We start from the raw sequence: 72,089 nt of genomic DNA on the forward strand, positions 1-72,089 counted from the left end.
TCCCTCAACAGTATCCAAAACGGTATATCTGTTTTGGAGGGAGGTCACCACAGGGGACCCCTGCACGACTGTCCTTCCCCTGCTCTTCCTGATGGTCACCCATTCCCTATCTGACTGTGTAACCTTTACCTGCGGCATGACCAGCTCACTAAACATGTTAGCCATGACGTCCTCAGCATTGCAGATGTTCCAGAGTGAATCCATACACAGCTCCAGTGCCACAATGCGTTCTGACAGGAGCTGCAGCTGGACACACTTCCCGCACACATAGTAGCCAGGGTCACTGGAAGTGTCTCTGACTTCCCATATAGCACAGGAGGAGCACGACATGGCTTTGGACTCTCCTGCCATGACTTAACCCTTAGATTAACTTAATTTGGCAACAATGCCAAAGGTTTCCTACTGATAAAAAAAAAAGAAAAAATACTCACCAATCAACCAGCCAACCAGTTAGAGGGTAGACTGAACTGGGAGACACATGAAAAACTGGTTTGGAGAAGGAGGGAAGGTTCCAGCTTTAATTTGGGGATTTTCTACCAGGGCGGAGAGTGAGAATGAGGTTATGGTGTTTCGGGGAGGGGGGGAGTAGTTGGGGGTTACAAGCCACTGTGTAACATTAACTCTGTGTTATATTAACATTAAACATCTTTGTGTCACTCAGTCGCAGACTCTGCACTCACTGACCCGTGTGAGCATCACACAGTCCTGAAAGACCCCTGGAGGAGCACGGATTGTAGTGGGACTGAGTGCGGTGGCTAAAATCACTGTCATCAATACCTTGTCCAATGATGGTACAGATTTAGAAGGTAACATGAAGGGAAATTACAGATAAACTAGTCGATAAGTGAGGAGTAAGTGAACAAAAGAGACCAAAGCTTGAGATTAGGAACAGACTCTGCAGGGAGACTGGGATCATCAGTTAGAGCAATGGGGCAGGGAGTGGATACAGGGAAAGGAGGAACAACTGGACCCTATAGGGAGCAACAACTGGACCCTATAGGGAGCAAGAGGGAGAGTAAAGGGAGATACCGGGATAGAGGGGAATATAGAATGGGGACAGAGAATAAAGGGAAATACACGGGATAGAGGGGGATATAAAATGGGGACCGAAAGTAAAGGGAGATACCAGAATAGAGGGGAATATAGAATGGGGACAGAGAATAAAGGGAGGTACCCGGGATAGAGGAGAATATAGAATGGAGACAGAGAGTAAAGGATGGGCCCATTTCCGGTACTCTGCTGGTCCCAGTCTTTCAGTTGATAATTGCCATCATCAGATAGTGGATGCATTGGTTATAATCTACCAAAATTACCTGGATTCTGGGGTGGTCCCAGCGGATTGGAAAATAACAAATGTAATGCCCCTATTTAAAAAAGGAGGCAGACAAAAAGCAGGAAACTATAGACCAGTTAGCCTGACGTCTGTCTTGGGAAAATGTTGGGAGTCTATTATTAAGGAAACAGCAGCAGGACATTTGGAAAAGCATAATTCAATCAAGAAGATTCAGCATGGTTTTATGAAGGGGAAATCATGTTTGACAAATTTACTGGGGTTCTTTGAGGATGTAACAAGCAGGGTGGATAAGGGGGAAGCAGTGGATGTGGTGTATTTGGATTTTTAGAAGGCATTCGATAAGATGCCACATAAAAGGTTACTGCACAAGATAAAAGTTCACGGGATTGGGAAAATATATATTATCGTGGATAGAGGATTGGTTAACTTAGAGAGCCGGGATAAATCGGACATTTTCTGGTTGGCAAACAGTGACTAGTCGGGTACCGCAGGCATCGGTGCTGGGTCCTCAACTGTTTACAATCTATGGGCCCAAGTTTCCACACGATAAAAAACGGGCGCCCCTCCGAGCTGGGCGCCCGTTTTTCGCGCCTAAAACGGCGCCGGAAAAAAACGCGCAATTCTGGAGAGCCCTGCAGCTCCTTGTCTGTTTGGCGCGGCGCCCAGGGGGGCGGAGCCTACACTCACGCCGATTTTGTAAGTGGGAGGGGGCGGGTACCATTTAAATTAGTTTTTTTCCTGCCGGCAACGCTGCGCGTGTGCTTTGGAGCGTTCCCGCACGCGCAGTGTGAAGGAAACATTGGCACTCGGCCATTTTTGTAGTTCTTTGTAGCTGTTTAATTTTTGAACATTTTTAAATAAAAGCACATTGCCATCAGCACTGAGGCTTCTTGCAGCCTTCTCACTGTCTCCTTCCCCCCCGCGGGAACGAACGGCTGTCTCCTCCTCCCCCCCCTCCCGCTCAGCGGGAACTAATGGCTGTCTCCTCCTCCCCCCCCCCCGCTCAGCGGGAACTAATGGCTGTCTCCTCCTCCCCCCCCTCCCCCCCGCGGGAACGAACGCCTGCAGCATTCTCCCTGGCTGAAGCACTTTCACACAGGTAGGAAGATGGTTTATTTAATCTTTTCTTTGCTTATAAATGTTTATTCAGGTTGGATTTATTTGTATAATATTTGTAGAAGTAGAAATAAGGATTTATTGTAGAATTTAATGACTTTCCTTCCTCCCCCCCCATCTCGTTCTGGACGCTTAATTTGTAACCTGCGCCTGATTTTTTTAATGTGTAGAACAGGTTTTTTTAGTTCTACAAAAATCTTCACTTGCTCCATTCTAAGTTAGTTTGGAGTACGTTTTCACTGTGGAAACTTTGAAATCAGGCGTCAGTGGCCGGACATGCCCCCTTTTGAAGAAAAAATTCTGTTCCAAAGTAGAACTGTTCTACCTGACTAGAACTGCAGAAAAAAAAATGTGGAGAATTGCGATTTCTAAGATAGCCCGTTCTCCACCAGTTGCTCCTAAAAATCAGGCGCAAATCATGTGGAAACTTGGGCCCCTATATTAATTACTTGGATGAAGAGACCGACTGTAATGTAGGCAAGTTTGTTGATGATACAAAGATGGGTGGGAAAGCAAATTGTGAGGAGGACACACAGAATCTGCAGAGAGATATAGACAGGCTAAGTGAGTGGGCAGAAATTTGGCAGATGGAATATAATGTGGGAAAATGTGAGGCTATCCACTTTGGCAGAAAAGTAGAAAAGCAAATTATAATTTAAATGGAGAAAAATTACAAAGTGCTGCAGTACAGAGGGACCTGGGGGTCCTTATGCATGAACCACAAAAAGTGAGTATGCAGGTACAGCAAGTAATCAGGAAGGCAAATTGAATGTTGGCTTTTACTGCAAGGGGGATAGAATATAAAAGCAGCAAAGTCCTGCTACAACTGTACAGGGTATTGGTGAGGCCACACCTAGAGTACTGCATACAGTTTTGGTCTCCTTATTTAAGGAAGGATATACTTGCATTGAAGGCTGTTCAGAAAAGTTTCACTAGGTTGATTCCGGAGATGAGGGAGTTGACTTATGAAGATGGGTTGAGTAGGTTGGGCCTATTCACATTGGAGGTCAGAAGAATGAGAGATGATCTTATCGAAACATGTAAGATTATGAGGGGGCTCGGCAAGGTGGATGCAGAGAGGATATTTCCACTTATAGGGGAAACTAAAACTAGAGGACATAGTCTCAGAATAAGGGGCCGCCCATTTAAAACTGAGATGAGGAGTAATTTCTTCTCTCAGAGAGTTGTAAATCTATGGATCTATTGACTGTATTAAGATTTTCTAAATGTCCTGCTACTGCTTCCTTCATCATGGACTCCAGCATTTCCTTAATGAAAGAAGTTGGGCTAACTGGTCTGTAGTTGCCTGCTATCTATCTTTCTCCTTTCTTAAATAGGGGCTGTCCAGTCTGCTGGGATCTCTCCAGAATCCAGGGAATATTGATAGATTAAAACCAATGCATCCACTATCTCTGCAGCCATTTCTTTTAACACCCTAGGATGCCGGCCGTGAGATCCAGGGGACTTGTCCTCCTTTAGTCCTACTAATTTACTGAGTACTTTTTCATTGGTGATAGTGATTGTTTTAATCTCAGGATTGCTACCAGTGCCATGTGCTAGTCAGAGTAGGAATCGCAGGATAGCTCAGATGAATACGTGGCTTGAGAGTGGTGCAGCAGGGAGGGATTCAAATTCCTGGGGCATTGGAACCGGTTCTGGGGGAGGTGGGACCAGTACAAACCAGATGGTCTGCACCTGGGCAGGACTGGAGCCAATGTCCCAGGGGGAGTGTTTGCTAGTGCTGTTGGGGAGGAGTTAAACTAATATGGCAGGGGGATGGGAACCAATGCAGGGAGAAAGAGGGAAACAAAAAGGAGACAAAAGTAAAAGACAGAAAGGAGATGAGTAAAAGTGGAGGGCGGAGAAACCTAAGGCAAAAAACAAAAAGGGCCACTGAATATAAAGGGGCTGCAGGAGGGGTCAAAATTAAAAATCATGGTTTAAAAACTAGTATTAAAACACTCTACCTAAACACATGCAGCATTCGAAATAAAGTAAATGAGTTGACGGCACAAATCATTACAAATGGGTATGATTTTGTGGACATTACAGAAATGTGGTTGCAGGGTGGCCAAGACTGGGAATTAAACATACAGGGGTATCTGACAATTCGGAAAGATAGACAAGAAGGGAAAGGAGGTGGGGTAGCTCTGTTAATAAAGGATGATATAAGGGCAGTTGTGAAAGACGATATTGACTCTCATGAACAAAATGTTGAATCATTGTGGGTGGAGATTAGAAATAGTAAGGGGAAAAAGTCACTGGTGGGTGTAGTTTATAGGCCTCCAAATAATAACTTCATGGTGGGGAGGGCAATGATCAAGGGAATAATGAAGGCATGTGAAAAAGGAACGGCAGTAATCATGGGGGATTTTAACCTACATATCGATTGGTCAAATCAAATTGCGCGGGGTAGCCTGGAGGAGGAATTCATAGAATGCATACAGGATTGTTTCTTAGAACAGTATGTTACAGAATCTACAAGGGAGCAAGCTATCTTAGATCTGGCCCTGTGTAATGAGACAGGAATAATAAACGATCTCCTAGTAAAAGATCCTCTCGGAATGAGTGATCACAATATGGTTGAATTTGTAATACAGATTGAGGATGAGGAAGTAGTGTCTCAAACGAGCATACTATGCTTAAACAAAGGGGACTACAGTGGGATGAGGGTAGAGTTGGCTAAAGTAGACCGGAAACACAGACTAAACGGTGGCACAATTGAGGAACAGTGGAGGACTTTTAAGGAGCTCTTTCATAGTGCTCAACAAAAATATATTCCAGTGAAAAAGAAGGGCGGTAAGAGAAGGGATAACCAGCCGTGGATAACCAAGGAAATAAAGGAGAATATCAAATTAAAAACCAATGCGTATAAGGTGGCCAAGGTTAGTGGGAAAATAGAAGATTGGGAAAATTTTAAACGACACCAAAGAATGACTAAGAAAGCAATAAAGAAAGGAAAGATAGGTCACGAAGGTAAACTTGCGCAAAACATAAAAACGGATAATAAAAGCTTTTACAGATATATAAAACAGAAAAGAGTGACTAAAGTAAATGTTGGCCCCTTAGAAGATGAGAAGGGGGATTTAATAATGGGAAATATGGAAATGGCTGAGACCTTAAACAATTATTTTGCTTCAGTCTTCACAGTGGAAGACACAAAAACCATGCCAAAAATTGCTGGTCACAGGAATGTGGGAAGGGAGGACCTTGAGACAATCACTATCACTAGGGGGGTATTGCTGGACAGGCTAATGGGACTCAAGGTAGACAAGTCCCCTGGTCCTGATGAAATGCATCCCAGGGTATTAAAAGAGATGGCGGAAGTTATAGCAGATGCATTCGTTATAATCTACCAAAAGTCTCTGGACTCTGGGGAGGTACCAGCAGATTGGAAAGCAGCTAATGTAACGCCTCTGTTTAAAAAAGGGGGCAGACAAAAGGCAGGTAACTATAGGCCAGTTAGTTTAACATCTGTAGTGAGGAAAATGTTTGAAACTATCATTAAGGAAGAAATAGCGGGACATCTAGATAGAAATAGTACAATCAAGCAGACGCAGCATGGATTCATGAAGGGGAAATCATGTTTAACTAATTTACTGGAATTCTTTGAGGATATAACAAGCATGGTGGATAGAGGTGTACCGATGGATGTTGTGTATTTAGATTTTCAGAAGGCATTCGATAAGGTTACTGCAGAAGATAAGGGTACGCGAGTCAGAGGAAATGTATTAGCATGGATCGAGAATTGGCTGGCGAACAGAAAGCAGAGAGTCGGGATAAATGGGTCCTTTTCGGGTTGGAAATCGGTGATTAGTGGTGTGCCATAGTGATCGGTGCTGGGACCACAACTGTTTACAATATACATAGATGACCTGGAAGAGGGGACAGAGTGTAGTGTAACAAAATTTGCAGATGACACAAAGATTAGTGGGAAAGTGGGTTGTGCAGAGGACACAGAAAGGCTGCAGAGAGATTTGGATAGGTTAAGCGAATGGCCTAAGGTTTGGCAGATGGAATACAATGTCGGAAAGTGTGAGGTCATCCACTTTGGGAAAAAACAGTAAAAGGGAATATTATTTGAATGGGGAGAAATTACAACATGCTGCGGTGCAGAGAGACTTGGGGGTCCTTGTGCATGAATCCCAAAAAGTTAGTTTGCAGGTGCAGCAGGCAATCAGGAAGGCGAATGGAATGTTGGCCTTCATTGCGAGAGGGATGGAGTACAAAAGCAGGGTGGTCCTTCTGCAACTGTATAGGGTATTGGTGAGGTCGCACCTGGAGTACTGTGTGCAGTTTTGGTCACCTTACTTAAGGAAGGACATACTAGCTTTGGAGGGGGTACAGAGACGATTCACGAGGCTGATTCCGGAGATGAGGGGGTTACCTTATGATGATAGATTGAGTAGACTGGATCTTTACTCGTTGGAGTTCAGAAGGATGAGTGGTGATCTTATAGAAACATTTAAAATAATGAAAGGGATAGACAAGATAGAGGCAGAGAGGTTGTTTCCACTGGTCGGGGAGACTAGAACTAGGGGGCACAACGTCAAAATACGGGGGAGCCAATTTAAAACCGAGTTGAGAAGGAATTTCTTCTCCCAGAGGGTTGTGAATCTGTGGAATTCTCTGCTCAAGGATGGAGTTGAGGCTAGCTCATTGAATGTATTCAAGTCACAGATAGATAGATTTTTAACCAATAAGGGAATTAAGGGTTAAGGGGAGAGGGCGGGTAAGTGGAGCTGAGTCCACGGCCAGATCAGCCATGATCTTGTTGAATGGCGGAGCAGCTCGAGGGGCTAAATGGCCCACTCCTGTTCCTAATTCTTATGTTCTTATGTTTAAGCTCCCCCCTCCCAATAGCCACTTGATTATCAATTACTGAGATACTTTTAGTGTCATATACCATGAAGAAAGATACAAAATATTTGTTCAAAATCTCTGCCATTTCCCTGTTTCCCACTATTAAGGGACCAATGTTTACTTTAGCTACTCTCTTTCTTTTTATATACCTGTAGATGCTCTTATTGCCTGTTTTTCTATATCTTGCTAATTTACTCTCAAAAACTATCTTCTCTCTATTTATTTAGGCCTCCTTTGCTGGTTTCTAAAAACGTCCCAATCCTCTGTCCTTCTGCTATTCTTTGCAACATTGTGTATGCCTTTGTTTTCAATTTGATACTATCCTTTACTTCCTTAGTTAGCCAGCCATGGATGGTTCATCCTTCCGTTAGATCCTTTCTCAATGAGAATTATGAAATATCTCCTTAAATGTTTGCCGCTGCTCATCTACCATCTTGCCTTTAATCTGTTTCCCCAGTCTGTTTTAGCCAACTCTGCCTTCATACCTTTGTCATTGAATTTATTTAAGTTCAGGAAACTAGTTTGAGACCTAGCTTTCTCACCCTCAAACTGAATTTGAAATTCGAAACAATTCTCACCCAAAGTAAATGCTGAAATCCTCAGTCCCAGATATTCATCCAGTCTCTTACTGAGGGGAGTGGGATGAGGAGACTGAGGAATAATCCATGCATTGTTGACTTATGTATGAAGTGGGGTTTCAAGCTTTGCTATAATTAAAAGGTACGGGACTCAAATGAGCTAATAGGCTTTTGTAGTGGTCAGCTTTTTAAGTTGCTTATCGGGCAGAAGAGATAATGCTGAGAATTACATGTCAGTTTGATTAACTGTTGTAAGCTGTGTAAATTGGAGACAATTACAAATAGCCGAACGTTGAACCAAGAGGCCGAGAGGGGCAGACAAGCAGAACAAGTGGTCAGAAGTAAAACATTGGAGAAACTCCACCTGGCATGAGCAAAGGTCATGTTAGCAACAGATTGCAGCATACTCTTTTCGGTAAAGAAGGCGGTACCTTAATGTCACGTGAGCTAGGCATGAAACATAGGTGAAAGATTAACTAATTCCCTTTCGCGTCACATAATCAGCAACTGTGCATGCGGGCTTTAGGCCAATCAAACTGCGTAAAGGAATTCTGCATGAGACTGATGTATGATTCAAGTGTATAAAAGATTGCTTAGAACTTTGTATCGACGAAGCCTGACTACAGACAGAGTAGGCAGTCTCCCCACCGGTGTGAATAAAGACTGCTTGAATCTCAGAACACAGACCTGGTGTCCAATGTTTATTTCAAATACTCCACTACAACTGGCGTAGTCGGCAGGATCTCAAGCGGACACCGGCAGATGGAAGCCATGTCAAAGGCGTGAGAACATTTTAATTACCACGCATAGTTAGGACAAAGGCAGAAATCTGTCTGGTGTCAGCTGACTGAGAGATCTGATCCTGCAGGTCTGAACGAGGCTACACGCAGTCCACGGCTACTTACCCCAGGTAAAGCAACTTCCATGGTATTGCGGTACCTGGATTGAATCGGTAGCAGAGAGTATAAATTGCAAGTGTCGGTCCCGCTCAAGAGGAGCCAGAGAAAGGGAGACACCACTGACAACAAAGAGCCATGGGGAATGAGGACTTGGGAGTGGGAATCCAAGGGGATCCCTAACCAAGTATGCAGCTGATAGAAATAAGTAGATTATAGAAAAGATGTTGAAAACTAAATGGGATCGCAGTGCAATTCCCGCCGAACAAGAGAAGTGGTAAGAAACGAAAAGAAACATAAGGAAGAAAACACATGCGGGATATTAGCTCGCGCACATTATGAATTAAGCAAAAAGTTATCAAAGCTGCCACAAAAATAACGCAAGCAAACGCTAAGAAACCGTGCGCAAGTGCGACTGTGTCAGTCACCAACGGTGCCGACAGCACCAGACATGACCAACAATGACAAGGACGATGGCGAATCCATAGCCTGGGGAGACTTGGGGAAGAAGACAGCAGGACCAGATTTAATCCGGACTACGTATGTACCGTTCTCTCCCCGCCGTCAAGTTGAAGTTGCTGCAATTACTCCCAGAAATAAAAGCAGAGTAACACCAAATTTTAGCAAAAAAAAGAGAAATGCGTATCTGCCAATCTCTACATAGCCGAGATGTGGAGGGGCTGGTAAAGGCAAAAATGCAGGAAAGTATGTAGGAACAGTTGGGCCAACGGTTCTGGGACAGAACCTAGAGCGTGGAGGTAGCACACGGTGGCAGAATGCGAGGCCGAACACACGCTATTCAGAGCTGAAGTAACACGCGCAATGGGAGTAGTCACTGTAAATTGGGGATTGATAATGGGAGTTACCCAAAATAAAGGTGAATCCGCACACGACTATGGTGAAAGAAAATACACCAGCTTCCTAGCATACTCCGGGATAGCCCAACCCAACAGAAATAATGCAGCCTTCCTAAAAATGTTGAAAGATGGGCTCAGCGGCGCACACCAAGCTATTCTTAAAACCGGATTAGTCACCATGCAAGGTTATGACGAACTAATGCGATGGGCAACCGGACTAGACAACAGAAAATAAAGAGAGCCGCTGCAGAGGATTTAGAAACCGTGGGGGTAGTAGGAAAACCCGAAGTCTGTTATAACTGCAACAAACCCGGGCAAAAGTGATGGATGGAATGTAGAGAGGCCCCTCTTTTGTGCTGAAGGAGAGATAAGGGGAAGTTAGTTGCTATGGTGACTGTTTAAAAGAAGCAGGGAGGAATTTTTTTTAAAGATGTTTAGTGGGAATGAAATTATAGACATATATCAGAGAAAAGTGCTGGAATCTACAGGGGATCGGTTTAAAGTAATGGCGGCGGGGGGGAGGTTTAGAGAAGATTTTTTTTCACCCAGAGGGTGGTGGGGGTCTGGAACTCACTGCCTGAAAGGGTGGTAGAGGCAGAAACTCTCACCACATTTTAAAAATACTTGGATGTGCACTTAGAGTGTACGGGGATCAGAAATGGAAACTGGTTCAAGGAATAATGGATAGTTATGACTCAATGAAAAGGGAAGATCATGTTTCTTACTGTTCTGATGTTTTTCTTGGGTGTTTAAAGTTTTTGGGAAGGCATGTTCCTTTGTGTGGCTGTTGCTCCTCCCCTTTTTCCAAGTGCCATTGGTTAGTTTAAGATTGGAATTACTGTGTAACTGGGGAGAAAAGGATGAAATGCAATTGTGTGCGAAGTTGTTTTCCTGAATGTTTATTTTAAAAGTAAAAGCACAGAGACTTTACAAAAGTAAAAATTTATTTAACTGGAAAGTTAAACTGGAAAGGCTGCAAGCTGTGTGACTGAAGATGACATCGATTGATGGTGTCTGTATTTGTCGGCTTTTGAAACAAAGCCAGCTGTGGACTCTCTTTTAATTCAGTGGGCGATACCTTTTGAATATTGGAAATTTTCTTAATTTGAAGAGAATATTTGCTCCTGGGGTAGAAGGAATTTTAGGATCATGTTACAAATTAACCCCTCAGGCTCTTAAGCAGGGTCACCAGGGATTCTCTGTTTCTTTTGTTTTAAGTAGATGACCATCGGGAAGAAGCGATGCTGTTTAATGGGGTTAATGGATTGTGCCTGAGGGATCAGGAGGGCACCATAACCGACTACATCTAGCCCCAAGTAAGCCTCGGGAGTGGGAGGTTGGCGGGGGATGGGTGCTGCAGGTAAATGAACAAAACTATGCCAGGGTGTAAGTTTTGAACTCCGGTACAAGGGACCGTATAATTTTGTTGAGAAAGCTAGTCCCATGGAATATGCAGTCCGCTTACCTAAGAGAATTAAATAGTTTTATATTAACCAGTTTACGTTTTTTTTAATTCACCAGCAGGTACTGAGATGAGAAGAAATGGTTATGAACATGGGGAGCTGGATTCGTCCCCTCCAGGGGGATAAGGAAGAATGGGATACCCCCACCTAATCAGGTTCTGTATGATCCAAAGGGAAGTGGACAGGACACGGGAGCTGGAAGAATCTCTTCGGGTCCCAGATCTGGAACCACCTCCTGTCCACAGACATACCTCGCAAACCCCTCCAATCTCACAAAGTAGTAAGAGACATATCGTGAATGATAGAAGTAGGGTCGGCCGAGGGTATAGGATAAGGATATATTTACAGTGGCATGGGAATCATACCACTGTAACCGTCCATTATATTAAGGAATGCAAGGAAGGGAGCACGGTTGTACAGCTGTAGAGTTAAAAAAAGACTCATCCAAAGGTTCATTCTCCTGTGAATAAATAGATTTGTGTGGAAAACAAATTGTTTGTCATGAACACGTCCAAAGGCCAACAAATGGGCTAATGGTAATCCCAACTCAGATGATATTGTACTATGATGTGCATCACAAAGTGGTACCTGTAATATTGAATCTGATCAGAGTGGGAGTGGTGCAAACCTAAAACAGCACGGCTACATGGGAGAATGATCAAGGGATTTTGGCAGAGGGCCAGTACAACCTGCACTGAATTCAGGGAGAGTGATGGGCTTGATCGTACCTTGCTGGGAATTTTGTTTTACCTCAGTCCAAACTGTGAGAATTGGGGCGTGGGTTTCATTAAATATTTATTTGCATAGGCAAGTAAATATCACTGTAAGAAAGGAGTTAAAGGTGTAACTGCCAAAGGTCAGATATAATGAATTTGGATAGTTAATTGGGCCAATTGAGGACCAAGTCCAATGGGCATTACGCGAAATGGAGATCAGAGGGTCACAAAAGCTAAACGCTGAGGTGATACTTACAGTACATATGATCGAGATAGTCTGACAAAGAACAATGAGACGATGTGTGGTTTTCATGTTATCTGTTGTCTAACAACAACCGACACACACTATCGGTATGTGGTGGGGATGGAAACTTTTAACACATTTGACATAGCCGGTATAGACCAAGAAGTTTAGAACTTAGCGCAACACTTAAGAACCCTTCTACAAAAGGGAAACAATCTAACTTCCTGGTTGTTGGAAACGGGGGACAAGGTTGCCAGACAAATGTTGCAAGTCGAGGAAATCCTAGAGCCCCATGCCCAGACTGTCAATAAGATAAGTACGCGACGGCATGAGGTAACCCACAAGACACATAGGAACTCGTATGTGCAATGTAATATACATGGTTACTGGGGAATATCCAACACAATGTAAACCAGATGAAACAGGGAAAAATACCTGATTGGATAAGTAATGAGCAGTTGTCCAAATGGATTAAAGAAGGTATTACCCTCTGCGATGTTCGTAAGACAACACAGTGTTCTTATTCCCAAATAATTGTATTACCAGAGAAGTGAAATTGATATGATCCTAGCTATCCCACAAATACAGGGTATTTGTGGGCAGTACATAACAAAGGTGAAATACAAGGTCAATCTTGGGATCAATTCCACAATATGCCCCCTTATGCAGTAAAACCCAGTGGCACATTCCAAGGGGTGCACATTGCTGGCTGCATGCAATATTTGGATGTGGTAGTGTGCATGCACCCCATGGAAGGAGGGCAATGCACAACGTGCAGGTTCACACAGATGGTTAATTGCATGTTGGAAATTAGTCCCCTTAGTCATGGAGGGACTGAGGTGGCAGCCCAGGATGAAGGGACTTACTGCATATATACCAAAAAAACTAAGTCCGAGTATGCCGAATGTGCGATCCCACAACCTAATTTCAGCTTTATGCCTAAAACTGTGGTATACCTATTCCCGCAAAGAAAGGAACACGTCAAGAACATCACTTTAAACAATCCGAGATGGGATGATGAAATGAAACAATATGAGATATCAAGTTGGCAAGACATTCCCCTCTGCTCATACAGCAGAGCCTTGCCTCCAGTCGTCTTGGACCCCCTTGCCACTGGACCAAGACTTTTCTCTGTTAAACCCTTGTGGCAGCCGGTGTGCAACGGCCATCCCATGTTAAAAGAACTCACGCACAGGCATCTTCCACCCTTCAAAGTGAAGTTCGGGACCTGGAACGTCAGGACTCTCATGGACAACTCAGTCACCTGAGAACTCCCTTTTGGAATGGAAGCAAGTCTTCCTCGATTTCGAGGGACTGCCTATGATGATCATGAAGACATTCCCCATCTCGAAGAACATTTGACACAGTTGAAAAAGGACACTGAGAAAAGCATATGGCATTATCATGAGATTTTGGAAGATACCATACAGCATTCGAACGACATTGAGGAATCCCTGAAGGATACTCAATGGTAGGAACATGTATGGAATTGTGGAATGAATTTCATATATTCTCTTGCGTTTGGTGGTCATACAGTTAGGGCTAGCTGTTGGATGGGAAATTGGGTTATGCATGGCATGCAGAAAGAGGCAAAGGAAAGCAAAGGCTTTAATTATTAAACAGCAAAAAGTACTAGCCACGCACCCTGAAATATTCTGAGACGTAGGTTATGTCCCGAGTCCCCCAAACTGCGTGGCTGATCACCACAGAACGGAGCAGGGGACACAGGACGAAGCAGAATTAGGTTGGTAATCTTGGGCTGGGTAGCCCAGAACCAAAATGGGGGACTGAAGTGGGGCTTTCGAGCCCTGCTATAATTAAACGGTTTAGAATGGGTCTCTGGATTCAATTGAGCTAATAGGCTTTTGCAGTGGTCAGCTTTTCTGGTGGCTTAATGGGCAGTTGAGATAACGTTAGGAATAACATGTTGACTTTGCAATGACCAACGGATGTAAGCTGTGTGACTTGGAGATTGCACCACGGGGGCCTAGGAGAGCAGGAAAGTCGAACAATGGGCAGAGATGAAATGTTAACAGGATTACATCTGGCCTAAGCAAGGTTCCTAGTAGCAACAACAGATTGTGGTCACATCAGTCATATGCTTCTTCGGTAATGGAGACGGTACCTTACTGTTACATGAGCTAGACATAAAACATAGGCGAGTGATTAGGTGACGTGGAAGGGAGGTAACCAATCAGCCACTGTGCACGTGGGCTTTAGGCTAATCAAATTGTGCCAAGGGATCTTGCGCAAGGCCTCGCAAAAGCCGATTTTCAGGGCGCGATGCGGATGCGCTGAAAACCGGCTTTTCTGATCTGTCAAGATTTCTCTGGATAGATCCTCCACATCCCTGTTAGAAGGACATTTGCATGGGAGAGATTGGGCTATTTGCTCAACTCATGCCCAACAAATGTCCTTCAAACTTTTACTCCTGGTAAAAGCAGGCACATAGCTTACTTTTACCAGCGTAAGAGTTTTAAAACATATATATATAAAAATAAATTTAATCAATCATTTTTATGTTTAAAAAATCCTGTCCATTAAGGTAAGTTTATTTTTAACCCTATTAAAACACATCAAAAAATTTCCAAAAAATATTTTATTTTTCTAAAACATTTAATTACATTTAATTTCAATTCATTTTAAATATGTGAGGTAGTTTGTAGAATTTATTATGCTGTGTATTGATGTTTTACGAGCATTTTCTCATTGATAGTAATGGGAACTCGCCCAAAAGAAGATCTCATTTTATCAATGAGAACGCTACTAGTGATTGGTGGTCCGGGCCATTGTGACTCCAGCATTTCCGTACGTAGGTGGAAGTCATCTCTCCATATACTGTGCAGCGAATGAAGGTCTTCGACTGGAATCGAAAGTGCCATCGTGACCACCAGGTATTTTTGTTCAATTTTTTCAGGTTGGAGGCATTCGTCCAAAGGAAGCCTCCAACCACCATTTTCCTCCCAATAAGGGAAATAAATCACTGGTGGTCTATAGGCCCTAACAATAGCTACGCTGTAGGACAGAGTATAAATCAATAAATAATGGGGGCTGGTAAGAAAGATACGGCAATCATCATGGGCGACTTTAATCTTCATATAGATTGAGACCACACCTGGAGTACTGTGTGCAGTTTTGATCTCCTTATTTAAGGAGGGATATACTGGAGGCAGTACAGAGAAGGTTCACGAGGTTGATTCCTGAGATGAAGCGGTTGTCTGATGAAAAAAGGTTGAGCAGGTTGGGCCTATATGCGCTGGAGTTTAGAAGAATGAGAGGTGATCTTATTGAAACGTATAAGATTCTGAGGGAACTCGACAAGGTAGGTGCAAAGAGGGTGTTTCCGCTCGTGGGGGAATCTAGAACTAGGGGGCATACTGTTTCAGAATAAGGGATCGGCTATTTAGGAAGGAGATGAGAAGGAATTTGTTCTCAAAGGGTCGTGAATCTTTGGAATTCTCTGCCCCAGAGAGCTGTGGAGGTTGGGTCGTTGAATATATTTAAGATGGAGATGGATATATTTTTGAATGAAAAGGGAGTCCAGGGTTATGGGGAGCGGACAGGGAAGTGGGGTTGAGGCCAGGATCAGATCAGCCATGATCGTATTGAATGGCAGAGCAGGCTCGATAAGCTGAATGGTCTACTGTTCCTATTTCTTATGTTCTCCCTCTCTCCCGACCCCTGTTCCTCTGTTCTTGATACAGACCCAGTGGGAGTGGCCTTGTCCCATGGAGCTGGACCATAAGAACATAAGAAATAGGAGCAGGAGTAGGCCATTTGGTTCCTCGATCATGCTCCATCATTCAATAACATCATGGCTGATCTGATCCTGACCTCAACTCCACTTCCCTGCCCACTCCCCATAATCCTTGACTCCCTTTTCATTCAAAAATCTGTCTATCTCTGCCTTAAATATATTCAATGACCCAGCCTCCACAGCTCTCTGGGGCAAAGAATACCACAGATTTACAACCCTCAGAGAGAAGAAATTCCTCCTTATCTCAGTTTTTAATGGGCGGCCACTTATTCAGAAACTATGGCCCTTACTTCTAGATTCCCCCATGAGTGGAAATATGCTCTCTGCATCTACCTTGTCGAGCCCCCTCATATTGCGAATTGGGGGGGGGGGGGCACACGCAGAAGGGCACAACAATGTTCGTGCAGATAATCACTTTGTTCCTTCAAAGTTGCGGCATTCTCTGCCTCCTCCGCTCCCTGTGGTGAAGCAGTCCCGACCCGTGCTCAAACAGATACCTGCATGTAGCATAAGAAAAACCCTCTATGAAACCCCCTGTCAGCCCGCTGTGCTCCGGTGGATACAGCCCCCTTTACAGGCCTCCGGTCAGATCGGTAGGAAGCAGTTTCAACAACAGTGTGCAGAGACCCGCGCCGAGAGCCTGGCAGATAGATATCACCGGGATAAAGTCAGTGAGCTCACTCTCACCATGCAATGCCTGGGGGAGTGAGGTCGAACAGCACAGAGAAAAGACAGACTTGCAATTCTATAGCGCCTTTCATGACCATCGACCTCTCAAAGCGCTTTACAGCCAACGAAGTACTTTCGCGGTGTAGTCGCTGTTGCAATGTGGGCAACACAGCAGCTAATCTGCGCACAGCAAGCTCCCACAGACAGCGATGTGATAATGGCCCAGATCATCTGTTGTTTTGTAATGTTGACTGGGGGATAATATTGGCCTCAGGACAAGGTTCCCTGACGACCTGGTAATTCACTTCTCCCTCGGCACCTCCAGGGTTGACCATGCCCTGCGACATTCCCATACCTACACTGTGAAACATTTCCCAATTGGATTATGCACAGCACCGCAGTTACCGCAGTTCAATTTCAGGCTCTGCCTGCAGTGGGCAGCCGATCTGATCCCACCCGATCCGCGCCAGCGCCCGAGACCAATTTCTCGAGATTTTAAAAGGGGAGAATGATCCAGACGGAAACATTGGCAATCATTATTCAAGCATTGTAGTTTTATTGGATTGCAATTCTGAGCATACAGAGCCAAGCGACGGTACACCCACAAAAAGCCACACCCCACAATCTGCACCGCGGAACAGCAAGCGGGAGCTTTTCCGGTAAGCAGCTTGCATTGAGCATTCAGTGAAAGAGGTTTGGTGCAGATTCTCTTCTCCAACAGGTTGAGCACAGGAAGGACAGTCAATCAGTAGAGGGGAGGGCAGAATTCGGAGCAGAGGGCCCGGCGTTGGGTCTGCTCAACTCTTCGGTGGCTGGGTCTGCACAGTTTTCCGCAGCTGATTTTGGCAGAATAAAATCGTCGCTGTTTAAGGGTTGCAGTGAAGACACCTTGTCATTGTATTTATATTTTCCGTAGTCTTGGATGTCGTCACCTTTAAAGGCGATGAAACAATCGCCTGTGAAATGGGGACCGTCGTATAGGATCCACACGCCTCCCGTCACCTTGTGGGACGAGGCCATATTGTCGAACTTAGAATTTTTCAGGTCTGTTTCATCATTCTGGGCAATGTGCTTCCTACCTTTATAATCAGTGTGTTGGTACAGTTCAATCTTTCTCACATCTAGCGCTTCTGTCACCAGGCGCAAGAATTTGATCCGTTCCTTCATCTTGTCAGACAGCACATGGTCCCCTTCTCCATAAACCACGAATTCTCCCTTACCACGGAGTCCCTCTCCTTCTTGCTCCATATCCGTGTATGCAACCCAGTGTTTGCCTTGCACCGTCAGGGATTGAGCACGGTCACTCCACGAAACATCCGCAAGGTTATTCAGTTTGTCCCTAAAGCAGTACGCAGGGCCGACAAAGTTGGGATTCTCGAACAGGATAATCCTGCCGGTCATCTTGACTGCGGATTCGGTGGGTGATCAGTGACACTGCAAACATTCAGTGGTTTGCAGCTTGATGCCTGGCCTTATATTCACTATCTCCCTGTTGACACAGCACATTATAACCACTGCTCAGCGTCCATAGGTGAATCACCAAAAGCTTCACCCAGAATTGCACCAACCCCGAATGGGTGGAGCACAACTTGATCAGCAGGAGGTAGAGACACATTGCACAAGATCCTGGAACCTGCCCTGTCAGCAATTGCAGTGGCGCCGAAATTCTGTCACGCAAGAAAGAAGGCGCTCCTCCTGAATTTGTGGGGCCATTACCGAAAGGCCCAATCGATTTTCAGCCTAAAAAGTTGAAAAGTGGGTTCCAGTGCTAAGGAGCCCTTCCAAAGTGCAGTTTGCAGCGGTGTGGCTGTGTTCATGAAGCGGAATCCCTACGGAGAAATTCAACATGCTGGTAATGTGTTTGCAACAAGTCAACTGCTCCCTGGCCGCCTTAAAGTCAGGGTTTGTAGCTTGGCCCCGAGAGGAGAAGGAGTTCACGTGGAGCATGGCTGGTGTGAGAGCAGCAAGGAGGGCAAGCCGCTTCCAATATTGTCTCCGTCAGGGACCCTGTTTAAAGAGGGAGTCTCTCACTGTCAGGGACCCTATTTAAAAAGGGAGTCGCTCCATCAGCGACCCTGTTTAAAGAGGGAGTCACTTCCTCAGGGACACTGTTTAAAGAGGGAGTCTCTAACAGTCAGGGACCCTGTTTAAAGAGGGCCAATCTCCATAAGGGACGCTGTTTAAAGGGGGAGTCTCTCACTGTCAGGGACCCTATTTAAAGAGGGAGTCTCTCACTGTCAGGGACCCAGTTTAAAGAGGGAGTCCCACCATCAGGGACCCTGTTTAAAGAGGGAGTCTCTCACTGTCAGGGACACTGTTTAAAGAGGGCCTATCTCCATCAGGAACCCTGTTTAAAGAGAGAGTCTCTCCATCAGGGACCCTGTTTAAAGAGGGAGTCTCTCACTGTCAGGGACACTGTTTAAAGAGGGAGTCTCTCACTGTCAGGGACCCTATTTAAAGAGGGAGTCGCTCCATCAGCGACCCTGTTTAAAGAGGGAGTCACTTCCTCAGGGACACTGTTTAAAGAGGGAGTCTCTAACAGTCAGGGACCCTGTTTAAAGAGGGCCAATCTCCATAAGGGACCCTGTTTAAAGGGGGAGTCTCTCACTGTCAGGGACCCTATTTAAAGAGGGAGTCTCTCACTGTCAGGGACCCAGTTTAAAGAGGGAGTCCCACCATCAGGGACCCTGTTTAAAGAGGGAGTCTCTCACTGTCAGGGACACTGTTTAAAGAGGGCCTATCTCCATCAGGAACCCTGTTTAAAGAGGGCCTATCTCCATAAGGGACCCTGTTTAAAGAGGGAGTCCCACCATCAGGGACCCTGTTTGAAGAGGGAGTCCCACCATCAGAGACCCTGTTTAAAGAGGGAGTCGCTCACTGTAGGGACCCTGTTTAAAGAGGGAGTCTCTCACTGTCAGGGACCCTGTTTAAAGAGGGAGTCTCTCACTGTCAGGGACCCTGTTTAAAGAGGGAGTCTCTCACTGTCAGGGACCCTGTTTAAAGAGGGAGTCTCTCACTGTCAGGGACCCTGTTTAAAGAGGGAGTCTCCCCATTGTTATGCTTTCGGTACAAACTCACAAACACACAGGCTTTAAGATGGCTGATAACTTCAGGAATGCCTGTCAGGTGACCTGAACTATTTATTCTTATAAACAGCACTGGCTGCAATGGCACAGTAGTCCACTGGGTGGAGCTATATATATTACACTTCTCCCTCCTTAATGAAGTAGTAATTAAAACAAACAATCATCATACATAACTTGCATGGTTATACATAAGAAAAGATATGGACTTATTTTGCCATATTTACAAATCAAGCTTAACCACTTATTTTCTGTTTCGAAAAGGATACCTTCGTTCTTTAACAGAACCTTCCAAATATGGTGTCGAACTTAGACTCATTCTAGGCTGATCCCGGGGAATGTTTTCCTCCAAGGGATGCCCTTGATTTACAGTTGAACTCTCTGCAACTTCAGACTGTTTGTCTGCCTGACTCGGACTCTGACTTAAATTCTGACTACCTCTTGGACTTATTTCCAGTACATTTGATGTAAGATATACTACTGGTACGTTACTTGTATCAAAACTATCTAATGAGTCGGAAATAATCAAATCATGTGAACCTTCAACTCCTTCCATGTCTGTCGGTAAAATATGATCAACGTGAAGAAACCTAACCTGTCCATGATCAAACATCTTGAACAAATATGTGCGAGGACCACATATCTTCACCACTCTTCCTGTTGTCACTTTAACCATTTTTGGTGATAGTTCTTCACTCTCACCTTCTGATTTCAATTCACACTTCTTTATTTTACTCTACCTCTATCATGATTCTCCTTCTATCTTAATTATTTCTCTTCTACGGACAGTGCCAAGTTTGGTTTTAACAATGAGAATCTGGTTCGTGGCTGTCGTTTGAGAAACAACTCTGCTGGTGTTCTACCAGTAGTTGTATGAGGAGAATTACTATACGTAATTAGAAAATGAGCTAATTTGTGGTCCAATGTCGTTTCTTTGAATTTGGATCCAACATCTGTTGATGAGGGCACATTTTACAATTTGTACTGTGCATTCTGCTGCACCATTTGAAGCAGGCTGGTACGGTGGAACCTTGGTATGTTTCACACCATTTTTGTTCGTGAACTTTGAAAATTCTTCTGAACAAAATTGTGGTCCATTATCAGAAACAATTTCTTCTGGGAGGTCAAATGAAGAAAATAATCTTCGCAAAATGTCTAATGTTTTACTTGTTGTTATTTTCCGCATTGGAAACACCTCGACACACTTTGAATGGCTATGAACCACAATTGTTGTCTTTCTAGCACAGCAAAAACGATATGTAACCTTTGCCCCACCCTGGGAGGCCATTTCCATGGTTGTAATGGTACTGATGGTGGTTTCGTGCTTATCGATTGACATGTCATACACCGACTGACGATGTATTCTATATCTTTATTTAGACCTGGCCACCATAAGTAACTGCATGCAAAACTCTTGGTCAAGCACATTCCCAGGTGTTGGTCATGAAGATCTCCTAATAATTTGGACCTGAATTTATTTGGTATAAGCACTCTGGTACCCCCATGATACAATCTTTATCGACTGATAATTCATTCCTAAAAATGAAGAATGGTTGAATATAAGAACATAAGAAATAGGAACAGGAGTAGGCCATATGGCTCCTCAAGCCTGTTCGGCCATTCAATAAGATCATGGCTGATCTGATCATAGACTCAGCACGCTGCCCACTCCCCATAACCCCTTCTCCCCTTATCGTTTAAGAAACTATCTATTTCTGTCTTAAATTTATTCAATGTCCCAGCTTCCACAGCTTTATGAGGCAGAAAATTCTACAGATTTACAACCCTCTGAGAGAAGAAATTTCACCTCATCTCTGTTTTAAATAGGTGGCTCCTTATTCTAAGATCATGCCCTCTAGTTCTAGTCTCCCCCATCAGTGGAAACATCCTCTCTGCATCCACCTTGTTAAGCCCCCTCATAATCTTATATGTTTCGATAAGATCACCTCTCATTCTTCTGAACTCCAATGAGTACAGGCCAACCTACTCAGCCTTTCATCATACGTCAATCCCTTCATCCCCGGAATCAACCTTGTGAACCTTCTCTGAACTGCCTCTAAAGCAAGTATATCCTTTCGTAAATATGGAATCCAAAACTGCACGCAGTATTCCAGGTGTGGTCTCACCAAAATCTTGCATAGCTGTAGCAAGACTTCCCTGCTTTTATACTCCATCCCCTTTGCCATAAAGGCCAAGATATCATTGGCCTTCCTGATCACTTGCTATACCTGCATACTATCCTTATTGTGTTTCATGCACAAGTACCCCCAGGTCCCGCTGTAGTGCGGCACTTTGCAATCTTTCTCCATTTAAATAATAACTTCCTCTTTGATTTTTTCTGCCACTCCATCTGACAAATTTTTGCCCACTCACTTAGCCTGTCTATGTCCTTTTGCAGATGTTTTGGTCCTCCTCACACATTGCTTTTCCTCCCATCTTTGTATTGTCAGCCAACTTGGCTATGTTACACTCAGTCCCTTCTTCCAAGTCATAAATATAGATTGTAAACAGTTGGCGTCCCAGCACTGATTGCTGCAGCATCCCACTAGTTACTGATTGCCAACCAGAGAATGAACGATTTATCCAGACTCTTTGTTCTCTGTTAGTTAGCCAATCCTCTATCCATGCTAATATATTACCCCCAACCCCGTGAACTTTTATCTTGTGCAGTAACCTTTTATGTGGCACCTTGTCAAATGCCTTCTGAAAGTCCAAATATAACACATCCACTGGTTCCCCTTTATCCACCCAGTTCGTTACATCCTCAAAGAACTCCAGCAAATTTGTCAAACATGACTTCCCCTTCATAAATCCATGCTGACTCTGCCTTACCGAATTTTGCTTCTCCAAATGTCTTCTTTAATAATGGACTCCAACATTTTCCCAACCACAGATGTTAGTCTAACTGGTTTATAGTTTCCTGCTTTTTGTCTGCCTCCTTTTTTAAATAGGGGCGTTACTTTTGCAGTTTTCCAATCTGCTGGGACCTCCCCAGAATCCAGGGAATTTTGGTAAATTACAACTAATCCATCCACAATCCCTGCCACTACTTCTCTGTGTCTGTCACATGGTTTGGCCAGCCATTTGCGATGTAATCATACACTTTTGACATAACTGGGTCATGTTTGGTTGCTCTACCAATCTTTTCAGCTGTGACTGGCAGTTCATCAATGTATGAAAAACAGAACACTTCTTCACTATTGGGTGTAACTTGTGATGGGGAAGGGAATCTAGACATAGCAGCAGCATTACTGTGATCAGCTGATCGTCTGTATTCAATACCATATGTATATGCTGACTAACTGAAAGCCCATCTCTGCATTTGGTCTGCAGCTAATGTTGGAACTGGGGACTTTGGATGGAGGATTGGTGTCAGGGCTTATGGTCCGTAACAATGGTAAACTTAGGACCATACAAGTATTTGTATACTTGAGGTACTTGTGCATGAAACACAAAAGGTTAGTATGCAGGTACAGCAAGTGATCAGGAAGGCCAATGGAATCTTGGCCTTTATTGCAAAGGGGATGGAGTATAAAATCAGGGAAGTCTTGCTACAGCTATACAGGGTATTGTGAGGCTATACCTGGAATACTGCGTGCAGTTTTGGTTTCCATATTTATGAAAGGATATACTTGCTTTGGAGGCAGTTCAGAGAAAGTTCACTAGGTTGATTCCGGGGTTGAGAGCGTTGACCTATGAGGAAAGGTTGAATAGGTTGGGCCTCTACTCATTGGAGTTCAGAAGATTGAGAGGTGATCTTATCGAAACGTTTAAGATTATGAGGGGGCTTGACAAGGTGGATGCAGAGAGAATATTTCCACTGATGGGGGAGACTAGAACTAGGGGCATAATCTCAGAATAAGGGGCCAACCATTTAAAACTGAAATGAGAGGAGAAATTTATTTTGTCAGAGGGTTGTAAATCTGTGGAATTCGTTGCCTCAGAGAGCTGTGGAAGTTGGGACATTGAATAAATTTAAGACAGAGATAGACAGTTTCTTAACTGATAAGGGAATAAGGGGTTATGGGGAGAGGGCAGGGAATTGGACCTGAGTCCATGATCTGATCAACTAAGACCGTATAAAATGGCAGAGCAGGCTCGAGGGTCTGCAAGGCGTACTCCTGCTCCTATTTCTTATGTTCTTATGTTCTTGACCCCCAAAATTAATGCCAAAGCTTCCCTTTCGATTTATGCATAATTACGCTCACTGGCACTAAGAGTGTGTGAAGCAAAAGCAATTGGTCTATCCTCCACACTATGTAGTACATGAGGGATCACTGCCCCAACTCCATACAGAGTGGCATCACATGCCATCTTGATCTCCTTACATACGTCATAGTGAATTAACATGGTGCTCTCTGCCAATTTGCTTTTACACTCCTTGAATGCTGTGTTGCATTCTTCTGACCACTTCCAATGGACCTATTTTTTCAATAGTTCATTCAATGGATGTAACACTGTAGCCAAATTTGGTAGGAACTTCCCATAATAACTCAAAAGACCCAAAAATGATTGAAGTTCAGTGACATTCTTGGGAGTGGGTGTATTTCTGATTGCACCCAGCTTTCACTTGGTTGGATGTAAACAACCTTTGGCTACTCTGTACCCTAAGTATTTCACTGAGTTTTGAAATAACTTACACTTGCGAGCAGTCACTCATACTCTGTGCTTCTCTAACCATTTGAGGACTTCATTCAATATGTTATTATTAATTTGCCTGTTTGGTGCTGAAATTAGTATGTCATCTAAATAATATACTACCCCTTCAATACCTTGCAAAATCTGGTTCACCATCCCTCAGAATATGGTGGAGCGGAAGACATTCCAAATGGTAGTCTATTAAATTGATATAGGCCTACATATATATTTATAGTCAAGCATTGTTATGTATGTAAACCTGTAAATACCATGTCTAACCACCAGGGGGCTTATCTCCTGAAGTCCCAAGGGATCCCACAATCCCTTGGGAGCATCTATATATAAGGAGGCCTCACAGGCTGCAGAGGCACTCTGAGATCTGTAATAAAGGACTATGGTCACACCTTACTTTGAGCTTGCAGTATCTAGTCTGACTCTTTACTCAAGACATAACAACTGGCAATGAGATACAAATGACGAACCCCACCGCAATAATGCAGAAAACTGTGGGCATCCTGGAGAAATCTTCGGAGGGAGATGATTAGGAAACCTTCATGGAGTGACTCGACCAATACTTCATGGCCAACGAGATGGAAGGAGAAGCGAACACTGCTAAACAAAGGGCGATTCTCCTCACCGTTTGTGGAGCACCAACGTATGGCCCCATGAAAAATCTGCTCACTCCAGCGAAACCCACAGATAAGTTGTATGATGAATTGTGCACACTGGGAACATCTTAACCCAAAGGAAAGCATTCTGATGGCGAGGTATCGGTTCTACACGTACAAGAGGTCTGAAGGCCAGAAAGTGGTGAGCTACGTCGCCAAGCTAAGGACACTTGGAGCACATGCTCAGGGAATTCTTTGTACTTGGATTTGGCCATGAAATAATACTTCGCAAACTTTTGACTGTAGAGACCCTAACCTTGAGTAAAGCTATAGCGATAGTCCAGGCGATTATTGCCACCAGTGACAATACCAAACAGATTTCTCAAAACACGAGTGCTGCTACAAGTACTGTGAACAAAATAACCTTGTTTTTGAATCGAAATGTTCAGGGCAAGACTTACACGCCTGCAGCTGCACGTCCACAGATGAGTCAGAATCCATCATCAAGGTGAATAAAAGGCCATTAACACCTTGTTGGTGCTGCGGGGGTGATCATTGTTTCCATTCATGCCGCTTCAAAGGATATATTTGCAAAGGCTGTGGAACAATGGGACAACTCCAACGTATGTGCAGCAGAGCTGCAAACCCTGCTAATCCTGCAAACCACCATGTTGCAGAGGAGGACAGATCCACGGTGGATCACGATGAACCAGAGCCTCAGACTGAGGATGCAGAGGTATATGGGGTGCACACATTTATCACAATGGAGCTGGACATGGGTGCAAGCCAGTCCATAATGAGCAAAAAGACTTTTGATAAATTGTGGTGCAGCAAGGCCTCCAGGCCAGTCCTGACTCCCATTCATACTAAACTGAGAACGTACACAAAGGAACTGATTCCCGTAATCGGCAGTGCTACCGTAAAGGTCTCCTACGATGGAGCAGTGCACGAGTTACCAATCTGGGTGATACCGGGCGATGGCCCCATGCTGTTTGGCAGGAGCAGGCTGGGAAAGATACGCTGGAACTGGGACGACGTCCAAGCGCTTTCGTCTGTTGATGATGCCTCATGTGCCCAGGTCCGAAACAAGTTCCCCTCGCTGTTCGAACCAGGCATTGGGAAGTTCCAAGGAGCAAAAGTACAGATCCATTTGATTCCGGAGGCGCGACCCATCCATCACAAGGCCAGAGCGGTACCTTACATGATAAGAGAGAGTGGAGATTGAACTGGACAGGCTGCAACGAAAGGGCATCATTTCACCAATCGAATTCAATGCCTGGGCCTGTCCGATTGTTCCAGTCCTCAAGGGAGATGGCACCATCAGAATTTGTGGTGATTACAAAGTAACTATCAATCATTTCTCACTGCAGGATCAATGCCCGCTACCAAAGGCAGACGACCTATTTGTGACGCTGGCGGGAGGGAAAACCTTCACAAAGCTGGACTTGACTTCGGCCTACATGATGCAGGAGCTGGAGGAATCATCGAAAAGCCTCACATGCTTCAACACGCACAAAGGTCTCTTCATTTATAACTGATGCCCATTTGGGATTTGATCGGCCGTGGCGATATTGCAGAGGAATATGGAAAGCTTACTGAAGTTGGTCCCGCGCACTGTGGTCTTCGAGGATGAATCTTGATTACAGGTCGGGACACCGTCGAGCACCTGCAGAACCTGGAGGAGGTTCTTAGTCGGCTTAATCATGTGGGGCTCAGGCTAAAACGCTCAAAGTGCATTTTCCGGGATCTGAAGTGGAGTTCCTGAGGAGAAGAATCACGGTGGATGGCATCAGGCCCACCGATTCGAAGACAGAGGCAATCAAGAATGCACCGAGACCACAGAACGTGATGGAGCTTCGGTCGTTTCTAGGACTCCTGAACTATTTTGGTAACTTCTTACCGGGTCTTAATACATTGTTAGAACCCCTGCACTCTATACTGCGTAAAGGAGATGAATGGGTATGGGGTAAAAGCCAAGAAAACGCCTTTGAGAAAGCTAGGAAGTTGTGATGTTGAAAAAATTTGCTTGTGTTGTACGATCCATGTAAGCGTTCGGTACTAGCATGTGATGCGCGTCGTACGGAGTCGGGTGTGTATTGCAGCAAGTAATGAATTTGGGAAATTGCAACTGGTTGCTTATGCATCCAGAAGTCTGTCTAAGGCTGAGAGGGCCTACAGTATGATAGAAAAAGAAGCGCTAGCGTGTGTTTACGGGGTAAAGCAAATGCATCAAAAGCTGTTTGGGCTCAAATTTGAATTGGAAACCGACCATATCCCTCTTTTCTGAAAGCAAGGGGATAAATACGAATGCATCGGCCTGCATCCAAAGATGGGTGCTCATGTTGTCCGCATACAACTATGCCATCCACCACAGACCAGGCACAGAAAACTGTGCCGATGCTCTCAGTAGGCTGCCATTGTCCACTACAGGGGTGGAAATGGACAGTCCGCAGATTTAGTCATGGTAATGGAAGCATTCGAGAGTGAACAATCACCTGTTACCGCCCGACAGATTAGAACCTGGACGAGCCAGGACCCCTTACTGTCCTTAGTAAAAAAAACTGTGTGCTCCACGGGAATTGGAGATGCAGCAAGAAATAAAGCCGTACCAGCGGCGCAAAGATGAAATGTTTATACAGGCAGACTGCCCCCTATGGGGTAACCGGGTCATGGTGCCAAAAAAGGGCAGGGACACTTTCATTAGTGATCACCACAGCACACCAGGCATCGTAATACTGAAAGCGATAGCCAGATCTCACATGAGGTGGCCCAGTATCGATGCAGACTTAGAGTCCTGCGTGCACAAATGTAATACATGTTCACAGTTAAGCAACGCACCTAAGTTTATGGTCCTGGCACTCCAAACCATGGTCCAGGGTCCATGTCGACTATGCAGGCCTATTCTTGGGAAAAATGTTCTTAGTGGTTGTAGATGCATACTCCAAATGGATTAACTGTGTGATAATGCCGGCAAGCACATCCGCTGCCACCATTGAAAGCCTACGGGCCATGTTTGCCATGCACGGCCTGCCTGATGTCCTTGTAAGTGACAATGGACCGTGCTTTACCGGTGCCGATTTCAAGGTGTTCATGACCCGCAATGGGATCAAAGATGTCACATCTGCCCTGTTTAAATCAGCGTCTAACAGTCAAGCAGACAAGCAGTTCAAACAATCAAGCAGAGCTTGAAAAGGGTAACGGAAGGCTCACTGCAGACTCGCTTATCCCGAGTCCTGCTTAATTACCGCACAAGACCCCACTCACTCACTGGAGTCCCTCCCGCTGAACTGCTCATGAAAAGGGCATTAAGACAAGGCTCTCAATAGTCTACCCTGATCTACACGAAGAGATAGGGAGCATGCAGCTTCAGCATAATACATATCATGATCGCGCAAATGTGTCACGTGAAATTGAGATAAATGATCCTGTATCTGTGTTGAACTATGGACAAGGTCCCAAATGGTTCCCTGGCACTGTTTTGGCCAAAGAGTAGAGTAAGGTGTTCGTGGTCAAACTCTCAAATGGATTCACCTGCAGGAAACACTTGGACCAAACCAAACTCAGATTTATGGACTATCCAGAACAACCCACAATAGACTCCACCCTTTTCGACCCTCCAACGCACACACACAAGTGGCAACCGACCCAGCGGTTGACCACGAAGCAGAACCCATCACCTGCAGCAGCACAGCAGGACTCACCAACCCCAGCAGCCCAGCAAGGCTAGCTGTACAGCAGCCCAGCGAGGGCCCAACAAATGACTCACCAAAACCAGCATTTGCACCGAGATGATCAACCAGTGAAAGGAAGGCCCCAGATCAACTCACATTGTAAATAGTTACACCATTGACTTGGGGGGGAGTGTTGTTATGTATGTAAACCTGTAACTACCATGTCTAATCACCAGAGGGCTTATCACCTGGAGTCCCAAGGGATCCCACAATCCCTTGGGAGCACCTGTATATAAGGAGGCCTCACAAGCTGCAGAGACACTCTGAGATCTGTAATAAAGGACTACGGTCACACCTTACTTGGAGCTTGCAGTATCTAGTCTGACTCTTTATTCAAGACGTATAACTGACCACCTGTCAGTGTTGTGAACAAATCTCCTACATTCGGCAATGTACTGGGGAGATTACCCTCTAGAACCTGGTTTACGGTTACTGTATAATCACCACACAACCTTACCTTACCATCAGACTTAGGTACAACAACAATGGGTGTAACCCAATTACATAGATAATGTTCTCAGTCTCTAGTCTTTTGAGCTCTTGTTCAACGTTCTCCTTGAGTGCATATGGTATGGGACATGGCTTACAGTAAACCGGTCTAGCGTTCTTCAGTACCCTGACACTCGCCGTGAAGCCTTGGATTGGACTTCCTGTTTTGCAGAACACCTTCGGATACTTCTTGATGAATTCATCCTTTGATGCAAATATCGTTTCAACAAGAAAAAACTCACTCCAATCCAGCTTCAGTGACCCCAACCAATTTCTTCCTAGTAAGGCAGGATTGTTTCCTGTCATTACTAAGAGAGGCAAGTTCTGAAATTGATCCTTGTATTTCACCAGTATGGTGATATGACCTACCACAGGAATATTCTCTCCCGAGTAGCCTCACAGCTCTATCTTGGATTTCTCCAATGGGAAATCACACAATTTGGTCAAGGCATAGCAATTCCAGTACTGCACTCATGGATGCACCAGTGTCGATTTCCATGGGTATCTTGGTTCCTGCAACATCTACGTGGATGACGATACTTTTCGAATCACTGATAGATACCCTCGTGCTCCTGATGATGCGTAGCTCGAAAACCTCCTCGTCCTGTTGTTTTTCTTCCATGCTATGTAGTCTCTGGGGATTTCTACTTATAGCTTTGAAAGTTGGTTTGCTCTTCAGTCGGCATGCCTTTGCAGGATGCCCAGTTTTCCTGCAGAAGAAACACTCTGCCTTCATTTATGAACAACTTTGAGCAATGTGTTGTTGCAGGCACCGATTGCATGACTTCAATGCTCTTTTACCATGACCAGTTGCTGAGACCTTGGGGCCCAACTGCCTTTACTTTTAACCTGCAGGCGATTTACCTTGGTTGTCTGACAACTGGAAATGGTATGAAATTCTCAGGAATATTGGTTGGCCATGTCCATTGACATAGCTGTCTGACAAGCTAAACCAAAATCAAGTTAGGAGTTGTCAATAATTTTCTTCTCATCGCATCATTTTTCATCCCACAAAGCAGTCACACAATGCTCGGTCCTGAAAGTTTACGAAGTTACAGTGAATAGATAGCTTTTTTAATGCTACAATGATACTTTTGTCGGTTAACTGAACTCGTATTCCGAAACGGTAACTTTTAGCAATTTCCAGGGGCTGTGCTGTTCTAACTTGTATGAATCTGCTTAAGTGATGTGTCCTCTGGCTCGACAGGCACAAGCACATTTTTCAGGGTTTCATACACCTCGGGCATTGCTTCAGTTAAGAAAATAGACTGTTTTTTTCCCAACATCACCCGGTTATGGTTTTCATCATTGGGGACTTCGATGATACTGTTTGCAATGAAAAACATTTCTAGCCGCTTCACATATTCTCCGAAACTTTCACGGTCACATTGAAACCCCCCAAAGCTCCCTATTATTCCCATAGGCACAGCCATCTGGACTCTGGAAGTTCAGCCAAGTGTGCTTGTAATTTACCTTGGAGTTTTAGCTGATAGTCAAAACAGAGAAACTGTCAAAGTAGCTCTGTCAGATGGCTGAATCATCCACCAACAAAAATTTCAGTGAGGTTATCTGATTATTCCATTCTCCATCGCCAATGTTATGTTTTTGGTATGACCTCACAAACAGGCTTTAAGATGGCTGATAACTTCAGGAAGTCGTCGGGTGACTCCAGCTTTATTGATGGAAACAGCAATGGCTGCAATGCCACAGTAGTCCACTGGGTGGAGCTATATATATTACAGACACGACCTTCCCTTAACAAATCTATGTTGTCCTTAATTAATCCATGTCTTTCTAAATGATGATTAATACTGTCCCTCAAAATTTTTTCCATTAATTTACCCACGCCTAGGTTAGGCTGACCGACTGGTAATTACTTGGTCTATCCCTTTCTCCTTTTTTAAACAATGGTAGAACATTAGCTGTTCACCAGCACAACGCCTATAACCAGAGAGGATTGGAAACTGATGGTGAGAACCTCTGCTATTTCCTCCCTTGCTTCTCTCACAGCCTGGGATAGATTTCATCCAGGCCTGGGGAGTTATCCACTTTCAAACCTGCTAAACCCGTTAATATTTCCTCTCTCATGATGTTTATCTCTTCTAATATTTCACAGTTCTCTTTAACTACAATATCTGCATCAACCCTCTCTTTTTTGAAAACAGATGAAAAGTATTAATTTGGAATCCATACACACATCTTCCGCTTCCACACACAGGTTACCTTTTTGGTCTCTAACAGGCCGTACTCTTTTCTTATATATTCTCTTGCTCTATTTGTATTTATAAAACCTCGTGGTCTTGCATCGATTTTTTTCATGCCTTCTCTTTGCTTTCCTTATTTCCCTTTTAATTTAACCCCTGCACTTTCTATACTCCTCTACGCTTTCTGCAGTATTGAGCTCTCAGTATCTGACAGCAGCTTCCCTTTCTTTCCTTATCCTACCCTTTTTCTTTTGTGGGAACATACTTGGACTGATCCCTCACTATCTCCTCATTGAAAGCCTCCCACTGCTCTGACACTGATTTACCTTCAAGTAGCTGTTTCCTGTCTGCTTTTGCTAAATCACATCTCAGCTTAGAAAGATTGGCCTTTCCCCAATTGAGAAAATTCACTCCTGGTCTATCTTTTTCCTTTTCCATAACTATGCTAAATCTAACTGAATTATGATCACTACCACCAAGATGCTCTCCCACTGTTGCCTCTTCCACTGTCCAGCTTCATTCCCTAAAACTATGTCCTGAACCACCCCCTCTCTTGTTGGGCTTGCTATGTACTGAATGCTTTTTAAGAATTCTGAACCCTTTATGCATTTTACACTGTTTTATCCTAATATTGGGTTAGTTAAAATCCTCTACTATTACTGCCCTATTGTTTTTGCACTTTTCAGAAATGTGCTTACATATTTGCTCTTCTATCTCCCTCTAACTGTTTGGGGGTCTATAGTACATTCAGCAGTGTGATCACCCCATTTTTGTTCTATTCAACCCATACGGTCTCATTTGATGACCCCTCCAACATATCATCCCTCTTCATGGCTGTAATTATTTCTTTACTCAATACTGCGACCCTTCCTCCTTTTTTATCCCCCTCTCTCTCCCGTCTGAAAATCCTGTAACCAAGAATGTTGAGCTGCCATTCCAGCCATGTCTCTGTAATAGCTACAATATAATACTCCTACATGCTATCTGTTCTCTCAGCTCATCTGCCTTATTCGCTATATTCCTTGCATTGAAGTATATACCATTTAGCTTTGCCAAACTGCCTTGTTGTCTATTTTCCATCCTTTGTTTCTTCTGCCTTCCAAATTCACATTCTAATTTTCTGCCTTCCATTCCAGCTTTACTTTCCTCCCTTCTGAAGCTACTCTTAGGTTCCCAACCTCCTGCCAAGCTAGTTTTGAACCCTCTCCAACAGCACTAGCAGTGCCTCCGCCCCCCCTCCCCCACATGAGGTTATTGGTCCCGGCTCTGTTGAGGTGCAACCCATCCAGCTTGTACAGCTCCAACCTCCTCAGAAACAGTCCCAATGCCTCAGGAATCTAAAGCCCTCCCTCCTACACTATCTCTCCAGCCACACATTCATCTGCTCTATTCTCCTATTTCTGTACTCACTAGCACATGGCACCAGGATTAATTCAGAGATTATTACCTTTGAGGTCCTGTATTTTAATCTCTCTCCTAGCTCCCTAAACTCTGCCTGCAGGACCTAATCCCTTTTTTATACCCATATCGTCGGTACCGATATGGACCACACCTTCTGGCTGTTCACGCCCCCCCCCCCCCCAGAATGTCCTGCAGCTGTTCCGTGACATCCCAGTGTAATGGTCCTTGGATTTGGAGTCACACTGCATGTGGACCCTGGATTTGATATCTCAGGGTAAATGGTTCCTGGATTTGGTGTCACAGTGCATGTTGTCCGTGGATTTGGTGTCTCAGTGTAAGTGGTCTGTGGATTTGGTGTTACATTGTAAGTGATCTCTGACTTTGTTGTCTTACTGTAGGCCATCCCTGAATTTGGTATCAAGTGTAACTGATTCCTGGATTTAGTGTCTCAGTGTAAGTGGTCCCTGGATTTGGTGTCTCAGTGTAAGTGGTCCCTGGATTTGATGTCTCAGTGTAAGTGGTCCCTGGATCTGGTGTCTCAGTGTAAGTGGTCCCTGGATTTGATGTCTCAGTGTAAGTGGTCCCTGAATTTGGTGTCTCAGTGTAAGTGGTCCCTGAATTTGGTGTCTCAGTGTAAGTGGTCCCTGAATTTGGTGTCTCAGTGTAAGTAGTCCTGGATTTGATGTCTCATTGTAAGTGGTCCTTGGAGTTAGTGTCTCAGTGTAAGTGGTCCCTGTATTTGGCATCTCAGTGTAAGTGGTCCCTGAATTTGGTGTCTCAGTGTAAGTGGTCCCTGAATTTGGTGTCTCAGTGTAAGTGGTCCCTGAATTTGGTGTCTCAGTGTAAGTAGTCCTGGATTTGATGTCTCATTGTAAGTGGTCCTTGGATTTAGTGTCTCAGTGTAAGTGGTCCCTGTATTTGGCGTCTCAGTGTAAGTGGTCCCTGAATTTGGTGTCAACAGCAACTTACATTTATATAGCACATTTAACATAGTAAAGTGTCCCAAGGCACATATAAAAAAACATGTTTGACACCGAGTCACAGAATGAGATAGGAGGAAAGATGACCAAAAGCTTCACCAAAGAGGCAGGTTTTAAGAGAATCTTAAAAGAGGAGAGAAAGGGGGAGAGGCGAAGAATCTTAGGGAGGGAATTACAGAGCTTAAGGCCATGTTCTCTTTCACACATACTCTCCAAACCCTCTCTTACCCCAACTCCTCTTTTCCCCCTACTCTCCAAACCCTCTCTTACCCCAACTCTCTAACCGTTCCCAACTCCTCTTTCACCCCTACTCTCTAACCCCTCCTCATCTTCCATTCATTTCAATTGAAAATAGAAAGGTTGTACCAGTGAGGATTTGAAATATATTTACAACAGATTCTAGATGTTCTTAAAGTTGGGATCTTTCTCTATCACTCGAGGAGTTAGATAACAGACTTTCTCCTGTGAATATAGAACTGGGTTATTGGGCCGTGCTGTGTTTACTTGTTCATCTTGTTGACTCTAAACCTTTGCCAATTATTTGATGTGATCAGTTTACTTGTATGTATTTTTTTTTTTAAATACACTTGGAGTGGATTCAAATTTAAATTGAACCCAGATTTGCAGGCATGATGCTCCATTCACACATCGAAGGTGAGAGAGATGCTGTGGGGCACATACTAAGTCCAGTAGCTGAAAGTGATTGGCAGACTGGGTTTTGTGTTTAGTGATCCTGGGCTGTTACCGATACCTTCCCTGGATCCCAAGGCTAGGAGAGGCACTCTGGAAGGTATGGGGAGCTGGGAATTGTCCCTGAGAGTAACTGAAGGTCTGAGAACTGAACTAATCTAGAGTCAGAGAGGAGAAAAGGCTCAAAAATGGTAGTATAGTATTAGGCCGTCCCTCGTATCGAGGATGACCCACTTCCACACCAAAAATACATGAGTTCACAGGCGTTTCAATGAGGAATCTGACATTCTCGGTCCCGAACTACATACTGAAGGGTGGAAGATGCCTGTGCGTGGATTCTTTTAACATGGGGTGGCCGTTGTACACCAGCCACTACACGGGCTTGACAGAGCTAGGTCTTGATCCAGTGGCAAGGGTTAACCAAGACGACTGGAGACCAAGCTCTGCTGCACGGACCTAGTGCGCACACAGGCTTCTACTATCCACAGATCGCAGTGTGGGCTGGCCCGTGCTGCCCCTGGGCCCTCGCCTCTCCTGGGCCCCGATCACGACGCTCCTGGTCCCCGATCAAAAATGGAGCAGTGAGTAACAGGACATCAATTAGTCTCCTCTTATCTTGGAGACATCAAATATCAACACACTGTTATTTGAAATATCAAAATATTAAACTCCAGGCTAGTTGAAGGGTTATTAACATCAACAGAAATAAACGGCAACTAACAGAATGAATATGATTCAGTAGGATGTGAATAACAGCAGCAACAACAGCAGAATCCAAACCCTGCAGTCACTTGTGAACTCGCTGGTGTCTCAGTAGGTTGGATGACTGAGTGAATCCCTCCCCACACACTAAGCAGGTGAACGGCCTCTCCCCAGTGTGAACTCGCTGGTGTTTCAGCAGGTTGGATAACTGAGTGAATCCCTTCCCACACTCCAAGCAGGTGAACGGTTTCTCCCCAGTGTGAACTCGCTGGTGTGTCAGCAGGTTGGAAGAGTGAGTGAATCCCTTCCCACACTCAGAGCAGGTGAACGGCCTCTCGCTGGTGTGAACTCGCTGGTGTGTCATCAGGCTGGAAGAGTGAGTGAATCCCTTCCCACACTCAGAGCAGGTGAATGGCCTCTCGCTGGTGTGAACTTGCTGGTGTTTCACCAGGTTGGATGAACAAGTGAATCTCTTCCCACACTTTGAGCAGGTGAACGGCCTCTCCCCAGTGTGGACTCGCTGGTGTACCAGCAGGTTGGATGAGATACTGAATCCCTTCCCACACACAGAGCAGGTGAATGGCCTCTCCCCAGTGTGAACTCGCTGGTGTGTCAGCAGGTTGGATGAATGAGTGAATCCCTTCCCACACTCAGAGCAGGTGAACGGCCTCTCCCCAGTGTGAACTCGCTGGTGTGCCAGCAGATAGGATGAGGTAGTGAATCCCTTCCCACACTCAAAGCAGGTGAACGGCCTCACCACAGTGTGAACTCGCTGGTGTGTCAGCAGGTTGGATGAGGTAGTGAATCCCTCCCCACACACAGAGCAGGTGAACGGCCTCTCCCCAGTGTGAACTCGCTGGTGTATCAGCAGGCTGGATGACTGAGTGAATCCCTTCCCACACACAGAGCAGTTGAATGGTCTCTCCCTAGTGTGAACTCGCTGGTGTGTCAGCAGGTTGGATGACTGAGTGAATCCCTTCCCACACACAGAGCAGGTGAATGGTCTCTCCCCAGTGTGAACTCGCTGGTGTGTCAGCAGTTGGGATGAATGAGTGAATCCCTTCCCACATACGCAGCAGGTGAACGATCTCTCCCCAGTGTGACTGCGTCGATGAATTTCCAGCCTTGATGGATAATTGAATCTCTTCCCACAGTCCCCACATTTCCACGGTTTCTCCGTGGTGGGGGTGTCCTTGTGTCTATCCAGATTGGACGATCAGTTGAAGCCTCGTCCACACACAGAACACGTGTACGGTTTCTCCCCGCTGTGAATGGTGCAATGTTTTTTCAGGTTGTATAACTGGTTAAAGCTCTTTCCAAGGCAGTGCACTGGAACACTCTCACTCAGGTGTGTGTGTGTCTCAGTGCTTTACCAGTCACAATGATGTTTGAAATCTGTTCCTACTGACAGAACAGACAAACATTTCTCCTTCCAGATTCAAAGTCCGATGATATTCAGGTCCTGAGTAATCGAATGATTCCGTCAGATCTTGACGTGATGTTTGGTTTCAGTTTCCCATCTGCAAATCCTGCCGTTCTAATACCTGTAAAAGGAGTTTACAAAAATAATTACTGCAAGTACCGAACAGAAATTCAGAACAGATAATTCTAGATTCCATCGAACATTCATTGCTCTCTTGTTCCTCCCATACATTCTCCATCCTCCCTGTGCTGAAATTCAAACACATCACACATCTGAAGACAACATGCCCTCTGCTCCCAGTTTTCACCACCAACTCTGTCTGGGTTCAGTTCTACACTCACTGGTTCCCCTCCCTCTCCTCCCCTGAAGGTGCTGACTCTGGCTGGGTTCAGTTCTACACTCACTGGTTCCCCTCCCTCTCCTCCCCTTAAGGTGCTGACTCTGGCTGGGTTCAGTTCTACACTCACTGGTTCCCCTCCCTCTCCTCCCCTTAAGGTGCTGACTCTGGCTGGGTTCAGTTCTACACTCACTGGTTCCCCTCTCTCTCCTCCCCTGAAGGTGCTGACTCTGGCTGGGTTCAGTTCTACACTCACTGGTTCCCCTCCCTCTCCTCCCCTGAAGGTGCTGACTCTGGCTGGGTTCAGTTCCACACTCACTGGTTCCCCTCCCTCTCCTCCCCTGAAGGTGCTGACTCTGGCTGGGTTCACTGGGACCCTGTAGCCCCGCCCACACATTGTTCTTTTGCAAAGATGGCCACGCATGCGCTCTACATCGCGATGAATCTCTGTGGCAGTGCACAAACCCGCAGCTTTATGTTATTTTAATAATAATAACTTTTATTTATAAAGCGCCTTTAATGTAGTACAATGTCCCAAGGTGATTCATAACAGTGTTACAAGATGAGTTAGCCTAACATCTGTTGCAGGACATTTGGAAAAGCATAATTGAGTCAAGCAAAGTCAGCATGGTTTTATGAATGGCAAATCATGTTTGACAAATTTGCTGGAGTTCTTTGAGGATGTAATGAGCAGAGTGGATAAAGGGGAACCAGTGGATGTGTTGTGTTTGGATTTCCAAAAGGCATTCGATAAGTTGCCACATAAAAGGTGACTGCACAAAATAAAAGTTCATGGGGTTGAGGGTAATATGACTAGAGGATTGGCTAACTAACAGAAAACAGAGAATCGGGATAAATGGGTCATTTTCCGGTTGGCAAACAGTAACTAGTGGGATCGGTGCTCCCACCGTTTAACTAATTTACTGGAATTCTTTGAGGATATAACTAGCATGGTGGATAGAGGTGTACCGATGGATGTGGTGTATTTGGATTTCCAAAAGGCATTCGATAAGGTGCCACACAAAAGGTTACTGCAGAAGATAAAGGTACGCGGATTCAGAGGAAATGTATTAGCATGGACAGAGAATTGGCTAACTAACAGAAAGAAAAGAGTCGGGATAAATGGGTCCTTTTCGGGTTGGCAATCAGTGGTTAGTGGTGTGCCACAGGGATCGGTGCTGGGACCACAACTGTTTACAATATACATAGATGACCTGGAAGAGGGGACAAAGTGTAGTGGAACAAAATTTGCAGATGACACAAAGATTAGTGGGAAAGCGGGTTGTGTAGCGGACACAGAGAGGCTGCAAAGAGATTTAGATAGGTTAAGCGAATGAGCTAAGGTTTGGCAGATGGAATACAATGTTGGAAAATGTGAGGTCATCCACCTTGGAAAAAAAAACAGTAAAAGGGAATATTATTTGAATGGGGAGAAATTACAACATGCTGCGGTGCAGAGGGACCTGGGGGTCCTTGTGCATGAATCCCAAAAAATTAGTTTGCACGTGCAGCAGTTAATCAGGAAGGCGAATGGAATGTTGGCCTTCATTGCGAGAGGGATGGAGTACAAAAGCAGGGAGGTCCTGCTGCAACTGTACAGAGTATTGGTGAGGCCGCACCTGGAGTACTGCGTGCAGTTTTGGTCACCTTACTTAAGAAAGGATATACCAGCTTTGGAGGGGGTACAGAGACGATTCACTAGGCTGATTCCAGAGATGAGGGGGTTACCTTATGATGATAGATTGAGTAGACTGGGACTTGACTCATTGGAGTTCAGAAGGATGAGGAGTGATCTTATAGAAACATTTAAAATAATGAAAGGGATAGACAAGATAGAGGCAGAGAGGTTGTTTCCACTGGTCGGGGAGACTAGAACTAGGGGGCACAGCCTCAAAATACGGGGGAGCCAATTTAAAACCAAGTTGTGAAGGAATTTCTTCTCCCAGAGGATTGTGAATCTGTGAAATTCTCTGCCCAAGGAAGCAGTTGAGGCTAGCTCATTGAATGTATTCAAATCACAGATAGAGTTTTAACCAATAAGGGAATTAAGGGTTATGGGGAGCGGGCGGGTAAGTGGAGCTGAGTCCACGGCCAGATCAGCCATGATCTTGTTGAGTAGCGGAGCAGGCTGGAGGGGCTAGATGGCCTACTCCTGTTCCTAATTCTTATGTTCTTATGTGCTGTGGCTTCAACTATTTACAATCTATACTAATGATTTGGATGAAGCGACCGAGTGTAATGTAGCCAAGTTTGCTGATGATACAAAGAAGGGTGGGAAAGCAAGTTGTGAGGACACACAAAATCTGCAGGGGATATAGATAGGCTAAGTGAGTGGGCAAACATTTGGCAGATGGAGTATAATGTGGGAAAGTGTGAGGTTGTCAACTTTGGCAGAAAAAATAAAAAGCAAATTATTATTTAAATGGAGAAAAATTGCAAAGTGCTGCAGTACAGAGGGACCTAGGGGTACTTGTGCATGAAATACAAAAAGTTAGTATGCAGGTACAGCAAGTAATCAGGAAGGCAAATGGAATGTTGGTGTTTATTGTAAGGGGGAACAGAGTATAAAAGCTGAGAAGTCCTGCTACATCTGTGCAGGGTACTGGTGAGGCCACACCTGGAGTACTGCGTACAGTTTTGGTGTCTGTATTTAAGAAAGGATATATTTGCATTGGAGGCTGTTCAGAGAAGGTTCACTCGGTTGATTCCGGAAATGAAGGGGTTGACTTATGAAGAGAGGTTGAGTAGGTTGGGCCAATACTCATTGGAGTTCAGAAGAATGAGAGGTGGTCTTATTGAAACATATAAGATAATGAGGGGGCTCGACAAGGTGGATGCAATGAGGATATTTCCACTCACAGGGGAAACTAGAACTAGGGGACATAGTCTCAGAATTAGGGGTCGCCCATTTCAAACTGAGATGGGGAAAAATGTATTCTCTCAGATGGTTGTAAATCTGTGGAATTCTCTGCCCCAGAGAGCTATGGTGGCTGGGTCATTAAATATATTTAAGGCGGAGATAGACAGACTTTTGAGCGTTAAGGGAATAAAGGGTTATGAGGAGCGGGCAGGGAAGTGAAGGTGAGTCCATGATCAGATCAGCCATGTTCTTATTAAATGGCGGAGCAGGCTCGAGGGGCCAAATAGCCTACTCCTGCTCCTATTGTTATGTTCTTATGTTCTCATTACACAATACCAGATCTAAGATAGCCTGCTCCCTGGCTGGTTCCGAAAAGTACTGTTCAAGGAAACTATCCCGGATACACGCTATGAATTCTTCCTCAAGGCTACCTTGGCCAATTTGATTTTTTCAATCAATATGAAAATTAAAATTTCTCATGATTATTCCTGCTCCTTTTTTACAAGCCTCCATTATTTATTGATTTATACTCCATCCAACAGTGTAGCTACTGTTAGGGGCCTATAGACTACACCCACCAGTGAGTGTAGTATTTATTCTGTATCTGTCAGTCTCTGGTTAGCGAGTGTAGCTTTTCCTTTATATCTGTAAGTTTATGGTGTGGAAGGGAGGTTTTCACACTGTACCTGTCAATTACTGGTAAATGAGTGTGGGTTTCACTCTGTATCTTTCATGTGAGTGTTGGATTTACACAGTCCCTGTCATTTTCTGATATGCGAGTGTGGGTTTTGTCTGTACCTCTCTGTTTCTGGTATTTGAGTGGAGCTTCATTCTGCACCTTTCAGTTTCTCTGACGTGAAAGTGGAGTTTAATCTGTAATCGTCAGTCTCTGGTATGAGATTGTGGGTTTTACTCCGTATCTGTCAGTCTCTGGTATGTGAGTGTGGGTTTTATTCTGTATCTGTCAGTCTCTGGTATGTGAGTGTGGGTTTTATTCTGTATCTGTCAGTTTCTGGTACGTGAGTGTGGGTTTTATTCTGTATCTGTCAGTTTCTGATATGTAAGTGTGGGTTTTGTCCTATACCTGTTAGTTTCCAGTATATAAATATAAGTTGTTTTTGTTGTTGTTTCATTTGGCATCTTTGAGTATCTCAGGTGAATGTGGCTTTTACTCTGTACCTGTCAGTTTCAGGAATGTGTGTGTGGATTTTACTCTGTACCTGGCAGTTTCAGGAATGTGAGTGTGGATTTTACTCTGTACCTGTCAGTTTCAGGAATGTGAGTGTGGATTTTACTCTGTACCTGGCAGCTTGTGTTATATGAGTAACGATTTTACTCAATACAATAACTCCCAGTTTCTGGTAAGGGAGTGCATATTTTAGTCTGTATCCATCACTCTCGAGGATGTGTGTGTGAGTTTTATTCTTTATCGATCAATCTCTGGGATTTGAGTGTGGGTTTTTCTCTGTATCTGTCAGTTTCTGGTATATGGATTTGGGTATTATCTGTATGTGTCAATATCATTAACATGAATGTGGATTTTTGTCTGTATCTTTCACTCTCTGGGATGTGAGTGTGCATTTATTTTTTATCTGTCACTCACTTTTATGAGAACGTGGATTTTACTCTACAGTGGTCATTCTCTGGGATGTGAGTGTGATCTTCACTCTGTATCTATTCGTCTTTGGTGTGAGTGTGGGTTTTACTCTGTATCTGTCAGTCTATGGTATGTGAGTGTGGGTTTTACTCTGTATCTGTCAGTCTATGGTATGAGAGTGTGGGTTTTACTCTGGATCTGTCAGTCTATGGTATGTGAGTGTGGGTTTTACTCTGGATCTGTCAGTCTATGGTATGTGAGTGTGGGTTTTACTCTGCATCTGTCAGTCTATGGTATGTGAGTGTGGGTTTTACTCTGCATCTGTCAGTCTATGGTATGTGAGTGTGGGTTTTACTCTGTATCTGTCAGTCTATGGTATGTGAGTGTGGGTTTTACTCTGCATCTGTCAGTCTATGGTATGTGAGTGTGGGTTTTACTCTGTATCTGTCAGTCTATGGTATGTGAGTGTGGGTATTATTCTGGATCTGTTAGTCTATGGTATGTGAGTGTGGGTTTTACTCTGTATCTGTCAGTCTATGGTATGTGAGTGTGGGTTTTACTCTGGATCTGTTGGTCTATGGTATATGAGTGTGGGTATTAATCTGTGAATGTCAGTCTGTAGTATGTGAGTGTGGGTTTTCCTCCTGTCAGTTGCTGTTACGTGAATGTGTGTTTTATTCAAGTGTGTGAGTGTGGATTTCACTCTGTACCCATCAGTCTCTTGTGTGTGAGTGTGGCACTTTTTATCTGTACCTGTCTGTTTCTGTTATGAGTGGGGTAATATTCTATACCTCACTTGTGAGTGTGATGTTTACCACATTCTACCTGTCTGTCACTGGTATGTTAATGTGTGTATGTTTTCTGTACCCGTCAGTTGCTATTATATGAATGTTGATTTCATTCTGTGCCTTTAAGTGTCTGGTACAGCTGTGGCATTGTGGGTTTGACATTGAATCAATCAGTCACTTTCAGGTGATTTTACTCTATATCTTTCACTCTCTGGTATGTGTTTTATTCTGCATCTGTCCATCTCTGGGAAGTGAGTGTGGATTTTATTCTGTATCTGTCTGCTTCTGAAATTTGAGTAAGGGTTTTAATCAGTACCTATAAGTTTCTGTTATGGGAGTGTGGTTTTTCGTCAGTATTTTCAGTTTCTGGCATGTGAGTGTGGGTATTACTCGGTCTATCAGTCTTTGGAATGTGAGTCTGGGTATTACTCTGTATCTATCGGTCTCTGGAATGTGAGTGTGAGTATTACTCGGTCTATCAGTCTTTGGAATGTGAGTCTGGGTATTACTCTGTATCTATCGGTCTCTGGAATGTGAGTGTGAGTATTACTCGGTCTATCAGTCTTTGGAATGTTAGTCTGGGTATTACTCTATCTATCAGTCTCTGGAATGTGAGTGTGGGTATTACTCTGTATCTATCAGTCTCTGGAATGTGAGTGTGGGTATTACTCTGTATCTATCAGTCTCTGGAATGTGAGTGTGGGTATTACTCTGTATCTATCAGTCTCTGGAATGTGAGTGTGGGTATTACTCTGTATCTATCAGTCTCTGGAATGTGAGTGTGGGTATTACTCTGTATCTATCAGTCTCTGGAATGTGAGTGTGGGTATTACTCTGTATCTATCAGTCTCTGGAATGTGAGTGGGTATTACTCTATCGATCAGTCTCTGGAATGTGAGTGTGGGTATTACTCTGTATCTATCAGTCTCTGGAATGTGAGTGTGGGTATTACTCTGTATCTATCAGTCTCTGGAATGTGAGTGTGGGTATTACTCTGTATCTATCAGTCTCTGGAATGTGAGTGTGGGTATTACTCTGTATCTATCAGTCTCTGGAATGTGAGTGTGGGTATTACTCTGTATCTATCAGTCTCTGGAATGTGAGTGGGTATTACTCTGTATGTATCAGTCTCGGGAATGTGAGTGTGGGTATTGCTCTATATCTATCAGTCTCTGGAATGTCAGTGTGGGTATTACTCTGTATCTATCAGTCTCTGGAATGTGAGTATGGGTATTACTCTGTATCTTTCAGTCTCTGGAAAGTGAATGTGGGTATTACTCTGTATCTATCATTCTCTGGAATGTCAGTATGGTATTACTCTGTATCAATCAGTCTCTGGAATGTGAGTGTAGGTATTACTCTGTAGCTATCAGTCTCTGGAATGTGAGTGTGGGTATTACTCTGTATCTATCAGTCTCTGGAATGTGAGTGTGGGTATTACTCTGTATCTATCAGTCTCTGGAATGTGAGTATGGGTATTACTCTGTATCATTCAGTCTCTGGAATGTCAGTGTGGGTATTACTCTATCTATCAGTCACTGGAATATGAGTGTGGGTATTAGTCTATCTATCAGTTTCTGAAATGTGAGTATGGGTATTACTCTATCTATCAGTCTCTGGAATGTGAGTGTGGGTATTACTCTGTATGTATCAATCTCTGGAATGTCAGTGTGGGTATTACTCTGTATCTATCAGTCTCTGGAATGTGAGTGTGGGTATTACTTCTGTATCTATCGGTCTCTGGATTGTGAGTGTGGGTATTACTCTGTATCTATCAGTCTCTGGAATGTGAGTGTGGGTATTACTCTGTATCTATCAGTCTCTGGAATGTGAGTGTGGGTATTACTCTGTATCTATCAGCCTCTGGAATGTGAGTGTGGGTATTACTCTGTATCTATCAGTCTCTGGAATGTGAGTGTGGGTATTACTCTGTATCTATCAGCCTCTGGAATGTGAGTGTGGGTATTACTCTGTATCTATCAGTCTCTGGAATGTGAGTGTGGGTATTACTCTGTATCTATCAGCCTCTGGAATGTGAGTGTGGGTATTACTCTGTATCTATCAGTCTCTGGAATGTGAGTGTGGGTATTACTCTCTATCAATCTCTGGAATGTGAGTGTGTGTATTACTCTGTATTTGTCAGTCTCTGGAATGTGAGTGTGGGTATTACTCTGTATCTATCAGTCTCTGGAATGTGAGTGTGGGTATTACTCTGTATCTATCAGTCTCTGGAATGTGAGTGTGGGTATTACTCTATCTATCAGTCTCTAGAATGTGAGTGTGGGTACTACTCTGTATCTATCAGTCTCTGGAAAGCAAAAGTGTTTTTTTTTCTGTACCTATCAGCTTCTGGTGAATGACTGTGGAGTTAATTATCTAACTATCTGTCTCTGGTATGTGAGTGTGGGTATTACTCTATCTATCAGTCTCTGGAATGTGAGTGTGGGTATTACTCTGTATCTATCAGTCTCTGGAATGTGAGTGTGGGTATTACTCTGTATCTATCAGTCTCTGGAATGTGAGTGGGTATTACTCTATCGATCCATCTCTGGAATGTGAGTGTGGGTATTACCCTATCTATCAGTCTATGGAATGTGAGTGTGGGTATTACTCTGTATCTATCAGTCTCTGGAATGTGAGTGTGGGTATTGCTCTGTATCTATCAGTCTCTGGAATGTGAGTGTGGGTATTGCTCTATATCTATCAGTCTCTGGAATGTCAGTGTGGGTATTACTCTGTATCTATCGGTCTGTGGAATGTGAGTATGGGTATTACTCTGTATCTTTCAGTCTCTGGAAAGTGAATGTGGGTATTACTCTATCTATCAGTCACTGGAATATGAGTGTGGGTATTAGTCTATCTGTCAGTTTCTGAAATGTGAGTATGGGTATTACTCTATCTATCAGTCTCTGGAATGTGAGTGTGGTATTACTCTGTATGTATCAATCTCTGGAATGTCAGTGTGGGTATTACTCTGTATCTATCAGTCTCTGGAATGTGAGTGTGGGTATTAGTCTGTAGCTATCAGTCTCTGGAATGTCAGTGTGGGTATTACTCTGTATCTATCAGCCTCTGGAATGTGAGTGTGGGTATTACTCTGTATCTATCAGTCTCTGGAATGTGAGTGTGGGTATTACTCTCTATCAATCTCTGGAATGTGAGTGTGTGTATTACTCTGTATTTGTCAGTCTCTGGAATGTGAGTGTGGGTATTACTCTGTATCTATCAGTCTCTGGAATGTGAGTGTGGGTATTACTCTGTATCTATCAGTCTCTGGAATGTGAGTGTGGGTATTACTCTATCTATCAGTCTCTAGAATGTGAGTGTGGGTACTACTCTGTATCTATCAGTCTCTGGAAAGCAAAAGTGTTTTTTTTTCTGTACCTATCAGCTTCTGGTGAATGACTGTGGAGTTAATTCTCTAACTATCTGTCTCTGGTATGTGAGTGTGGGTATTACTCTATCTATCAGTCTCTGGAATGTGAGTGTGGGTATTACTCTGTATCTATCAGTCTCTGGAATGTGAGTGTGGGTATTACTCTGTATCTATCAGTCTCTGGAATGTGAGTGGGTATTACTCTATCGATCCATCTCTGGAATGTGAGTGTGGGTATTACCCTATCTATCAGTCTATGGAATGTGAGTGTGGGTATTACTCTGTATCTATCAGTCTCTGGAATGTGAGTGTGGGTATTGCTCTGTATCTATCAGTCTCTGGAATGTGAGTGTGGGTATTGCTCTATATCTATCAGTCTCTGGAATGTCAGTGTGGGTATTACTCTGTATCTATCGGTCTGTGGAATGTGAGTATGGGTATTACTCTGTATCTTTCAGTCTCTGGAAAGTGAATGTGGGTATTACTCTATCTATCAGTCACTGGAATATGAGTGTGGGTATTAGTCTATCTGTCAGTTTCTGAAATGTGAGTATGGGTATTACTCTATCTATCAGTCTCTGGAATGTGAGTGTGGTATTACTCTGTATGTATCAATCTCTGGAATGTCAGTGCGGGTATTACTCTGTATCTATCAGTCTCTGGAATGTGAGTGTGGGTATTAGTCTGTAGCTATCAGTCTCTGGAATGTCAGTGTGGGTATTACTCTGTATCTATCAGCCTCTGGAATGTGAGTGTGGGTATTACTCTGTATCTATCAGTCTCTGGAATGTGAGTGTGGGTATTACTCTCTATCAATCTCTGGAATGTGAGTGTGTGTATTACTCTGTATTTGTCAGTCTCTGGAATGTGAGTGTGGGTATTACTCTGTATCTATCAGTCTCTGGAATGTGAGTGTGGGTATTACTCTGTATCTATCAGTCTCTGGAATGTGAGTGTGGGTATTACTCTATCTATCAGTCTCTGGAAAGCAAAAGTGTTTTTTTTTCTGAAACTGTCAGCTTTTGGTGAGTGACTGTGGAGTTCATTCTCTAACTATCTGTCTCTGGTATGTGAGTGTGATTATTTGTCTGTAGCTGTAAGAGCCTGGTATGTGAGTGTGGTTTCACTATCAGTCAGTCAGTCAATCTCAGGTACTGGAGGTGATTGTGTTTCTTTCTCAATCTGTCATTCAATGTGTCTGTGTGTATGAATCATTATGTGTCTCTCAGTCTCTGGTACTGTTTGTGAGTGTGGAATTAATTCTGTAGCTGTCAGTTTCTGTTACTGTTTGTGAGTGTGGGATTGATGATGTATCTGTTAGACTGGTGATGTGTGTGAGTGTGGGATTGATTATGTATCTGTTAGACTGGTGATGTGTGTGAGTGTGGGATTGATTATGTATCTGTTAGACTGGTGATGTGTGTGAGTGTGGGATTGATTATGTATCTGTTAGACTGGTGATGTGTGTGAGTGTGGGATTGATGATGTATCTGTTAGACTGGTGATGTGTGTGAGTGTGGGATTGATTAGACTGGTGATGTGTGTGAGTGTGGGATTGATGATGTATCTGTTAGACTGGTGATGTGTGTGAGTGTGGGATTGATTAGACTGGTGATGTGTGTGAGTGTGGGATTGATTATGTATCTGTTAGACTGGTGATGTGTGTGAGTGAGGGATTGATTATGTATCTGTTAGACTGGTGATGTGTGTGAGTGAGGGATTGATTATGTATCTGTTAGACTGGTGATGTGTGTGAGTGAGGGATTGATTATGTATCTGCTAGACTGGTGATGTGTGTGAGTGTGAGATTGATTATGTAATTGACAGTCTCTTGTACTGAGCTATTCTTGCACTGTGCGAGTGTTGGATTTGGTTCCTCCTCCACCTGCTGTAGGCGGATGATAGTTTGCGATTATCGATGACTGTCTCAGGAGGAGGTTTGGTTCAGTCCATTACCTCCGTTTCTCTGCTCTTGTATGTTAGCTGTTGGGTTTGAGAGTCAGTGTACAGACACCAATGTGGATTGATACTGTGTCAGTGTCTATCTGTTCGTGGGTGAGAGTAAGGGAGTGAAATTGGATCTGCCTTTCAATGCAATATGACTGGACTTTGAAACAACACATTATTGTACTGCTCCAAGTGACTGTGGGATTCATAATATAACTCTGGAAATTCAAATCACTGTAGGACTGACAGCTTCTGCTGCCTGTGACAATATGATTGAGGTCAGTTCTGTGTCTCTGCACACTGTGTGATAATTACTTACTGTGTGTGAGAAGGAGCTGCCTGCACTGTTCCTTGTGTTCCGGGTTGAGGAAAGATCAAATTTATTCTGCTTGGTGAAGTATTTTGCTCTGAGAATAATAATAGGAGAACACTATTAATTATGATATGAGCAGATGATGGAGAGAATATAAAAATAAAGTTATAATTAATGTATTTGTTTATAATAAAGTAAAGTATCTGGAGAGAGGAATCCGTGATACAAACAGTGTCATTGTCTGATCTCACTGCAGTACAGCAACACTCAGATTCACCACACCAGGTGTGTAGGACGATTCTATAGTAAGTTATCAGCATCCAGACACAACCCAAACCCAGCACTGGTCCATGAATGGGAACACCCGATTGGCAGAGTCCAGGTTTATATCTCCCACTCCTATGGGACTATCTGTAAAATTCTGAATTGCTTCCTGGAATATAACCACAGGTACCTGGGCTGTACAATAATTGTTCTCAGTCTATTGGAACCAAGTGGAGGGCCTGTGTAGTTAACAAAATGTCACAGTGACTAGATCCTGATGTATCTGAGGGAGCGACAATGTATCTCTCGATCACCAGCAACATGGGTCTGGAGAATTCAATGCACCGAAACAAAATAACTCATTTTTGAAATGTCTCCTGTCATACTCCTCTTCTGGTGCCTGCAATAGATGCACGTTGTGACATCCTCAGTCAGGCTGTGTTTCCACTGTTCAATGTCCAAGAACAACAGACACTGAGATTGGAACTGAATCAGGAACATTCATTACTGATTTGGGGAAAGAAAGCAGCAATGATTTGAAAGAGCGAGGTGATTTACTTTCTCTGTTACCTTACACTGTACACAGCCCGAGAATGGGCTCCCCCTTCCCCCACTCACTTCATGTTCCAGAACTAGTTCCTGTTCCACTCCACCTCTTACAGTCAGCCCTCGACTGCCTCTGAACTTACCCCGACTCAAAGCCCATCTGTGGACACAGTCCCAATGTGATGAGCTGCTGTAAGGAGGCTGCTGTTTGCTCCCTTACTCGGGCCTGGGATATCTCCGCTCCCTGATGTGTTCAACGATCATCAGCCCAGCACAGAGGAAACGGCAGCCGCTGACAGAGCTGGGGGAGGGGAGCTCGCCTGGGCCCTTCCCGTCGGTTTAAACACTGTGTGGGGAGGAGCAGCATGTATTTAGTGCATGCTCAGACCATCTTTTTGTCACAAATTAAATTAACAAAAATGGGATTGTTTCACAAGTTGCTTTTATCACTTATTAAATAGGCCACATTGAGAGCATATTAGTTATCATCCGAATTACTGAAAAAACGATTGTGAGAGCCTGACACTGGAGTAAGAGTGACTAAACTATTTACTCATTCCGTCAGTCTCTGGTATGTGAGTGTTTCGCTGTCTGTTTCCGACAGGAGTGTATGGGTTTTATTTGCACATTATTGTTCAGGTACACGGGTGTGGATTGTATTCTGTACCTGTCAGTTTCTGCTGTGTGAATGTGGGTTTTATTCTGTACTTGTCAGTTACTGCTGTGAGAGTGTAGGAATTAATATGTACCTGTCAGTTTCTGGGATGTGATTGTGTTTTTTTTCTGTGACTGTCCGTGTGTGGCAGATGTGTGGGGTGTCAGTTTCTGGTATCTCTGAGTGTGGATTTTTACCTTTATATGTCAGTTTGTGCAATGTGAATGTGGGATTCATTCTGTATCTCTCATTCTGGGGTGAGTGTGTGCTTCCTCTGTACCTGTTAGTTTCTGGTATGTGAGTGTGGGATTTATTCTGTATCTGTCAGTTTCTGGCATGTGAGTGTGTTTTATTCTATATTTGTGAAATTTACAGATCAGAGACGGCCCCAACAGACAAAAGTTTTTCACATTATATTGAACAAATGCGATTCAGAATAAGTTGGAGTAGAGACGAGCTATTAGTACATTATATAAACCATATATGTCAGTGGTACAGTGTGTAAGTGTGGTATTCATTCTGTATCTGTCAGTCAAGGGTACAGTGAGTGAGTGTGGGATTCATTCTGTATCTGTCAGTCAAGGGTACAGTGAGTGAGTATGGAATTCATTCTGTATCTGACAGTCTGTGGTACAGTGAGTGAGTGTGGGATTCATTCTGTATCTGACAGTCTGTGGTACAGTGTGTGAGTGTGGGATTCATTCTGTATCTGACAGTCTGTGGTACAGTGAGTGAGTGTGGGATTCACACTGTATCTGACAGTGGTACAGTGAGTGAGTGTGGGATTCACACTGTATCTGTCAGTCAGTGGTACATTGAGTGAGTGTGGGATTCACACTGTATCTGACAGTCAGTGGAACAGTGAGTGAGTGTGGGATTCACTCTGTATCTGACAGTCTATGGTACAGTGAGTGAGTGTGGGATTCATTCTGTATCTGACAGTCTGTGGTACATTGAGTGAGTGTGGGATTCATTCTGTATCTGACAGTCTGTGGTACAGTAAGTGAGTGTGGGATTCATTCTGTATCTGACAGTCTGTGGTACAGTGAGTGAGTGTGGGATTTATTCTGTATCTGTCAGTCTGTGGTACAGTGAGTGAGTGTGGGATTTATTCTGTATCTGACAGTCTGTGGTACAGTGAGTGAGTGTGGGATTCACACTGTATCTGACAGTCAGTGGAACAGTGAGTGAGTGTGGGATTCACTCTGTATCTGACAGTCTATGGTACAGTGAGTGAGTGTGGGATTCATTCTGTATCTGACAGTCTGTGGTACATTGAGTGAGTGTGGGATTCATTCTGTATCTGACAGTCTGTGGTACAGTAAGTGAGTGTGGGATTCATTCTGTATCTGACAGTCTGTGGTACAGTGAGTGAGTGTGGGATTTATTCTGTATCTGTCAGTCTGTGGTACAGTGAGTGAGTGTGGGATTTATTCTGTATCTGACAGTCTGTGGTACAGTGAGTGAGTGTGGGATTCACACTGTATCTGACAGTCTGTGGTACAGTGAGTGAGTGTGGGATTCATTCTGTATCTGACAGTCTGTGGTACAGTGAGTGAGTGTGGGATTCATTCTGTATCTGACAGTCTGTGGTACAGTGAGTGAGTGTGGGATTAATTCTGTATCTGACAGTCTGTGGTACAGTGAGTGAGTGTGGGATTCATTCTGTATCTGTCAGTCTGTGGTACAGTGAGTGAGTGTGGGATTCATTCTGTATCTGACAGTCTGTGGTACAGTGAGTGAGTGTGGGATTCATTCTGTATCTGACAGTCAGTGGTACAGTGAGTGAGTGTGGGATTCACTCTGTATCTGACAGTCTGTGGTACAGTGAGTGAGTGTGGGATTCATTCTGTATCTGACAGTCTGTGGTACAGTGAGTGAGTGTGGGATTCATTCTGTATCTGACAGTCTGTGGTACAGTGAGTGAGTGTGGGATTCACACTGTATCTGACAGTCAGTGGTACAGTGAGTGAGTGTGGGATTCACACTGTATCTGACAGTCAGTGGTACAGTGAGTGAGTGTGGGATTTATTCTGTATCTGTCAGTCAGTGGTACATTGAGTGAGTGTGGGATTCACACTGTATCTGTCAGTCAGTGGTACATTGAGTGAGTGTGGGATTCACACTGTATCTGACAGTCAGTGGAACAGTGAGTGAGTGTGGGATTCACACTGTATCTGACAGTCAGTGGTACAGTGAGTGAGTGTGGGATTTATTCTGTATCTGACAGTCAGTGGTACAGTGAGTGAGTGTGGGATTTATTCTGTATCTGACAGTCTATGGTACAGTGAGTGAGTGTGGGATTCACACTGCATCTGACAGTCAGTGGTACAGTGAGTGAGTGTGGGATTTATTCTGTATCTGACAGTCTATGGTACAGTGAGTGAGTGTGGGATTCACACTGTATCTGACAGTCAGTGGTACAGTGAGTGAGTGTGGGATTTATTCTGTATCTGACAGTCTGTGGTACAGTGAGTGAGTGTGGGATTCATTCTGTATCTGACAGTCAGTGGAACAGTGAGTGAGTGTGGGATTCACTCTGTATCTGACAGTCAGTGGTTGAGTGAGTGAGGGATTCAATCTGTATCTGTCATACAGTGTTTGTTGTTGCTGTAGAAATGAAGATTTTCAGTTACTTACGGTGATTAACATTTACGCAGAAGAAAATGTCAGAAGCAGCCTCGTGGATAACCGTCGGGAAAGTGCTATTACTGGTGAGATCACGATTTGCTCGATGCAAACTTGGCTAATAACTCTAGAGGTGATGGAAAAGAAAGCAACATTTGGGAATGTTTGAGCGAGATGATAAAACATAATCAGCGCGAGGAGCCCGATCAGAGAGCTGGCGGGCAAGAAGCATTGAGCTCCTGTTTACTGCCCGATGCTATTTCCAAAACAATGGGGAAGAACAGTCCCTGGATCTGGGAACTTGAGGAGGCCTTTGAGCACATGGAACCTGGAGGCAAATCATCCCTTCGAGCCTGTTACATAAGGAACAGGGGAGGCAATTCAGTCCCTCGAGCCTGTTACTTTAGGAACAGGGGAGGCCATTCAGTCCCTCGAGCCTGTTACATAAGGAATATGAGGAGGCCATTCAGTCCCCCGAGCCTGTTACACAGGAACAGGAGCAGGCCATTCAGTCCCTCGAGCCTGTTACATTGGAACAGGAGGAGGCCATTCAGTCCCTCGAGCCTGTTACATAAGGAACATGAGGAGGCCATTCAGTCCCCCGAGCCTGTTACATTGGAACAGGGGGAGGCCATTCAGTCCCTCCAGTCTATTACATTGGAACAGGAGGAGGCCATTCAGTCCCTCGAGCCTGTTACATTGGAACAGGAGGAGGCCATTCAGTCCCTCGAGCCTGTTACACTGGAATAGTGGGAGGCCCATTCAGTCCCTCGAGCATGTTACATTGGAACAGGGGGAGGCCCATTCAGTCCCTCGAGCATGTTACACTGGAACAGGGGGAGGCCCATTCAATCCCCGGATCCTGTTACATAGGAACAATAGGCCATTCTGCCCCTCGAATCTATTACATTGGAACTGGGCAGCAGATGGTTTCACACCGCCCAGGAACACTGCGCAGGCAAATTCTGTGGCTTCCTCCATAAAATAGTATCACCGCAAGACCTGTCAAAAAGCTTATCTGAATCGTCCAGGCCACTGTTTTGTTTTAACTGTTCACAGCCTGCAGCAATGAAAGTGTCTCGTAAAACCCTAAGGTAAGATGTTTCTTTGTAGTTTTTGAAGACTATTGTAATCTTTTAGATTATTTTAAATACTTTTAAATTGATTCTAAAAAATGTAAATAGTTTTTAAGGGCTGGATTTTCATTACCGTCCATTTCAGGGCGTTAATAATGGCGGGGCGGTAATTATAGTGCCCGGGAACAGTTTGTGCCTCAGTCAGTAAAATTCATCAGCTAAGCTCTGAGTGGGGCGGAGTGCTAAGGGAGGCATTACACACCTCTTATAGGGTGCAAGGCCGGCTGAGCAACTGAAAATCTGTTGCTAAAGAGCCGGCCTCGGAGGGCTGGAAGAGAGGCATCTGCGGCAAAAAGTAAATCGCAACTAAAAACACAACGAACATCCCCGGTACCTTAAACACCCCACACTAAGCTACAACGCGAATATAAAACTGAACAAAACACTCAAACTTTCCTCATTCACCAATTCCATCTCTGACCGCCGCTGGGACAGCTCTGGTTTTCCAGGCGGTCCCACCACGGTGCGCTCCGGGGCACTATAGGGTCAGTGCACAACAGATTTCATCGTGCAGTCAAAACCGGTGGTGCTGGAAGCTGGTCATCCGCCCGGAAAGCATTCCCTCCACCATTACTGCCCCTTTGGGTGTGACCAGAGGCGACAACATAACGGAAATCCAGCCCTTCGATTTAAAGCAATCTCAAAACTATTTAAAAACCTTGAAATAATTTTGCAATAATTATAATGAAACGGATGAGTGAAATGGAAGGATCAAGCGTCGCCCTCATGAAAAGAGCTGAGAATTTCACCGACGAGGATCTCACCACACTGCTCCGTGAGGTTCAGGTGAAGCAACTGCGGATCGTTGGGACCACGATGTCGGAAGCAGCGGCAAAGGACAAATGGCAGGACAGACAGAAGTTGCGTTGTTTGTTAGCGGCAACTCCACCGTTCCACGGACAGCGGAATAATGCCGCACAAAATGTCACAACTTGATGAGATCAGCCTGGGTTAGTATAGTTATAACAAATCTCAAATGTTAAGTTTGTTAAAATGTAATCTATTTAAAAGTCCATTGTGAACTGACATACTCCTCCTGCCACATGAGCTCATTGAAAAGTTTGATGCAGCACTTGGTTTGTGACATCTCAGCAAGATCCACTCAAAGACCCTCTGGTCCTGTGGCTGAACAGTGGTCCTGTGTACAGCGCTCCTTGGATGGATTCCTCTGTGAAAATGAACCTTTGTATGTAAGTACTTCCAGGGAGAGGACCTGTGGGAAGGACGGAGCGGGACAGTAGGAATATGTGTGTGTGTGCTGGGCCCATGCAGCAGAGCCTGGTCTCCAAGCGTCTTGGATCCCCTTGCCATTGGACCAAGACCTTGCTCTGTCAAGCCCGTGTGGTGGCTGGTGTGCAACGGCCACCCCACGTTAAAATAATTCACACACAGGCATCTTCCACCCTTTAAAATGACGTTCGGAACCTGGTCCGCATTGCTCTCATCAGTCACCTTAGAACTCACTCTGGTGTGTAAGCAAGTCATCCTCGGCTCCGGGGAACTGCCTAAGAAGAGAGAGTTTGATGGCCTGGGTTCAGTGAAAGGGCTTGTTTACATGTACCTGTGATGCACTGCTTGTAGGTTGTAAAAACTCAATTGGTCAACATGTATGTCTCCAAAACTGGCAGGTGCTTGTATGGGTTTAAAAAAACATGACCTTTCATTTTCATTTCTGTTTTCAATTTAGAGCAGTGTTCCCTCAGTACTGCCCCTCAGACAGTGCAGCGCTCTTTCAGTACTGCCCATCTGACAATGCAGTGCTCCCTCAATACTTCTCCTCTGACAATGCAGCGCTCCCTCAGTACTGCCCCTCTGACAATGCAGTGCTCCCTCAGTGCTGCCCCTCCAACAGTGCAGCGCTCCCTCAATACTTCTTCTCTGACAATGCAGCGCTCCCTCAGTACTTCCCCTCCAACAATGCAGTGCTCCCTCAATACTTCTCCTCTGACAATGCAGCGCTCCCTCAGTACTGCCCCTCTGACAATGCAGTGCTCCCTCAGTACTGCCCATCTGACAGTGCAGTGCTCCCTCAGTGCTGCCCCTCCAACAGTGCAGCACTCCCTCAATACTTCTCCTCTGACAATGCAGTGCTCCCTCAGTACTTCCCCTCTGACAATGCAGTGCTCCCTCAGTACTGCCCCTCCGACAGTGCAGCACTCCCTCAGTACTGCCCCTCTGACAATGCAGTGCTCCCGCAGTACTTCCCCTCAGACAGTGCAGCACTCCCTCAATACTTCCCCTCTGACAATGCAGTGCTCCCTCAGCACTGCCCATCTGACAGTGCAGTGCTCCCTCAGTGCTGCCCCTCCAACAGTGCAGCGCTCCCTCAATACTTCTCCTCTGACAATGCAGTGCTACCTCAGTACTGCCCATCTGACAGTGCAGCGCTCCCTCAGTACTGCCCATCTGACAGTGCAGCACTCCCTCAATACTTCTCCTCTGACAATGCAGCGCTCCCTCAGTACTTCCCCTCTGACAATGCAGTGCTCCCTCAGTACTGCCCCTCCGACAGTTCAGCACTCCCTCAGTACTGCCCCCTGACAATGCAGTGCTCCCTCAGTACTGCTCCTCCGACAGTGCAGCGCTCCCTCAGTACTGCCCATCTGACAGTGCAGTGCTCCCTCAATACTTCCCCTCTGACAATGCAATGCTCCCTCAGTACTTCCCCTCTGACAATGCACTGCTCCCTCAGTACTTGCCCTCAGACAGTGCAGCACTCCCTCAGCACTGCCCCTCTGACAGTGCAGCGCTCCCTCAGCACTGCCACTCCGACAGTGCAGCGCTCCCTCAATACTGCCCCTCTGACAATACAGTGCTCCCTCAGTGCTGCCCCTCCAACAGTGCAGCGCTCCCTCAATACTTCTCCTCTGACAATGCAGTGCTCCCTCAGTACTTCCCCTCTGACAGTGCAGCGCTCCCTCAATACTTCTCCTCTGACAATGCAGTGCTCCCTCAGTACTTCCCCTCTGACAGTGCAGCGCTCCCTCAGTACTGCCCATCTGACAGTGCAGTGCTCCCTCAGTACTTCCCCTCTGACAGTGCAGCGCTCCCTCAGTACTGCCCATCTGACAGTGCAGTGCTCCCTCAGTACTGCCCATTGACAGTGCAGCGCTCCCTCAGTACTGCCCATCTGACAATGCAGCGCTCCCTCAGTACTGCCCCTCTGACAATGCAGTGCTCCCTCAGTACTGCCCCTCCGACAGTGCAGCGCTCCCTCAGTACTGCCCCCTGACAATGCAGTGCTCCCTCAGTACTGCTTCTCCGACAGTGCAGCGCTCCCTCAGTACTGCCCCCTGACAATGCAGTGCTCCCTCAGTACTGCTCCTCCGACAATGCAGCGCTCCCTCAGTACTGCCCATCTGACAATGCAGTGCTCCCTCAGTACTGCTCCTCCGACAGTGCAGCGCTCCCTCAGTACTGCCCATCTGACAGTGCAGTGCTCCCTCAATACTTCCCCTCTGACAATGCAATGCTCCCTCAGTACTTCCCCTCTGACAATGCAGTGCTCCCTCAGTACTGCCCCTCGCTCCCTCAGTACTGCCCCTCTGACAGTGCAGTGCTCCCTCAGTACTGCCCCTCTGACAGTGCAGCGATCCCTCAGTACTGGTACCGGGGGGAGTGCCTGCCTGGATTATGGGGCTTGAGTCTCTGGAGTGGGTCTTGAACCCATGACCTTCTGATTCAGAGGCTGCCTACTAAGCCATGCTTATTTAAATAATCAGCGTTACTGCAACTGTAAAGGAAGAGCTTATCTCAAAGTCTCATCCGGTGAGAGTCACAGTTGGGTGATACAGGAAACTGTTGCTATAGAAACATGAGTTTAAAAAAAACTGCTTCCCATCCCACTGGATATCCTCCTTAAAGGGGTAGCCCTCCCCTGCTGCTTCTTGTGTCGGCCCGCAAATCCTGCTGTCTTTTTTTTGGCTATCCTGACAAGCACAACTTGCATTTATATAGCACCAAACCAACAATAACAACACTAGTATTTATATAGCACATTTAACGACCAAACAACTTGTATTTATATAGCTCATTGACAATAACTTGCATTTATACAATGCCTTTCTAGACCAGCAGACGTTTCAAGGCACTTTACAGCCAATTAAATACTTTTGAAGTGTTGTCACTGTTGCAAGGTGGGAAACGCGGAAGGCAACTTGTGCATAGCAAGCTCCCACAAACAGCAATATGATAATGACCAGATATTGTGTTTCTTGTTATGTTGATTGAGGGATAAATATTGGCCAGGACACCGTGGATAATTCCCCTGCTCTTCTTCCACATAGATCCATGACATAATTTACATCCACCTGAGAGGTCAGAACGATCCTCAGTTTAACGTCTCATCCAAAAGACGGCTCCTCCAACAGTGCAGCACTCCCTCAGCACTGCACTGGAGGGTCAGCCTCGATTTAAATATTCAGGTTGCTGGAATGGGATTCGAATCAACAACCTTCTGGGCTCAGAGGCGAGTGTGCTACCCACTGAACCACAGCTGACACAGCAGCGATTATCATGAATAAATAAATATAAGGAGCTATTCGGAGGTGACCAAAAGCTTGGTCAAAGAGGTAGGTTTTAAGGAGCATCTTAACGGATGAGAGAGAGAGGTGGAGAGGTTTAGGGAGGGAATTTCAGAGCTTGGGGCCTCGGCGGCTGAAGGCAGGGCCACTGATGGAGTGATGGTAATCCAGGGATGTGCAAGAGGCCAGAATTGGAGCAGCTCAGAGATTGCGGAGGGTTGTGGGGGCGGGGAGGTTACAGAGATCTGGGAATGTTGTACATCTGGAGGAGGTTACAGAGATAGGGAGGGTTGTAGGGCTGGAGAAGGGACTGAGATAGGGAGGGGTGTAGGGGCTAAAGAAGGTTACAGAAATAGGGAGGGGTGTATGGCTGGAGAAGGTTACAGAGATAGGGAGGGTTGTAGGGCTGGTGGAAATTACAGAGAGGTAGGGTTGTAGAGCTAGTGGAGGTGACACAGATATGGAGGGTTGTAGGGCTGAAGGAGGTTACAGAGTTATGGAGGGTTGTAGGGCTGGAGGAGGTGACAGAGATATGGAGGATTGTCAGGCTGGAGGAGGTTACAGAGATATGGAGAGTTGTAGGGCTGGAGGAGGTGACAGAGATATGGAGGATTGTAGGGCTGGAGGAGGTTACAGAGATAGGGAGGGTTGTAGAGCAAGTGGAGGTGATACAGATATGGAGGGTTGTAGGGCTGGAGGAGGTTACAGAGTTATGGAGGGTTGTAGGGCTGGAGGAGGTGACACAGATATGGAGGGTTGTAGGGCTGAAGGAGGTTACAGAGTTATGGAGGGTTGTAGGGCTGGAGGAGGTGACAGAGATATGGAGGATTGTCGGGCTGGAGGAGGTGACCGAGATATGGAGGGTTGTAGGGCTGGAGGAGGTTACAGAGATAGGGAGGGTTGTAGGGCTGGTGGAGATTACAGAGAGAGGGAGGGGGGACCGAGGCCGTGGAGCGATTTGAAAACAAGGATGGATAATTTTAAAATTGAGGCGTTGCCGGAGCAGAAGCCAATGTAGGTCAGCGATCACAGGGCTGGGATGGGTGGTGTGGGGTGTGTGGGAGTGGAGGGTGTGGTGGTGATGGGTGAATGGAAATCGGTGCGAGATAGGATAGGGGACAGCAGGAGTTCGGGATGAGCTGAAGTTCATGGCGGGTGGAAGGTGGGAGGTGGGCCAGAAGTGGTTTGGAAGAGTTGAGTCTGGAGGTAACGGTGCCAATTCCCACTGGGGGTCCGGGTTCCACGGGCACTGGCTGCCCTCCCTTAGCTCAGGGTCAGCAGGGTATTCAACTGGGGGGTGAATCACAGCCGATCGCCATACTTCTGCTCACTCAGTCACACACTTTCGAGCTTGGAGTTCTTGGATCCTGATCAGGACCAGTGAACACTCCACAGGCCGGGGAGGGAGCCTGGGCCATTCCTGCTGTGTGTGTGTGTGTGTGTGTGTGGGTCAGGCTCAGTACCACACTGGGTGTGAGATCAGGCTAACTCAGCAAAGGCCAGGATGGAGCCTGAGCATTGGGCCCTCATCTTTCAGCACCACACTGATCCATTTCCTGAGTTGCGGTTTTAAACACCTACTTCCCCGGTTCTGATGACAGAGAGTTTAATGCCCAGTTTGCAATTATGATCGGGATTCAAAGGGCCGACTGGGCCTCCTCCTGTTCCTGTGTAACAGGCTCGAGGGGGCTGAACGGCCTCCTCCTGTTCCTGTGTAACAGGCTTGAAGGGGCTGAATGGGCCTCCTCCTGTTCCTGTGTAACAGGCTTGAGGGGCTGAATAGGCCTCCTCCTGTTCCTGTGTAACAGGTTCAAGGGGGCTGAATGGGCCTCTTCCTGTTCCTGTGTAACAGGCTCAAGGGGCTGAATGGCTTCCTCCTGTTGCTGAGTAACAGGCTCGAGGGGGCTGAATGGCTTCCTCCTGTTCCTCTGTAACAGGCTCGAGGGGCTGAATGGCCTCCTCCTGTTCCTGAGTAACAGGCTCGAGGGGCTGAATGGCCTCCTCCTGTTTCTGTGTAACAGGCTCAAGCTGCTGAACGGCCTCCTCCTGTTCCTGTGTAACAGGCTCGAGGGGCTGAATGGTCCTCCTCCTGTTCCTGTGTAACAGGCTCGAGGGGCTGAATGGTCCTCCTCCTGTTCCTGTGTAACAGGCTCGAGGGGCTGAATGGTCCTCCTCCTGTTCCTGTGTAACATGCTCGAGGGGCTGAATGGTCCTCCTCCTGTTCCTGTGTAACAAGCTCGTGGGTCCATCGCCCAAGAGGGATTTCTAGGCCCGTGTCTGTCTCTCTCTCTCTCACAACAACAGCAACTTTTATTTCTGTAATGCCTTTAACATAGTAAAATATTCCGAGGGGCTTCACAGCAGTGTTACAAGGCAAAACAGATAAATGTGACACTGAGTCACACAAGAAGAAATTACAGCAGATGACCAAAAGCTTGATTAAAGTGGTAGGTTTTAACATAAGAACATAAGAAATAGGAACAAGAGTAGGCCATACGGCCCCTGTAGCCTGCTCCACCATTCAATAAGATCATGGTTGATCCGATCATGGACTCAGCTCCATTTCCCTGCCCGCTCTCCATAACCCCTTATTGTTTAACAAACTGTCTATTTCTGTTTTAAATTTATTCAATGTCCCAGTTTCCAAAGCTCTCTAAGGCAGCAAATTCCACAGATTTACAACCCTTTGAGAGAAGAAATTTCTCCTCATCTCAGTTTTAAATGGGCAGCCCCTTATTCTAAGGTCATGCCCTCTAGTTCTAGTCTCCCCCATCAGTGGAAACATCCTCTCTGCATCCACCTCGTCAAGCCCCCTCATAATCTTATACGTTTCGATAAGATCACCTCTCATTCTTCTGAATTCCAATGAGTAGAGGCCCAACCTACTCAACCTTTCCTCATAAGTCAACCCCTCATCTCCAGAATCAACCTAGTGAACCTTCTCTGAACTGCCTCCAAAGCAAGTATATCCTTTCGTAAATATGGAAACCAAAACTGCATGCAGTATTCCAGGTGTGGCCTCACCAATATCTTATATAGCTGTAGCAAGACTTCCCTGCTTTTATATTCCATCCCCTTAACAATAAAGGCCAAGATACCTTTGGCCTTCCTGATCACTTGCTGTACTTGCATAATATCCTTTTGTGTTTCATGAACAAGTACCCCCAGGTCCTGCTGTACTACGGCACTTAGCAATCTTTCTCCATTTAAATAATAACTTGCTCTTTGATTTTTTTCTGCCAAAGTGCATGACCTCACACTTTCCAAAATTATATTCCATCTGCCAAATTTTTGCCCACTCACTTAGCCTGTCTATGTCCTTTTGCAGAATTGTTGTGTCCTCCTCACACATTGCTTTTCCTCCCATTTTTGTATCATCAGCAGACTTGGCTACGTTACACTCAGTCCCTTCTTCCAAGTCGCTAATATAGATTGTACATAGTTGGGGTCCCAGCACTGATCCCTGCAGCACCCCACTAGTTACTGTTTGCCAACCAGAGAATGAACCATTTATCCCGACTCTCTATTTTAAGGAGCGCCTTAAAGGAGGAAAGAGCGGTAGAGACGAGAGGTTTAGGGAGGGAGTTCCAGAGCTTGGGGCCCAAAACTGAAGGCCCGGACAGCGATGGTTGAGCAATTATAATCAGGGATGTTCAAGAGGGCAGAATTAGAGGAGCGCAGACATCTTGGGGCTTGTGGGGCTGGAGGAGATTACAGAGATAGGGAGGGGCGAGGGCCATGGAGGGATTTGTAAACAAGGATGAGAATTTTGAAATCAAGGTGTTGCTTAACCTCAAGCCAGTGTAGGTCAGCGAGCACAGGGGGAGATGGGTGAGCAGGACTTGGTGCAAGTCAGGAAACAGGCAGCCAAGTTTTGGATCACCTCTAGTTTACGTAGGGTAGAATGTGGGAGACCATTCAGGAGTGAGTTGGAATAGTCAAGTCTAGAGGTAACAAAGGCATGGATGAGGGTTTCAGCAGCGGATGAGCTGAGGCAGGGGCGGAGACAGGCAATATTACGGAAGTGGGACATGTTTACGTACACTGTTTGTTTCTTTCTCTCTCTCTCTCTCTCTGCGTCTCTCACACACACTGACCCAACAATTCCGGTCGGAGGCTTCCTGCCTGCCTTTGCCTTGACCACTGAATGCGATCCGCACCAACCTTTTGATCCTGTGCCTTCGGAGAATTGCGTTCTCAACCGGCAGAGTCCTGGGCAGCGGATGGCGTCACACTGCCCGGGAACACTGCACACGCAAAGTCTGTGGCTTCTTCCGTAAAATAGTTCCACCTCAAAACCTGTCAAAATGCACAACGGAAAAGTCCAGGCCACTGTAGTTTTAACTGTTCACAGCCTGCAGCAATGAACGTGGCTGGTAAAACATTAGAGTGAGATGTTTCTTTCTTGTTTTTAAAGACTATTGTAATCCTTTAGACCAGTTTAAAGACTTTTAAATTGACTCTAAAAAATGGAAATCGTTTTTAAGGGCTGGATTTTCATTACTGTCTATTTCAGGGTGTTAATCATGGCGGGGCGGTAATTACAGTACCCGGGAATAGTTTGCGCCTCAGTCAGTAAAATTCATCAGCTGAGCCCTGGGTGGAGTGGAGTGCTAAGGGAGGCATTACACACCTCTTATAGGGCGCAAGGTCGGCTGAGCAACGGAAAATCTGTTGTTAAAGAGCCGGCCTCGGAGCTCCCGGAGAGGCGCTTCTGCGGCAAAAAGTAAATCGCAACTAAAAACACAACAAACATTCCCAATACCTTAAACAGCCCACACTAAGCTGGACTGGGGGCAGTTTACAGAGATAGAGAGGGTTGTAGGGGCTGGAGGAGGTTACAGAGATAAGAAGGTTGTAGGTGGAGGAGGTTACATAGGTAGGGAGGGTTGGAGGAGGTTACATAGAAAATAAGTGCAGGAATCGGCCATTCGGCCCTTCAAGCCTGCACCACCATTCAATAAGATCATGGCTGATCATTTTTGCAACTTAGTATCCCATTCCTGCTTTCTCTCCATACCCCTTGATCCCTTTAGCCGTAAGAGCTATATCTAACTCCATTTTGAATATATCTAACAAACTGGCCTCAACAACTTTCTGTGGTAGAGAATTCCACAGGTTCACAATTCTCTGAGTTTAGAAGTTTCTCCTCATCTCGGTCCTAAATGGCTTACCCCTTACCCTTAAACTGTGACCCCTGGTTCTGTACTTCCCCAACATTGGGAACATTCTTCCTGCATTTAACCTGTCCAATCCCGTCAGAATTTTATGTTTCTATGAGATCCCCTCTCATTCTTCTAAATTCTATAAGCCTAGTCGATCCAGTCTTTCTTCATAGGTCAGTCCCGCCATCCCGGGAATCAGTCTGGTGAACCTTTGCTGCACTCCCTCAATAGCAAGAATGTCCTTCCTCAGATTAGGAGACCAAAACTGTACACAATATTCAAGGTGTTGCCTCACCAAGGCCCTGTACAACTGCAGTAAGACCTCCCTGCTCCTATACTCAAATCCTCTCGCTATGAAGCCAAAATGCCATTTGCCGCCTTCACCGCCTGCTGTAACTGCATTCCAATTTTCAATGACTGATGAACCATGACACCCAGGTCTCATTGCACCTCACCTTTTCCTAGTCACCATTCAGGTAATATTCTGCCTTCCTGTTTTTGCCACCAAAGTGGATAACCTCACATTTATCTAGATTATACTGCATCTGCCATGCATTTACCCACTCACCTAACCTGTCCAAGTCAATCTGCAGCCTCTTAGCATTCTCGTCACAGCTCACACTGCCACCTAGCTTAGTGTCATCTGCAAACTAGGAGATATTTAATTCAATTCCTTCATCTAAATCATTAATGTAGAAATAGGGAGGATTGTAGGGACTGTAGGAGGTTACAGAGATAGGTAGGGTTGTCAGGGCTGGAGCAGGTGACCGAGATAGGGAGGGTTATAGAGGTTGAAGGAGGTTACAGAGATAGGGAGGGTTGTCGGGCTGGTGGAGGTTACAGAGATAGGTAGGGTTGTAGGGCTGGTGGAGTTTACAGAAAGAGGGAGGGTTGTCGGTCTGGTGGAGGTTACAAAGATAGGGAGGGTTGTAGAGGTTGAAGGAGGTTACAGAGATCGGGAGGGTTGTAGGGCTGGTGGAGTTTACAGCGATAGGGACAGTTGTAGGGGCTGGAGGAGGTTACAGAGATAGGGAAACAAAGAAACATAGAAAATAGGTGCAGGAGTAGGCCATTCGAGCCTGCACTGCCATTCAATAAGATCATGATTGATCCTATCCTCAGTATCCCTTTCCTGCTTTCTCTCCATATCCCTTGATCCTCTTAGCCATAAGGGCCATATCTAACTCCCTCTTGAATATATCCAATGAACTGGAATCAACAACTCTCTGCGGCAGGGAATTCCACAGGTTAACAACTTTCTGAGTGAAGAAGTTTCTCTTCATCTCAGTCCTAAATGGGCTGCCCCTTATCCTAAGACTGTGTCCCCTGGTTCTGGACTTCCCCGACATCGGGAACATTCTTCCCGCATCTAACCTGTCCAGTCCCGTCAGAATCTTATATGTTTCTATGAGATCCCCTCTCATCCTTCTAAACTCCAGTGTATAAAGGCCCAGTTGATCCAGTCTCTCCTCATATGTCAGTCCAGCCATCCCTGGAATCAGTCTGGTAAACCTTCGCTGCACTCCGTCAATAGCAAGAACATCCTTCCTCAGATTAGGAGACCAAAAATGAACACAATATTCCAGGTGAGGCCTCACTAAGGCCCTGCAGTAAGACTTACCTGCTTCTATACTCAAATCCCCTGGCTATGAAGGCCAACATACCATTTGCCTTCTTCACCGCCTGCTGTACCTGCATGCCAACTTTCAATGACTGATGAACCATGACACTCAGGTCTCGCTGCACCTCCCCTTTTCCTAATGTGCCGCCATTCAGATAATATTCTGCCTTTGTGTTTTTGCCCCCAAAGTAGATAACCTCACATTTATCCACATTATACTGCATCTGCTATGTTTTTGCCCACTCGCCTAACCTGTCCAAGTCACCCTGCAGCCTCTGAGCGTCCTCCTCACAGCTCACACCGCCACCCAGTTTCGTGTCATCTGCAAACTTTGAGATATTACACTCAATTCCATCATTTAAATCATTAATATATATTGTAAAGAGCTGGGGTCCCAGCACTGAGAGCTGCGGCACTCCACTAGTCACTGCCTGCCATTCTGAAAAGGACCTGTTTATCCCGACTCTCTGCTTCCTGTCTGCCAACCAGTTCTCTATCCACGTCAGTACATTACCCCCAATACCATGTGCTTTGATTTTGCACACCAATCTCTTGTGTGGGACCTTGTCAAAAGCCTTTTGAAAGTCCAAATACACCACATCCACTGGTTCTCCCTTGTCAACTCTACTAGTTACATCCTTAAAAAATTCCAGAAGATTTGTCAAGCATGATTTCCCTTTCATAAATCCATACTGACTTGGACCGATCCTGTCATTGCTTTCCAAATGCGCTGCTATTTCATCCTTAATGATTGATTCCAACATTTTCCCCACTACTGATGTCAGGCTAACCGGTTTATAATTACCCATTTTCTCTCTCCCTCCTTTTTTAAAAAGTGGTGTTACATTAGCTACCCTCCAATCCATAGGAACTGATCCAGAGTCCATGGAATGTTGGAAAATGACCACCAATGCATCTACTATTTCTAGGACCACTTCCTTAAGTACTCTGGGATGCAGACTATCAGACCCTGGGGATTTATCAGCCTTCAATCCCATCAATTTCCTTAACACCATTTCCTGACTAATAAGGATTTCCCTCAGTTCCCGCTCCTCGCTAGACCCTCGGTCCCCTAGTATTTTCGGGAGTTCTTTGTGTCTTCCTTAGTGAAGACAGAACCAAATAATTTGTTTAATTGCTCTGCCATTTCCTTATTCCCCGTTATAAATTCACCTGATTCTAGCTGCAAGGGACCTACATTAGTCTTCACTAATCTTTTTCTCTTCACATATTTATAGAAGCTTTTGCAGTCAGTTTTTATGTTCCCTGCAAGCTTACTCTCATACTCTATTTTCCCGCTTCTAATTAAACCGTTAGTCCTCCTCTGCTAAATTCTAAATTTCTCCCAGTCCTCAGGTTTGCTGCTTTTTCTGGCCAATTTATATGCCTCTTCCTTGGATTTAACATTATCCTTAATTTCCCTTGTTAGCCACGGTTGAGCCACTTTCTCAATTTTATTCTTACACCACACAGGGATGTACAATTGTTGTAGTTCATCCATGTGATCTTTAAATGTCTGCCGTTGCCTATCTACCATGGGATTGGCTTGATAGCTCTTTGTCGGCTGGCATGGACACGATGGGCTCCTTCAATGCTGTAAACTTGTGTGATTCTATGGTCCTGTACTTACAGTGATGAAGTTTGTGAATTATGAGAAATATAGAAGATTAAGGGGTGATGTAATTGAGGTGGTTAAGATGATTAAAGGAGTTAATGGGGTGGATGGAGAGAAACTAATTCCTCTGGTGAGGGAGTCCACAACAAGGGGACACAACCTTAAAATCAGAGCTCGGCCGTTCAGGGCTAATGTCAGGAAGCACTTCCTCACACAAATGCTGATTGGCTGTTCTCTTGTTTGGAGAGTCTAGAACTAGGGGTCATAGTCTCAGGATAACGGACGGCCATTTAGGACTGAGATGTGGAGAAATGTCTTCACTCAAAGGGTTGTGAATCTTTGGAAATCTCTGCCCCAAAGAGCTGTGGATGTTCAGTCGTTGAGTATATTCAGGGCCGAGATCGATAGATGTTTGGACACTAAAGGAATCCAGGGATACGGGGATAGGGCGGGAAAGTGGAGTTGAGGTAGAAGATCAGCCATGATCTTATTGAATGGCGGAGCAGGCTCGAGGGGCTGTTTAGCTCCTATTTGTTATGCTCTTAAAGCGTCATGGAATCAGGAACTCTGTTCCCCATAAAACGGAGGCTGGGGGCCAATTAAAAATCCCCAAACTGAGATTGATAAATTCTTCTTAGGCAAGGGTATTAAGGGCGATGGAACCAAGGCAGGTAGACGGAGATAAACAGATTTTTGAGCAATAAGGGAGTAAAGGGTTATGGGGAGTGGGCAAGGAAGTGGAGCTGAGTCCATGATCAGATCAGCCATGATCTTATTGAATGGTGGAGCAGGCTCGAAATGGCCTCCTCCTGCTCCTATGTCTTATGTTCTTAAACATTCCCAGGGCAGGTACAGCAGGTTAGATACAGAGTAAAGCTCCTTCTACATTGTCCCATAACCATCAGCCCCAGAAACAACCCGAGCTCCAAACAGACCGATCTCTCACATATAACAAGGAGTATAATCCACCCCCCCAATCTAAAGAGGGCCCCACCCACACAACCCCGACTACTTTTTCTCCCACAAACAGGACGGAACCCTTTCTGGGGCTGATTATACCAGTGGGGTTGGTTGTTAGTTACCCACTGTGATATTTAGGTGTGTTTATGGTCTTGGGTATTACTGACGTGGAACTTCTATGGATGGGTCTTATTAATAATTACATTTATGAAAAATTAAATTGAGCCCATCGATTAAATTTATAAAGATTGAATGTATTTATTCCGTCGTAGCGGGGTGTTGGTTTAGGAAGGGTTATTTGACGGGAGGGGGGGGGAGCGGGGGTTGGATTTGTTGTTTAAAAGTCATTATTAGGTGGGTTGTTGGTTCCCTGCTATGTATTCAAGTGATTTCTGTGAAATGAGGGAATTATTAATTGTATGTAAGTAAGTTGTATTTTATGGATTTATGAATAATATGATGGTGTTGTAAGCTAGGGATATTGATTGGGGAGTTATTGTTGTTTAACCAGCCTGTGGGATCAGTGTGCTGGACACGGGGGCTTGCTGCTGCTGTTAGTCAGACCGCTGATCCCTCACCCCGCGGAGCTGCCTGTCCGAGTCTGTGTCTCCCATTTTATTCATTGAACAGTTTGTAAATGTTTGGATCGTGTTTGGGATGTACGGCGGGGGAGGGGGTGTTACTGTGTTTTGGGCAGTGGGGGGGGGGGGTTACTGTGTTTTGGGCAGTGGGGGGGGGGCCGTTACTGTGTTTGGGGCAGTGGGGGGGGGGTGTTACTGTGTTTTGGGCAGTGGGGGGGGGGTGTTACTGTGTTTGGGGCAGTGGGGGGGGTGTTACTGTGTTTTGGGCAGTGGGGGGGGGATTACTGTGTTTTGGGCAGTGGGGGGGGGTGTTACTGTGTTTGGGGCAGTGGGGGGGGTGTTACTGTGTTTTGGGCAGTGGGGGGGGGGATTACTGTGTTTTGGGCAGTGGGGGGGCGGTGGTGTTACTGTGTTTTGGGAAGTGGGGGGGGTGTTACTGTGTTTTGGGCAATGGGGGGGGTGTTACTGAGTTTTGGGCAGTGGGGGGGGTGTTACTGTGTTTTGGGCAGTGATGGGGTGTTACTGTCTTTTGGGCAGTTGAGGGGGGGTGTTACTGTGTTTTGCGCAGTGGGGGGGTGTTACTGTGTTTTGGGCAGTGGGGGGCGCGGTGTTACTGCGTTTTGGGCAGTGGAGGGCGGTACTGTGTTTTGGGCAGATTGGGAGGGAGCGGTGTTGCTGTGTTTTGGGCAGTGGGGGGATGGGGGCGGTGTTACTGTGTTTTGGGCAGTGGGGAGGGTGGTTACTGTGTTTTGGGCAGTGGCGGGGGGTGTTACTGTGTTTTGGGCAGTGGGGGGGGGGTGGTTACTGTGTTTTGGGCAGTGGGGAGGGGTGTTACTGTGTTTTGGGCAGTGGGGGGGGGGGTACTGTGTTTTGGGCAGATTGGGAGGGAGCGGTGTTACTGTGTTTTGGGCAGTGAGGGGAGGGGGGCGGTGTTACTGTGTTTTGGGCAGTGGGGGGGTTGTGTTACTGTGTTTTGGGCAGTGGTGGGGGGTGGTTACTGTGTTTTGGGCAGTGGGGGGGGGTGTTACTGTGTTTTGGGCGGTGGGGGGGTGGTGTTGTTACTGTGTTTTGGGCAGCGCGGGGGGGGTTACTGTGTTTTGGGCAGCGCGGTGGGGGTTACTGTGTTTGGGGCAGTAGGGGGGGTACTGTGTTTTGAGCAGTGGGGGTGGGGGGTTAGTGTTTTGGGCAGTGGGGGGGGGGTTACTGTGTTTTGGGCAGTGGGGAAGGGGTGTTACAGTGTTTTGGGCTGTGGGGGGGGGTGTTACAGTGTTTTAGGCAATGGGGGGTGGGTGTTACTGTGTTTTGGGCAGTGGGGGGGTGGTTACTGTGTTTTGAGCAGTGGGGGGGAGGTACTGTGTTTTGGGCAGTGGGGTTGGGGGGGGGTACTGTGTTTTGGGCAGTGTGGGGGGGGGGTGTTACTGTGTTTTGGGCAGTGGCGGGGGGTTACTGTGTTTTGGGCAGTGTGGGGGTGTGTGTTACTGTGTTTCTGGCGGTGGGGGGGCGGTGGTGTTACTGTGTTTTGAGCAGTGGGGGGGGGGGTTACTGTGTTCTGGGCAGTGCGGGGGGTTACTGTGTTTTGGGCAGTGGGAGGGGTGTTACTGTGTTTTGGGCAGTGGGGGGGGTTACTGTGTTTTGGGCACTGCGGGGGGGGTGGTTACTGTGTTTTGTGCAGTGGGGGGGGAGATTTCTGTGTTTTGGGCAGTGGGGGGGCGGTGGTGTTACTGTGTTTTGGGCAGTGGGTGTGGAGGTACTGTGTTTTGGGCAGTGGGGGGAGTGTTACTGTGCTTTGGGCAGTGGCGGGGGAGGTGTTGCTCTGTTTTGGGCAGTGGGGGGGTGTTACTGTGTTTGGGGCAGTGGGGGTGGGTGTTACTGTGTTTTGGGCAGTGCGGGGGGGGGTTACTGTCTTTTGGGCAGTGTGGTGGGGGTTACTGTGTTTTGGGCAGTGGGGGGGGTGTTACTGTGTTTTGGGCAGTGGGTGGGGGTGTTACTGTCTTTTGGGCAGTGGGGGGGAGGTGTTACTGTCTTTTGGGCAGTGGGGGGGCGTGTTACTGTGTTTTTGGCAGTGGGGGGGGGCTGTGTTACTGTGTTTTTGGCAGTGGGGGGGTGTTGCTGTGTTATGGGCAGTGGGGGGGGGTGTGTTACTGTGTTTTGGGCAGTGGGGAGGGTGGTTACTGTGTTTTGGGCAGTGGCGGGGGGTGTTACTGTGTTTTGGGCAGTGGGGAGTGGGGGTTGTTGCTGTGTTTTGGGCAGTGGGGAGTGGGGGTTGTTGCTGTGTTTTGGGCAGTGGGGGGGGGGTACTGTGTTTTGGGCAGATTGGGAGGGAGCGGTGTTACTGTGTTTTGGGCAGTGAGGGGAGGGGGGCGGTGTTACTGTGTTTTGGGCAGTGGGGGGGTTGTGTTACTGTGTTTTGGGCAGTGGGGGGGGGTGGTTACTGTGTTTTGGGCAGTGGGGGGGGTGTTACTGTGTTTTGGGCAGTGGGGGGGTGGTTACTGTGTTTTGAGCAGTGGGGGGGAGGTACTGTGTTTTGGGCAGTGGGGTTAGGGGGGGTACTGTGTTTTGGGCAGTGTGGGGGGGGGGGTGTTACTGTGTTTTGGGCAGTGGGGGGGAGGTGTTACTGTGTTTTGGGCAGTGGCGGGGGGTTACTGTGTTTTGGGCAGTGTGGGGGTGTGTGTTACTGTGTTTCTGGCGGTGGGGGGGCGGTGGTGTTACTGTATTTTGAGCAGTGGGGGGGGGGTTACTGTGTTCTGGGCAGTGCGGGGGGTTACTGTGTTTTGGGCAGTGGGAGGGGTGTTACTGTGTTTTGGGCAGTGGGGGGGGTTACTGTGTTTTGGGCACTGCGGGGGGGGGGGTGGTTACTGTGTTTTGTGCAGTGGGGGGGGGGATTTCTGTGTTTTTGACAGTGGGGGGGCGGTGGTGTTACTGTGTTTTGAGCAGTGGGGGGGGTTACTGTGTTTTGGGCAGTGGGTGGGGTGTTACAGTGTTTTGGGCAGTGGGGGTGGGGGGGTTACTGTGTTTTGAGCAGTGGGTGGGGAGGTACTGTGTTTTGGGCAGTGGGGTTGGGGGGTTACTGTGTTTTGGACAGTGTGTGGGGGGGTGTTACTGTGTTTTTGGCAGTGGGTGGGGAGGTACTGTGTTTTGGGCAGTGGTAGGGTGTTACTGTGCTTTGGGCAGTGGCGGGGGAGGTGTTGCTCTGTTTTGGGCAGTGGGGGGGTGTTACTGTGTTTGGGGCAGTGGGGGTGGGTGTTACTGTGTTTTGGGCATTGCGGGGGGGCGGTTACTGTCTTTTGGGCAGTGGGTGGGGGTGTTACTGTCTTTTGGGCAGTGGGGGGGGGGTGTTACTGTCTTTTGGGCAGTGGGGGGGCGTGTTACTGTGTTTTTGGCAGTGGGGGGGGCTGTGTTACTGTGTTTTTGGCAGTGGGGGGGTGTTGCTGTGTTATGGGCAGTGGGGGGGGGTGTGTTACTGTGTTTTGGGCAGTGGGGAGGGTGGTTACTGTGTTTTGGGCAGTGGCGGGGGGTGTTACTGTGTTTTGGGCAGTGGGGGGGCGGTGGTTACTGTCTTTTGGGCAGTGGGGGGGCGGTGGTTACTGTGTTTTGGGCAGTGGGGAGTGGGGGTTGTTGCTGTGTTTTGGGCAGTGGGGGGGGGGGTACTGTGTTTTGGGCAGATTGGGAGGGAGCGGTGTTACTGTGTTTTGGGCAGTGAGGGGAGGGGGGCGGTGTTACTGTGTTTTGGGCAGTGGGGGGGTTGTGTTACTGTGTTTTGGGCAGTGGGGGGGTGGTTACTGTGTTTTGGGCAGTGGGGGGGGTGTGTTACTGTCTTTTGGGCAGTGGGTGGGGGGTGGTTACTGTGTTTGGGGCAGTGGGGGGAGGGGGGGTTGTTGCTCTGTTTTGGGCAGTGGGGCGCGGTGTTACTGTGTTTTGGGCAGTGGGGGGGGCGTGTTACTGTGTTTTGGGCAGTGGGTGGGGGGAGTTACTGTGTTTGGGGCAGTGAGTGGCGGGGGTTACTGTGTTTGGGGCAGTGGGGGGAGGGGGGGGGTTGTTGCTGTGTTTTGGGCAGTGGGGGCGCGGTGTTACTGTGTTTTGGGCAGTGGGGGGGGTACTGTGTTTTGTGCAGTGGGGGGGGGGCGGGGTGTTCCTGTGTTTTGGGCATTGGTGGGGGGGGTATTACTGTGTTTTGAGCAAGTGGGGGGGGTTACTGTGTTTTGGGCAGTGGGGGGGGGTACTGTGTTTTGGGCAGTGGGGGGGCGGTGTTACTGTGTTTTGGGCAGTGGGGGGGGTACTGTGTTTTGGGCAGTGGGGGGGGTACTGTGTTTTGGGCAGATTGGGAGGGAGCGGTGTTACTGTGTTTTGGGCAGTGGGGGGAGGGGGGGGCGGTGTTACTGTGTTTTGGGCAGTGGGGGGGGGTGTTGCTATGTTTTGGGCAGTGGGGGGGGGGTGGTTACTGTGTTTTGGGCAGTGGGTGGGGGGAGTTACTGTGTTTGGGGCAGTGGGTTGGGGGGGGTTACTGTGTTTGGGGCAGTGGGGGGAGGGGGGGGTTGTTGCTGTGTTTTGGGCAGTGGGGGCGCGGTGTTACTGTGTTTTGGGCAGTGGGGGGGATACTGTGTTTTGGGCAGTGGGGGGGATACTGTGTTTTGTGCAGTGGGGGGGGCGGGGTGTTACTGTGTTTTGGGCATTGGTGGGGGGGCGGTGTTACTGTGTTTTGGGCAGTGGGGGGGGTACTGTGTTTTGGGCAGTGGGGGGGGGTTACTGTGTTTTGGGCAGTGGGGAGGGGGTGTTAC

The 72,089-nt window shown here is 46.0% G+C and overlaps 1 protein-coding gene across 1 annotated transcript; it reads right to left on the minus strand.

The window, feature by feature from the left end:
* Nucleotides 1-17,194: 17,194 nt before the first annotated feature.
* On the minus strand, nt 17,195-17,854 carry LOC139274115 (epidermal differentiation-specific protein-like). Its single transcript, XM_070891157.1, has one exon. The coding sequence runs from the start codon at nt 17,852-17,854 to the stop codon at nt 17,195-17,197; it is 660 nt and encodes a 219-aa protein (XP_070747258.1).
* Between the last annotated feature and the right edge of the window lie 54,235 nt (nt 17,855-72,089).

Source organism: Pristiophorus japonicus, chromosome 9 (assembly GCF_044704955.1).
Source record: "Pristiophorus japonicus isolate sPriJap1 chromosome 9, sPriJap1.hap1, whole genome shotgun sequence".
Classification (NCBI taxonomy): domain Eukaryota; kingdom Metazoa; phylum Chordata; class Chondrichthyes; family Pristiophoridae; genus Pristiophorus; species Pristiophorus japonicus.

Coding starts and splice junctions, on each gene's coding strand:
- LOC139274115 (XM_070891157.1), bottom strand. CDS start 17,854: ATGACCGGCAGGATTATCCTGTTCGAGAATCCCAACTTTGTCGGCCCT.